The sequence below is a fragment of the Oncorhynchus mykiss genome, chromosome 10 (assembly GCF_013265735.2).
Source record: "Oncorhynchus mykiss isolate Arlee chromosome 10, USDA_OmykA_1.1, whole genome shotgun sequence".
Lineage (NCBI taxonomy): Eukaryota > Metazoa > Chordata > Actinopteri > Salmoniformes > Salmonidae > Oncorhynchus > Oncorhynchus mykiss.
This window is the reverse complement of record NC_048574.1, coordinates 13,920,780-13,992,868: the sequence shown is the minus strand read 5'-3', so window position 1 is coordinate 13,992,868 and position 72,089 is coordinate 13,920,780. Positions and strand designations below refer to the sequence as shown.

Genomic DNA, 72,089 nt, shown 5'->3' with positions numbered 1-72,089 from the left:
CCATTTGGGATCCATACTGGATGTCTGGCTACTTCTGGGACACCTCCACAGTTAAACCTGTCATTCTTCTGGGTCCTCTCCACCGTTAAACCTGTCATTCTTCTAGGTTGTCTCCATATTTAAACCTGTCATTATTCTGGGTCATCTACACAGATAAACCTGTCATTCTTCTAGGTCGTCTCCACAGATAAACCTGTCATTCTTCTGGGTCCTCTCCACCGTTAAACCTGTCATTCTTCTAGGTCATCCACAGTTAAACCTCTCATTCTTCTGGGACATCTGTGTTGTCTTCTTTATGGAAGCAGTCTGTCTCCTGATGAAGGACATATTGACTTCAGTGCCAAAGGGCGGTGGTTGGTCAGCATATACCAGCCAATCCTGTCCACTCATCGTTGGTCAACAATGCTTGTGTTCCATTCCAAGGACACGCCAAGAGCTCCTTCCTGTCATACGTCCTCCTTATCACAATCTCCTCCATCAATTTAAACAGGCCTGCTGCCGGTCCCAGCCCTCCCTCCCTCGCCCTTCCCACTGGACACATTATTTGTTTGGAGTCTGCCTCGTTAGCTGTAAGTAGATAGTGGGATCAAGGTCCAGAGGCATTGTAATGGATGTGGACGTGCACATACTGAAGTAAGTGGCCAGTGGCCAGACTAACTCACCACTTCTCAGGGCCATTGAGACAACGAGGCCTCTTATCACCAACAAAGGGTAGTTGATCACTGAAGTCTTTACAGTTTCCCCTCCACCCATCCATGGAGAGCAGGAGAGGCATGGGGGAAATCATGTGGGGGAAAAAGGGATTTCACCAGACTGCCACATACAGTACAAGCAGCAGAACAACCTTACTTCACCTTTGAGTTAGTCTGCCTCCCAAATGGTATCATATTCCCTTTATAGTCCACTACCTTTGACCACTACCTTTGACCAGTACTATAAAGGGAATAGGGTGCCATTTGGGATGCAGTATTAGGCTCCTGACATTTGTATTTGTATTTATCATGGATCCCCATTAGCTGCTGCCTACTCTTCCTGGTGTCCGGTAAAATTTAGGCAGTTATACAATTTTAAAAGCATTACAATTTCAATACAGATTTCACAACACACTAAGTGTGTGCCCTCAGGCCCATACACAACTACCACATGTCTACAACGCAAAACCCATGTGTACGTGTGTGTATAGTGCGTATCTTATCATGTGTGTGTATGCATGTGTCTCTGCCTATGTTTGTGTTACTTCACAGTCCCCGCTGTTCCATAAGGTTTATTTTTAACTGCTTTATAAATCTGATTCTACTGCTTGCATCAATTACCTGGTGTGGAATAGAGTTACATGTAGTCATGGCTCTATGTAGTACTGTGCACCTCCCATAGTCTGTTCTGGACTTGGGGACTGTGAAGAGACTTCTGTTGGCATGTCTTATATGGTATGCATGGGTGTCTGAGCTTTGTGCTAGTAGTTTAAACAGACAATTCGGTACCTTCAGCTTGTCAACACCTCTTACAAAAACAAGTAATGAGGAAGTCACTCTGTCTTCCACTTTGAGCCATTAGAGATTGACATGTAAGTCATTAATGTTAGCTCTCCGTGTACTTTTAAGGGCCAGCCATGCTGCCCTGCTGAGCTGTTATAATGGCGCCAAAGGAGATGGCTGCCGTTTTACAATCCCGTAACCAATTGTGCTATTGTGTATGTTTTTCCACGTTATTTGTAACTGATTTTGTACATACTGTTTCTGCTACCGTGTCTTCTGACCCGAAAAGAGCTTCTTGATATCAGGGCAGTGATTACTTAGCCCGTACTGGAGGAATTTTTCTTCTTCAACGAGTCGGACGGGAAGGATTTACTTGGACGCCTGACAGGGCCCTCATCCCCGTCATTTGCAGGAGGAAAAGATGGCGATATCGTGGACGACGGTCCGGGTGCCTTGTAAGGATCCGTCGCCTAGAGGGTAATCTACATTTACCAACTCTCCTATTAGCCAATGCACAATCAATCAATAATAAAATAGATTAACTACAAGCGCGTATATCCCACCAACGGGACATTAAAAATGGTAACATCTTATGTTTCACCGAGTCGTGGCTGAACGACGACATGAATAACATACAGTTGGAGGGTTTTAAGCTTTTTCGGCAGGATAGAACAGCGACCTCTGGTAAGACAAGGGGCGGCAGTCTATGTACATCTGTAAACAACATCTGATGCACAAAATCGAAGGGAGTCTCAAGGTTTTGCTTGCCTGAGGTAGAGTATCTAATGATAAGCTGTAGACCACACTATTTACCAAGAGAGATTACATCTATATTTTTCGTAGCTGTCTATTTACCACCGCAGACCGATGCTGGCACTAAGACCGCACTCAATGAACTGTATACCGCCATAACCAAACAGGAAAACGCTCATCCAGAGGAGGTGCTCCTAGTGGCCGGGGACTGCAATGCTGGGAAACTCAAATCCGTTCTACCTAATCTCTACCAGCATGTTAAATGTGCAACAAGAGGGGGAAAAAAACTCAAGACCACCTTTACTCAACACACAGAGATGCATGCAAAGCTCTCCCACGCCCTCCATTTGGCAAATCTGGACATAATTATATTCTCCTGATTCCTGCTTACAAGCAAAATCTAAAGCAGGAAGCACCAGTGACTCATCAATAAGATAGTGGTCAGATGAAGCAGATGCTAAGCTACAGGACTGTTTTGCTATCACAGACTGGAACATGTTCCGGGATTCTTCTGATGGCATTGAGGAGTACACTGTCTTCATCAATAAGTGCATCGATGACATCATCCCCGCAGTGAAGTATGTACATACCCCAACCAGAAGCCATGGATTACAGGCAGCATCCACACTGAGCTAAAGGGTAGAGCTGACGCTTTCATGGAGCAGGACTCTAACCCGGAAGCTTATAAGAAATCCCGCTATACCCTCCGACGAACCATCAAACAGGCAAAGCTACACCGGCTCTGACACTCGTCGGATGTGGCAGAGCTTGCAAACTATTACAGACTACAAAGGGAAACAAAGCCGCGAGCTGGCCTGTGACACAAACCTACCAAACGAGCAAAATTACTTCTATTATCGCTTTGAGGCAAGAAACAACAGAGCACCAGCTGTTCCGGACGACTGTGTGATCACACTCTACGTAGCCAATGTGAGTAAGACCTTTAAACAGCTCAACATTCACAAGGCCGCAGAGCCAGACGGATTACCAGGACGTGTACTCCGAGCATGCACTGACCAACTGGCAAGTGTCTTCACTGACATTTTAAACCAGTCCTTGACTGAGTTTGTAATACCAACATGTTTCAAGCAGACCACCATAGTCCCTCTGCCCAAAAACACTAAGTTTACCTGCCTAAATGACAACTGACCCCTAGTACTCACGTCTGTAGCCATGAAGTGCTTTGAAAGGCTGGTCATAGCTCACATCAACACCATTATCCCAGAAAATCTAGACCCACTCCAATTTGCATGCCGCCCCAACAGATCCACAGATGATGCAATCTCAATTGCACTCCACACTGCCCTTTCCCACCTGGACAAAAGGAATACCTATGTGAGAATGCTATTCATTGACTACAGCTCAGCGTTCAACACCATAGGCCCTCAAAGCTCATCACTAAGCTAAGGACCCTGGGTCTAAACACCTCTCTCCGTAGCTGGATCCTGGACTTCCTGATGGGCCGCCCCCAGGTGGTAAGGGGAGGTAGCAACACATCCGCCACGCTGATCCTCAACACAGGGGCCCGTCAGGGGTGCGTGCTCAGTCCCCTCCTGTACTGTTCACTCATGACTGCATGGCCAGGCATGACTCCAACACCATCATCAAGCTTGCCGATGACACAACAGTGGTAGGCCTGATCACCGACAACAATGAGACAGCCTATAGGGAGGAGGTCAGAGACCTCGCAGTGTGGTGCCAGGACAAAAATGTGAGCAAGACAAAATAGATGATTGTGAACTACAGGAAAAGGAGGACCGAGCGCGCGCCCCATTCTCATTGACGGGGCTGTAGTGGAACAGGTTGAGAGCTTCAAGTTCCTTGGTGTCCACATCACCAACAAACTATCTTGACTCTAACACATTAAGACAGTCGTGAAGAGGGTATGACAAAGCCTATTCCCCCTCAGGAGACTGGAAAGATTTGGCATGGGTCCTCAGATCCTCAAAAGGTTCTACAGCTGCACCATCGAGACCATCCTGGTTGCATCACTGCCTGGTATGGCAACTGCTCGGCCTCCGACTTCAAGGCACTACAGAGGGTAGTGCGTACGGCCCAGTACATCACTGGGGCCAAGCTTCCTGCCATCCAGGACCTCTATACCAGGCGGTGTCAGAGGAAAGCCCTAAAAATTGTCAAAGACTCCAGCCACCCTAGTCAAAGACTGTTCTCTCTGCTATCGCACGGCAAGCGGTACCAGAGCGCCAAGTCTAGGTCATAACAGCTTCTACCCCCAAGCCATACGACTCCTGAACAGCTAATCAAAAGGCTACCCAGACCCTTCTTATACGCTGCTGCTACTCTCTGTTTATAGTCTATGCATAGTCACTTTAACTCTACCTACATGTACTGTACATATAACCTTAATTACCTCGACTAACCGGTTCCCCCGCACATTGACTCTGTACCGGTACCCCCTGTATGTAGCCTCGCTTGTTATTTTACTGCTGCTGTTTAATTATTTGTTACTTTTATTTTACATTTTTTACTTATCTATTTTTTACTTAACACTTTTTTTCTTAAAGCAGTGTTGGTGAAAAGCTTGTAAGTAAGCATTTCACTGTAAGGTCTACACCTATGGTATTCGGCGCAAGTGACAAATACAATTTGATTTGATTTGTTCTAGCCAACTGCAATTTTCCCAAGTCCCTGTATGCGGCACCTGACCACACAACTGAACAGTAGTCCAGGTGCGACAAAACCAGGGCCTGTTGTACCTGCCTTGTTGATAGTGTTGTTAAGAATGCAGAGCAGTGCTTTATTATGGACAGACTTCTCCGCACCCTAGCTAATGATGTATCAATATGTTTTCACCATGACAGTTGACCTCAACTTGCTCAATTTCCACATTATTCATTACGATATGTAATTGAGGTTTAAGGTTTAGTGAATGATTTGTCCCAAATACAATGCTTTTAGTTTTGGAAATATTTAGGAATATTTAGGACTAACTTATTCCTTGCTACCAATTCCGAAACTAACTGCAGTTCTTTGTTAAGTGTTGTCATGCTCACTCATTTCACCACGGGCAGCAATGTGTTTCAAGTCACGTCTCCAAACATGTCCCAGTCAATAACTTATTCACACAGCAGTGTCTGGGAAAACAAAGGAGCCAGTGTGTAGTGGCCACCCATATTGACCCCTTGAATGCACAATTAGACCTTAGAAGCAGTGGCAAGGCGTCACTAAGTCCCTAATGGCACCCTATTGCTTATGTTCAAAAGTAGTGAACTAGGTAGAGAATAGGGTGCCATTTGTGACACAGACTTTGTAGGAAAGGCCTCTGACTGAATCAACATCCAAATGGTCTTGTGTCACCGTGGATACAGAGTTAATAGCCAACTGGCAGAGAGCAGTGGAGCTGCCTCTCTCCTCTGAAACCATGGAGCTGACTAGAAAACAAGTAGTGCCCACATTGGCAGGTTTCTTCTATCTGGCATCGGCTTCTATGGTCTGCTGCTGTGTCAGTGTTCATGGTGAAAACACCAAAGTAACTTCAAACCGTTCATTAGAGCACAACGTTCAGATGACCAAAGACAAGTCAGGTATTAGACATTGATGGATTCCTTTTTGGCCCACGGATGGTTTTATTTTGAGGCAGGGAACTTCAATCAACATGGTTAGTGTGGTGTGGGAGGGAGGTAGATAGGGTGTGGTTGTCCACACATGTTGGATATCCACACATGCTTTATGAGAAACACACACACAAAGCTGAAATGCTTAGCACAGCCCTATGCCTTGTACTGCCATACAGTATTTCATGGTGTCATGGTGTAAGAAATCCATTGGCAATTTTTTTGGAGGGGATGCATGCAAGCAAAGCCACTACATAACACTAAACAATACATTAATTGTACTATGACGGTGACAAACGGTGCACACAAACTGTTAGGGCCTACATAAAGCTGTCCCAACAGCATTCCCAACACCTTACCACTGCTACACCTGGCTATCAGCGGAGCCTTGTCTGGCAGCAAAACAGTTCCTTCAGCCTCATTCACTGCCTTCAAAAAAAGAACAAAGCTGATATGGCTTTGCTTAAACAAATGTAGTTTCTACTGACAATTTAGATGCACAAACTATGGCATAAGGGTACGACGAGCGGATGAAAAAAATGGCGGCAAAAGAAATTGCAGCAGTTTTACGGGTGCCCAACCAATTGTGCTATTATGTGTTTTTTTTTCGTTATTTCTAACTTATTTTGTACATGATGTTTCCGCAACCGTATCTTACGGCAAAAAAGAGCTTCTGGATATAAGGACAGCGATCACTCACTTCGGATTAGACAAAAAAAAAAATCTACAACAAGCAGGAAGCACAAGACATTCTCCAAACACCCGACAGGGCCGACATCCCCGTTATATGCAAGAGGAAGAGGCGCAGGTACAGAGGACACAGAGCCGGATGCCTCGTGAGGACCCGTAGAAGGCGAGTGGAAAAGCTGCCATTACCGTCAATTTTACTCGCCAACGTGCAATCATTGGACAATAAATTATTTCTAACCTACCAAAGGATTCTAACTCTGTTTACCCTTAGCTCTATATCTGACCAATTTTTACCACAATACCAAAGATCTTTCTTCTGTACTTGAAATTCCAAATACTGTACCACTTGGCAGTTGTTATGGACATATTGTTGTTTTATTCCTTTTGCTCATTTTCTGAATAACTGTAAGATGTAAATATTGTGTTGTTCCTGGAAGCTGTTGCCGTAGTGATAACCAAAAGATACCTGTGTTGTCGGAGTGCCAAGTCTAGGACAAAAAGGCTTCTCAACAGCTTTACCCACAAGCCACAAGACTCCTGAACAGGTAATCAAATGGCTACCCAGACTATTTGCATTGTGTGCCCCCCAACCCCTCTTTTACGCTGCTGCTGCTCTCTATTTATCATATATGCATAGGCACTATACATTCATGTACATACTACCTCAATTGGCCCGACCAACCAGTGCTCCGACACATTGGCTAACCAGGCTATCTGCATTGTGTCCCGCCACCCACCACCCGCCCACCCCTCTTTTACGCTACTGCTACTGTTCATCATATATGCATTGTCACTTTAACCATATCTACATGCACATACTACCTCAATCAGCCTGACTAACCTGTGTCTGTATGTAGCCTCGCTACTTTTATAGCCTCACTACTGTATATAGGCTCACTACTGTTATTTTTCACTGTCTTTTTACTGTTGTTTTTATTTCTTTACTTACCTATTGTTAACCTAATACCTTTTTTGCACTTTTTTGCACTAATTTCACTGTAAGGTCTACTACACCTGTTGTATTCAGCGCACGTGACAAATAAACTTTGATTTGAAAAGTGGCAATCCGTAATTTCGATTAAGACATTTGAAATGTACAGCAACAGAAGTCAGAACATGGGCCGTTCTTAGTGTTCTCCCTGTACATCAAGTCAGAACCGTAGGATAAATTAAGGGGGCATATAAGCAGACAATGAAAGCTCTTACAATATTCAATGATTACTTTTCTTTAAAACAGGTTATAGGCTACATTTGCACCACCAAGTCAGAGCAGTAGGCGAAAATAGACCAAATTATTAGGGTGAGGCACATGGGCTACTAACAGCTTACTACACAACATACACTTAGTATTACTTTCTTAGTTACAGTGGCAAGAAAAAGTATGTGAACCCTTTGGAATACCCGGATTTCTGCATAAACTTAGTCATCAAATTTGATCTGATCTTCATCTAGGTCACAACAATAGACAAACACAGTCTGCTTAAACTAATAACACAAACAATTATACGTTTTCATGTCTTTATTGAACACACTGTAAACATTCACAGTGCTGGGTGGAAAAAGTGTGTGAGCCCTTGGATTAAATAACCGGTTGACCCTTCCTTGGCAGCAATAACCCCAACCAAACGTTTTCTGTAGTTGTGGATCAGACCTGCACAACGGTCAGGAGGAATTTTAGACCATTCCTCTTTCCAAAACTGTTTCAGTTCAGCAATATTATTGGGATGTCTGCTGTGAACTGCTCTCTCTTGAGGTCATGCCACAGCATCTCAATGGTCAGGACTCAGTGGTCAGGACTTCTGGAGTGACTGGGCCACTCCAGAAGGCGTATTTTCTTCTGTTGATGCCATTCTGTTGTTGATTTACTTCTGTGTTTTGGGTCATTGTCCTGTTGCATCACCCAATTTAGCTTCAATTGGTGGACAGATAACCTTACATTCTCCTGCAAAATGTCTTGATTCATTTGGGAATTAATTTTTCTGTCGATGATAGCAAGCTGTTCAGGCCCTGAGGCAGCAAAGCAGCCCCATACCATGATGCTCCCTCCACCATACTTTACAGTTGGGATGAGGTTTGATGTTGGTGTGCTGTGCTGTGCCTTTTTTTCTTCACACATAGCGTTGTGTGTTCCTTCCAAACAACTCAACTGTAGTTTCATCTGTCCACAGAATATTTTGCCAGTAGCACTGTGGAACATCCAGGTGCACTTTTGCAAACTTCAAACGTGCAGCAATGTTTTTTTGGACAGCAGTGGCTTTTTCTGTAGTGTCCTCCCATGAACCTCATTCTTGTTTAGTGTTTTACGAATCGTAGACTCGTCAACAGAGATGTTAGCATGTTCCAGAGATTTCTGTAAGTCTTTAGCTGACACTAGGATTCTTCTTCACATTCTGCGCTGTGCTCTTGCAGTCTTTGCAGGACGGCCCGGATGGTCACTCCTAGGGAGAGTAGCAACAGTGCTGAACTTTCTCTATTTATAGACAAGTTGTCTTACCGTGGACTGGTGAACAACAAGGCTTTCAGAAATACTTTTGTAACTCTTTCCAGCTTTATTCAAGTCAACAATTCCTAATCTTAGGTCTTCTGAGATCTCTTTTGTTCGAGACATGGTTCACATCAGGCAATGCTTCTTGTGAATAGCAAACTCAAATTTTGTGAGTGTTTTTTATAGGACAAGGCAGCACTAACCAACATCGCCAATCTTGTCTCATTGATTGGACTACAGGTATGTTGACTCCTAAGTCATTAGCCTAGTGGTTCACATACTTTTTACAACCTACACTGTGAATGTTTAAATTCTGTATTCAATGTAGACAGATAAATACAATCATTTGTATGTTATTAGTTTAAGCACACCATTGTTGTGAAGTTGCAGAAATCCGTGTAATTCCAAAGGGTTCACATACTTTTTCTTGCCACTGTACATATCTCCCTGGCATATTACATAATTCATGCAGCAGCATACAAGACATTTTTGGACTCACCTTGTTGTGCTGTGCTCACTTGAACAGGAAGGTGGCGCAGTGCTCCTTCAAGGGCAATTTTTTAAATCAAAGTTTGTCATCAAAGTCAGGCATTCTCTAGATTGATGGTGCTTTCAAGGCAACTGGGAACAACAGTTTGAATCATGATGACGTCAGTGATCTTCAGGTCATAGCTCTAGAAAGAGGACTGACTTACAATTCCGAGTTGGATGACTGTTCAAAACATTTTTTTTCCTGAGTTTTTTCCTGGGTTCCCAGCTATCTTGAACTCACTGAAGTCAGATTTCTCAGTTCTGAGTTAACAGTTGTTTTGAGCGCGTCAGAAATCATGCTGGATTGACAGCATGGCTAATGTTGAATGTTTATAATTTTAAGCTTGGAAAAGAGAACCTTAAACCAAGAATTGGGACCACACACCTCACTCCACTGAATAGCAGGCTCGTGATGGATTTGTAATCCTTGCAGTTAAGTCACTGATTCCTTCCAAACCACTCATTGTTGAATTTCCAACTTGTGTAATGTTCATGTCCAATGGATGTTGAGCACCGATACGTTTTATCTATAATTTCTCTTCATATGACAAGGATTAAAACGGATTTACCAGTAGATTGTCGACTTGATTCATGATGATGACTGCTAGCTAAGATTTTGAAAGTATGATGTCGACATGATCAGTCCAATCAAAGCTACCGTAGTTACAGTATAACGTGATTTGACATCATACTATCGGTGGCCAATGACCTTGAGCCTTCTTGGATGGGCACTTCTAATGTAATTCTATAGCAGTCCCCATGAGTGACAGAACGCTGAGCCAATCACAGCGCAACTAGAGAACATTACCGACCCCTACGCTCCATATTTTCCGCTGGCTGCCCCACCACCACAGAAAGCTCTGAGCTAGGCTGAAACACCTGCATTTTGGAGCTGCCTTACTCAAGAAAGCAAAAAAACAGACCATGAGGCTTTATTAACTCAATGATAATTATTATTATTTCTACATTGTTTGCAAACTGATATGTAACACGTATTAATGCCAAAATAACATGCAAAAGAGGTAACCCCCCCAAAAAAAATATACATACATGTACAGTACCAGTCAAAGGTTTGAACACACCTACTCATTCAAGGGTTTTTCTTTATTCTTACTATTTTCTACATTGTAGAATAATAGTGAAGACATCAAAACTAAGAAACAACACATATGGAATCATGTAGTAACTAAAAAAGTGTTCAATCGAAATATATTCTGGATTCTTCAAAATAGCCACCCTTTGACTTAATAACATCTTTGCATACTCTTGACATTCTCTCAACCAGCTTCACGAGGAATGCTTTTCCTACAGTCTTGAAAGAGTTCCCACATATGCTGAGCCCCTTTTGGCTGCTTTTTCTTCACTCTGCGGTCCAACTCATCCCAAACCATCTCAAATGATTTGAGGTCAGGTGATTGTGGAGGCCAGGTCATCCAATGCAGCACGCCATCACTCTCCTTCTCGGTCAAATAGCCTGGAGGAGTGTTTTGGGTCATTGTCCTGTTGAAAAACAAATTATAGTCCCACTAAGCGCAAACCAGATGGGATGGCGAATCGCTGCATAATGCTGTGGTAGCCATGCTGGTTAAGTGTACCTTGAATTCTAAATAAATCACAGACAGTGTCACCAGCAAAGCACACCCACACCATCACAACCTCCTCCTCCATGCTTCACAGTGGGAACCACACATGCAGATATCATCCGTTCACTTACTCTGTGACTCACAAAGACATGGCGGTTGGAATCAAAAATCAAAAATGTGGATTCATCAGACCAAACGACAGATTTCCACCGGTCTAATGTCCATTGCTTGTGTTTCTTGGCCCAAGCAAGTCTCTTCTTATTATTGGTGTCCTTTGGTAGTGGTTTCTTTGCAGTAATTCAACCATGAATGCCTGATTCACGCAGTCTCCTCTGAACAGTTGATGTTGAGATGTGTCTGTTACTTGAACTCTGTGAAGCATTTATTTGGGCTGAAATTTATGTGGCTGGTAACTGTAATGAACTTATTCTCTGTAGCAGAGGTAACTCTGGGTCTTCCTTTCCTCTGGCGGTCCTCATGAGAGCCAATTTCATCATAGCGCTTGATGGTTTTTGCGAATGCACCTGAAGAAACTTTCAAAGTTATTGACGTTTTCTGCATTGACTGACCTTCATGTCTTAAAGTAATGATGGACTGTCGTTTCTCTTTACTTGTGAGCTGTTCTTGCCATAATATGGACTTGGTCTTTTACCAAATAGGACTATCTTCTGTATACCATCCCCACCTTGTCACAACACAACTGATTTGCTCAAACACATTAAGAAGGAAATAAATTCCACTATTTAACTTTTAACAAGGCACACCTGTTAATTGAAATGTATTCCAGGTGACTACCTAATGAAGCTGGTTGAGAGAATGCCAAGAATGTGCAAAGCTGTCATCAAGGCAAAGGGTGGCTAATTTGAAGAATCTAAAATATTTTCACGCCCTGACCTTAGATAGCCTTTTTTATTCTCTATTTGGTTCGGTCAGGGTGTGACTTGGTGGGCAAATCTATGTTTCTATTTCTTTGTTGGCCTAGTATGGTTCCCAATCAGAGGCAGCTGTTTATCATTGTCTCTGATTGGGGATCATACTTAGGCAGCCCTTTTCCCACCATCAGTTGTGGGATCTTGATTTTGTATTGTTACTGTGTAGCCTGCAGAACGGTACATTCTTTATATTTTGTTGTTTTTTGGTGTTCATCAAATAAAGTAAGATGTATGCTTACCACGCTGCACCTTGGTCTAATTCTTCTCTAAATGATCGTAACAAATCTAAAATATATTTTGATTTGTTTAACACTTTTTTGGTTACGACATGATTCATAGTTGATGTCTTCACTAATTATTCTACAATGTAGAAAATAATCCCCACAAAAAAATAACTTGAATGAGTAGGTGTCCAATCGTTTGACTGGTACTTTTGCTCTGCCCTACCTGCCCTGAACGACGGGTCGCCAATGAATGAATCCCCCAGAAACTCTTGATCTATAATCCCTGTTCTGCTGTTTACTATGCATTGTATGATTGCAACATGGACACAAAACATTTCCATGTCTTCCAACCATGATACAGTATGTCAATATGTGAAAGCATTCTGTTCACTGCTTAGAGCCTTAGACCAGGCATCCCCTTAAAGCAGTTATGTGGTATATGGGTTTGGCTGCAGCAGCAGCTGCTCTGGACTGTGAGTTCTACCACTGTTTACAGAATTACAGCTCTCCTCTCATGACTGCAGGAGCAGACCCCAGAGTCAGACCATATTGCTTGGTTGTCTGCCAGACAGGCCCAGACGATGCAGGCTCACTGTGGGGAGATAGATTGATGGGAGAGACCGTCTTTTTTATGTACAACACGCACAATTTATTTTTAGATGTCCCCCCCACATCAAGACCCAAGGAAAACGTCCCCCCCCCCTTGAAAATAGGATGTGTGATCCCTGCTGTGATCCCTGCTGCCAGAGATGTCTGACTCAGCACAGTTGAAGTGGGGGGCTTTTCATAATGTGCTCCATGAAAGAGAAGAGAAATGTATTCTGAATTCATCTAAATACTTGTGTGTAGAGCTGAGTAGCAGCTGTCTTTAGTGCAGATAGCACTGTGTGATGACTAGATATTACTTTTTACATACTTGAAGATTCCCCCTTGGAGAGTCATCTCGACAAGCAAATTGTAGCCTAGCTAACACAATGCTTGACCATCCAAATGGGGAAAAATAGGCATGCCCTGATGTTGTTTTCATTTCATTGCACAGGACAAAATGACAGAGATGAATGAAATGTATTTATGAACCATATCTTTAAAGGGGCAATCTGCCGTTGCTACATACATTTTTGGACTTATAAATGAATGATACACCATTGATTCTTGAAGAATGTAACTTATAAATGCTGCGTGATCTTAGTTCAACTATAACATTCCATCAGAACCCAAAGCGTGTGTTACTTCAATGTTTGTAAACATTGTAAATGTAAACAAACACTGTATAGCCTCAAAACATGGTTCTGATGATAATGTTGATATCATGGATGGTCAGTCCTTGCATCCACAACGTCTATGAATTTGAGAGTGGTTACATTTCTCCAGGCCCATCCCTCAGCTTTTTTACCAAAACAGAGGCAGGGTTCCTACTTTGTCATTGTTTCAATAGAAGCATAGCGGAATGTCTTTACCACTGTAAGCAGCAAGGCTACACAAACATCATTGGGAGAAGATGGGGTTGGAGGGGGGTGATGGTATAAGTAGCATATTATCATGTCTCTCAGCGATGCCCTTCCTGGGCAGGAAGTTGATTCGTAGCAGATATGAACATATGGCACCAGGATCATTGGCGTACCACACACCACTACAGCCCCCACAAGGAGGAGGGGACGACGGGCTCTGGGGGCCCCAACCCCAAAAATAAATAACGTCTATTAGCTGTAAAACTGTAACAATTTCTCTCAGCACCATGGCAATATATCTAGAATTGCAGGAAATTAGTTTAATAATTCCAAATTCTCTCAGCCTCATTAAAACAGCAACATTTTCACTCAGTCTTCTGGCAAATGTGTAGAACTAGCTGTTCACCCCCCCCCCCCCCCCCCCCCAAAAAAAAAAAAACATGGAGAAAAAAAAGCCCTTGCTCTGACCTTGAGGGCGCCCCACGAAACTGTGGTACGCCAAATTATTAAAGAAGTAAAGGAAAAAAGATCTAGAGCTATTAGAACCGCCAGTGTATGGAACACCTGCAGTAACAGCTGGAGCTGGGCTAGGTGCTCCTCAAGGGTCTGTATTGGGTTCCATGCCAGGAGTGTGGAGCCGTAAGCACCTTAAGGACATCAATCAATAGAGACTGTCTGTGTTTGGATCCCAGCAGCATGTCTGGATCCCTGCCTCTATTCTCTGGTTCTAGTTCTATTCATCCAGCCACCTCGTTATTACCCCTCAGAGGATCATGGCATCCTCTCAACTGGAGTGCCATGATTTGTGCATCTTCACAGTAACAACTCATTGTTTCAACACACTTTCTCTCTCGCTCAGTGTTCAAACTTTCAGCCTCCTAGGGCTGCAAGTCTCATTTTGCCATTAGCTGGTAATGAGTTAATGCTTTCTAACAACATAATATACAGACTTGGTTTAACTCATGCTGTCTTTAGGAAACCTCAGCACATCTGCGGATGGCTTGGCTATTATGTCATATTAACTCAGCTATAATTACACCACCCATGTCATTTCAGAGAGTAGCACACTGGATGAGAAGTATCGAGGGTTTTTGGTGTTCTGGATGTACGTCCAGGAGGTTCTTTTCTTTTCATGATCTTCATATCGTGGTCAGTGTTTTAGTGGCTGACAAAAGGGGAAGAGAAAGCAAAACGCAAGTCATACAAGAACGAATAATGATGTGTGCAAAATCATATGGAAGCTGTTTACATTCCACATAAAAAGACTATGATCATTCTTACCAGTAGTGTGCAGAAGAAAATATGTTTGGAAATCTCATGAATATACATTTTTAGCATGGTAAATTAGATTTACTCTTCAAGTACGCCTGATAAGTTAGAATTTGTCCAATTATTTGATGCTTGGAGGAACAACGTCACCTGGGTCTAAATGACAAAGGCAGACATTCTCTTTGTCTTTCCTCTCTCTTCAAGATCAAAAGGCACTCCCTGCTGTATTTAGTCCAGACTTGACCCCACAGATGATTGTATCATGGCTATCTAATAGATGCCATTTAGGAGACGCTTTTATCCAAAACAACTTACAGTCATGCATGCATACATTTTACGTATGGGTGGCCCCAGCTGGAATTGAACCCACAACCCTTGGAGTTGCAAGTGCTATGCTCTACCGACTGAGCCACACAGGACCATCTTATGAAGTTGAGGCCAAGTTGTTAAGGAAAAGGAAGCCTTGTCTCTTTCTCACAGTGGCAGAGGGGCACTCCCACGACTGACCTGTTTGTCTCACTGCCCGCTGGTGTGGCACTTTTCATGTGGTTGCTATGGACACTACTAAAACATGTTGCCAGCTGCTCTAAGAGAGAAAGGGAGAGGGAAAGAGAGAGAGGAGGGGTAGGGACAGAGTGTATCAATGTGAAAGAAACAGAAAGAGGGAGGAGAAGCAAGGAAGGAGAGCGAGCAAGAGAGCAGCTCCTGTGAGCAGCTCCTATTGTTCCTTAGAGGGGATCTCCGGCGTTACAGCCTACTCCGGCCTGATGTTTGGGACAGCTGAGCTGGTCTTTCCTGTTTCCTGTCTGCATCAGTCACTTATCCTCAGACACTCGGCTGGAATTTAGGGAAAACATCCGATAACAATAATGACCAAAAAACACCAAAGGAAAGTCTGCCCTGATAGCTGTGTTTTTGTTTTTCAGAGGTTAGTAGAAGTATGTATGCTACACTTTAATGTGCATGTTCAACCAGGGAATCAGGTTGCACAGTCACCGATAATGTACAACTTTGATATCAAATTATTACATTGCTCTAATTACAGTGAAATATATATATATATTTATACATATATATATGTTTATATTTATATACATATACATATACAAATATATACATATACAAATGTATATATGAACACCTTTTTGGTTACTACATGATTCCATATGTGTTGTTTCTTAGTTTTGATGTCTTCACTATTATTCTACAATGTAGAAAATAGCAAAAATAAAGAAAAACCCTTCAATGAGTCATGTGATGAGATGTGTCACCTTTTGACTGCGAGAGAGAGAGAGAGAGAGAGAGAGAGAGAGAGAGAGAAGCAGTCAAAAGGTGACATCTACTCATTTAAGGTATTTTCTTTATTTGTACTATTTTCTACATTGTAGAATAATAGTGAAGACATCAAAACTATGAAACAACACATATGGAATCATGTAGTAACCAAAAAAGGTGTTAAACCAAAATATATTTTAGATTTTAGATTATTCAAAGTAGCCACCCTTTGCCTTAATGACAGCTATGTGTGCCTTGAATTCTAAATAAATCACAGACAGTGTCACCAGCAAAGCACCCCCATACCATCACACCTCCTCCTCCTGCTTCACTGTGGGAACCACACATGCAGAGATCATCCGTTCACCTACTCTGCGACTCACAAAGACACAGCGTTTGGAACCAAATATCTCATCAGACCAAAGGACAGATTTCCACCGGTCTAATGTCCATTGCTCGTGTTTCTTGGCCCAAGCAAATCTCTTCTTTTTGGTGTTCTTTAGTAGTGGTTTCTTTGCAGCATTTCGACCATGAAGGCCTGATTCACACAGTCTCTTCTGAACAGTTGATGTTGAGACGTGTCTGTTACTTGAACTCTGTGAAGCATTTACTTGGGCTGCAATTTCTGAGGCTGGTAACTGTAATTACCTCTGCTGCAGAGGATAAGTTAACTCTGGGTCTTCCTTTCCTGTGGCTGTCCTCATCATAGCGCTTGATGGTTTTTGCGACTGCACTTGAAGAAACGTTCAAAGTTCTTGAAATGTTCCGTATTGACTGACCTTCATATCTTAAAGTAATGATGGACTGTCGTTTCTCTATGCTTATTTGAGCTGTTCTTGCCATAATATGGACTTGGTCTTTTCCCAAATAGGACTGTCTTCTGTATACCACCCCCACCTTGTCACAACACAACTGATTGTCTCAAACGCATTAAGGAAAGAAATTCCACAAATTAACTTTTAACAAGGCACACCTGTTAATTGAAATGCATTCCAGGTGACTACCTCATGAAGCTGGCTGCACTCTTTCCTCTGGTCTAATTTTTTTTTTTATCCCAATGCCCCAGGGCAGTGATTGGCAGTGACACTGTCCTGTGTAGGGTGCTGTCTTTCGGATGGGACGTTAAACGGGTGTCCTAACTCTCTGGGGTCATGAAAGATCCCATGGCAATTATCGTAAGAGTAGGGGTGTTAACCCCGGTGTCCTGGCTAAAATCCCAATCTGGCCCTCAAACCATCACGGTCACCTAACAATCCCCAGTTTACAATTGGCTCCCTCCTCTCCCCTGTAACTATTCCCCAGGTCGTTGCTGCAAATGAGAACGTGTTCTCAGTCATTTTTAAAAAGAAAAATCCTTGAATGAGTAGGTGTGACCAAACGTTTGATTGATGCTGTATATGTGAATATTTTGGATATCCTGTATGTTTGAGGGATCTTGGATGATGTTTTACTTTATCTAAGCAGTCAAATCACAGATTGGAAATGGAGTGGAATTAATTATTAGAATGGGATTTTTGGGGCGAAAGGTACTCCAAAGGAGAGGTTGTGTCTGGTGTCATCCCATTTGACTAATTTCCTCGTCTTTTAGCCATGTTTGGTGGGGCTGACATGTTTATCAAACCTAAAGCCATCTGTTTGGTTTTCATATCCAGTTTTATGTACACAACTCTAAGAAGGTAGAGATTTAGTGTATTGCATCGGTCTATAACCACATATCTCAAAGATGGATCTCAGCCACTATCAGACCTTGGCTGCTCACACTGGATGTAAACAAACTCCTAAGGATAGATTCCCTCTGTGTCATATTAACTACAGGGCAATGGATGCTCAATGTGCCCTCAACAATAACAAAATACCATGTGCATTCGTGCTTTTTCCACTGATGGACAGCCTTTCTTTATATTCTTATTCAAAAGTAATGTAGTTTCCTTTCCCAAGAGTTGGGGGGAGGTCAAGGTCACTCTTTATTCTCAATCTCATTCTCACGAGTCTAAGAGCACAGCTCCTCCCAACAAGAACTAGCTAAACATTTGGATGATCGTTATGGCTTTCTTTCCCAGAATCCTCCCAAACAAAACTGCTTTCAACTTTCAGGGCACAAATCTCTGTAATACAGGGGGTTGAATAAACAAAACCAAACAAGACACACAAGATGGGGCATGATGCTCCTCTAGCCTTGCTATTCTTGCGTTCTCACATTGCACAATAATGCAATCTAAACTTAAGTCTTATTTGCAAATGGTGCAAGGATCAAACTTCTCAAGTGTTGTCGTAGTGACAGGCATATCGGAATAGAATTTGGTTGCATCTCAGAAATGTCCGCTGATACTGAACATAGAAAGAGTTTCTTTATAACCTCTATCATTCAATATATTTTTCCATATATTCAATATATTTTTCCATCTTTCAAGTTCAGCTGCATCTTTCAAGCTGCAATGTTCCAAAGGTGGATAGGGAATAACTGACATGCCCATTTTTAGTACCCTAGTATGTAGAGTGCTTAAACCCAGGTTTTACAGGCACCCATCCAATAAGATACTACAAATCACAGCTGTCAGAAACAACAGGTTGGTACCGTATGGAAGGGGAGGACAGGAATGCACTGAAGAAAGGCGAGATGGAATGAGTGAGTGAACGATTGAGTGAGGCCTGGTTTTAGAAACTAATTGGAACCAAGCCCAAATGACAGTGGGCTCCATAAGTACAATGGGGTGACAGGCATCCTCCACATCAAGTGAATGAGCTGCATTCCTATCTGATCCTGTTGATGAATTACACCATGGGAACGTGCATGTGGAGGGAGAGGAACCACACAGCCAATGCTTTCCAGATACAGCACGTTTATCTTCCTCTGAGCTTTAAAAGTAAAGATGGATTTGTTTAGACCTTAGAAGTTAGAACTCTCAAGCTGAATGGATCTAAGGCCAATACGACCTGATTCAGTGACAATTAGATTTTATATATATATATATGCCTCACAGAAGCCCGGCGTTTGTCATGTTTTGGGGGGTTTGAAGCTCTCCCAAAAGACCCCTCACATCGTGTTTATTCTGATGGACAGATAGCTGATGCCGAAGCAGGGACATTGGCCACATTACATAAGACAGACGGTTACGGAGACATGAAGTGTTTAGCTTCAGCATAGCTCAGTGTTTACAGCAGAACCGAAATTAGTTTAAATACTGGAGCTCACAAGTCTTTCCATGGAGTTTCCAAGTACTCTCTTTGCGTCTCTCTCTCGCTCGCTCTCCCTCTGTTATGTCGAGTAACTTCAGTACTACATATGGTATTTGTGCCTCTGGTATCTACTGTATTATTACACTACACTCCATTTTAATGTACAGTGACCTGAATTATTGGCAACCTATATGAACAAAAAAGGATGTTACACTCAACATATGAATCTAACTTCTAACATCAACAAATAATTTTATTATCAATTATTGGCACTCCTAGACATTCCTATGACTAAAATCTTATTGATGTGTATTCCGATTAAGATTAAAAAATACAAAGTTCATCTGAGTCTTTGGGAACTCGTAAGTGGTCATCCATGGCTTCCTGTTTCACTGAAGTATAAATATGAGGTGACACCAGGCTAAACTCAGTCATCCATCAACATAGGAGAGGCCAGAGAACACACAAAAGAAATGAGACAAAAGGTTGTTGACCTTCACAAATCAGGTAATGGCTATAAAAAACGAGCTAGCTACACCCCTGAAAATACCCATCACTATTAGGGTAATAATTAAGAAATGTAAAACTGGAGCTCTGATGAACCTGCCTGAAAGAGGACGCAACGGTATTTTGCCCCCACGCAGTCAGGAGGGTTCAAGTGGCAAAAAAAAAAAATCTCCAATGATCACAGTTGGAGAATTGCATAAGTTGGTTACATCTTGGGGTCAGAAAGTATCCAAAACTACAATTAGACGCAACCTCCATGACAAGTTATTTGGAAGGGTTGCTAGATGAAAACCTCTGCTGTCACTAAAACAAACTTTACCACCTGGAATTTGCTAATGTCATTGGAACTTTGATTGGAACCAGGTTATGGTGTTTTTGGCAACAAACACCAGAGGTGGGTTTGGTGTAAAAAGAGCCATGGTCATGCAGAAAATAACCTAATCCCCACTGTGAAGTATGATGGTGGATCTGGGATGTGGGGCTGTTTTACTTCCAATGGCCCTGGGAACCTTGTCAGGATACATGTCATCATGGACTCCCAAGTATCAGGAGATTTTAGGCCAAAATCTGTCTGCCTCTGCCAGGTGGCTAAAACTGGGTCGTCATTAGATCTTCCAGCAGAATACCACCCTGCATACCACTGCTGGCTTGCTTCTGAAGCTAAGCAGGACTGGTCCTGGTCAATTCCTGGATGGGAGACCAGATGCTGCTGGAAGTGGTGTTGGAGGGCCAGTAGGAGGCACTCTTTCCTCTGGTCTAAAAAAATATCCCGATGCCCCAGGGCAGTGACTGGGGACACTGCCCTGTGTAGGGTGCAGTCTTTCGGATGGGACGTTAAACGGGTGTCCTGACTCTCGGAGGTCATTAAAGATCCCATGGCACTTATCGTAAGAGTAGGGCTGTTAACCCTTGTGTCCTGGCTAAATTCCCAATCTGGCCCTCAAACCATCACGGCCACCTAATAATCCCCAGTTTACAAATTGGCTCATTCATCCCCCTCCTCTCCCCTGTAACTATTCCCCAGGTTGTTGCTGCAAATGAGAACGTGTTCTCAGTCAACTTACCTGGTAAAATAACGGATAAATAATAAATAAAATGATCCAAAGCATACCTCCAAATCCACACGAAGATGGTTCACTGACCATAGAATCAAGCTTTTGCAATGGACGTCCCCTGACCTAAACCCCATTAAAAACCTGTGGAATGAGCTGAAGAGGATAGTCCACAAGTGTGGACCTGGGAGTCTGGAGGTTCTGTATGGAGGAATGGACTCAAATCCCTTCCAATGTGTTCTCCCACTTCAAACATTCTAAGAGATGACTCAGAGCTGTTATCTTGGAAAAGAGAAGGTGTGTTCTCCCACCTCATCAAACATTCTAGGAGACGACCCAGAGCGGTTTTCTTGGCAAAAGGGGTGTTCTCCCACTTCAAACATTCTTGGAGACGACCCAGAGTGGCTATCTTGGCAAAGGGAGGGTGCAAAGTACTACATGCAGGGGTGCCAATAAAATACCAATTATTTTATTCAAAAACATTGATGACGATTTTTCTGTGAACAATTTTAACTTAAAAAGGTTGGAGTCATACAGTATGATATTGAGTGTGAGATCAAGCTGCTAGTCCCCAAATGTCAGTTTTTCTTTAATCATATTTACCTAGGATGCCAATAATTCACGAGGGCGCTGTACATGCAAATATATTAATGAAGAGTAAAGCATTCTAACCTAATGGTGAGCGATTTCAGCTGCTGTGAAAGCTCCCCCTTATACTACGTCTGAAGTCTATCATGTTCTCCATGCATGATGAAAGTATGAGAGACGAGCTTCCTAGATGCCATGTTCCTTGCTGCTGCTGTTTGGTGAGTGACTTGTGATTAACGGCATAACATGCCACCAATGTGGAAAATATTACACACGGTCTTTTAAGAGGAGTGTTCAAAGCCTTGGAATCAAGTCACTAACTGTTGGCCATGTTGCTAAACCACATCACTGTGCTATTAACAGACTTAATTAAAACCAACCAATTTCCCTCTTCCCTCCTCGTGCATCTCTCTCCCTCTGTCTTACTCCCTCCCGCTCTCTGCACCCATTGTGGTTTTTGAACGCGTCAATACGGCATGAAGACATATTTAATGGGGTATGAAGGGCTCCCCCGCCTTATGTTACAGATTATAGTAAACCACTGAATCTCAGCCATACATCTGTATGGTAAACTTGACATTTGTTCTTAAACAACCCTCAAGCTTCTCATGTTCTATCAAGTGACCCAAAATGTCCTGAAACATTTTGAGGGAGGAAAATCAAACATTCACCATACAATAAATGATTACTTTAATGTTGTGCAGGTTTTTGATCCCACCATTTAGAACACTATTCAAAATGGCAGTTGTGTTAAACGTCTAGCACTAAAGTGTGCTTGTGACAAATTAAAAACCATTGAGTACTTGTTCTCACAACCCATAAACACGTAAGAGACAATGTTATGAAAACATGAAACCCGTTTTGTGGCACTGGAATTTCAAACAAATACAGGGTCTCTAGGAAGTGGATGTCTCTGGATCAGTCAACTTCTGTGCATCCCAAATGGCACCAAAGCAGTGCACTATGTAGGGCATAGTGTGTAATTTGGGGGACAAGCCTCAACTCCAAGTTGGAGGTCAAAATACATGCTGTTGGGTAAAGTGCCTTGTCAGGGACAGAACTTCACAAATTGGAACCCCTTGCTATGTTTATGCTGTGTTTCCACAGGCAAGTTAAACTACAATTCTCAAGTTCACATTATATACAGCATGCCTGTGAACAAATAAATAGCTGAATCATGAGTATGATTTGATTTATTTCTCACTTTATTATATCTTAAAAAACAAATAGAAGAAACCAGAGTGAAATGTGTCTACAAAACAATAAGTTAAACACGAGGGGATTCTGTGACTACACACGGTAAGCATTTAAAAAGGACAGACATGTGAAGGCAGTGACTAGTTAAGTTTGTTAGACATGAAACAAATATGTACAATTAGAACTTAAAAACACCAAAATAATTTCACATAATTTACAAACTACTGTCCTAGTTGGCATTCCAGTAGCTAAACGTTAGGGTCATGATGGATATTGAATAACAAGCACTTCAAGATAGTTAAAATACAATTAAAACTGTTTTTTTTTAAAGAATCAAATATTTTACAAATAGCACTTTTCATCCAACTACTGTTTGCCGTCCCTCAGGCTGCATGATTCTGTACAGGTCCACAATCCTCATCCTAATTCATCCTACAATTTCAGGGGAAGAGACTGTTGCAAACATGAATATTTTTATAATTTCCAAAAGCACATAAATGCCCTCCCTGGACATGTAGAAGTCTGATTAATTCAGAGGACTTGGCTGTGATATATATATCAAACAAGAAAACAAAATACACTTTCAAATACCGGCTCTCAGCCAACAAGCACTGTCTGTTTCTACAGAATGTGCCAAAGAACCTAAACAGATGGATTATTCCCGCATGTTCCTAGATTCACAGGCTAGATCCTAGAGTCATTGTTTTCCATGTCCTTGTCTTGGGACTCTACTCCCCACAGCTTTTTAAACACTGCAACAGTGGAGATACAAAAGGCTTTGTCTTGTGGCACTGGAATGTATTTCACCAGCTGTAATAAAGCTGGTGTTCTTTAACTGTAGTAACCATGTGAGAAGCAGTAAAAGTTCAATTCCATTCTCAGTCAGGTGCTTGACCCTAATTCCATTAACTGCATTTTAGTCCGCAGGGTTAAAAATAGAACACCACCCCCAGATGTGAGATGTCGTTCTGTTGAATATTGCTTATGTTTCAACAAGATCTAAAAGTGCTCTTGACAAAGAAAAGCCCTCCATTTTTTTTGTACTCAGCAGGAGTAAAAATGTAAGGTCTGTCAGAAAAAATGAATAGCATGCTGTACATTATGTGTGAAAGAGCTAGAGAGAGACTAGAAACCTCTGGACACCACTCTCCCACTCTAAACTGACATGATCTTTTCCGGCGATAGCTTGGATATGTAGCGCATTGGATTGGAAAACCTTGCTGCCTGCTGGGAGCTGTGGATAAGACTGAGGGGGGGGGGGGGGGGGGGGGGGTCATGTTTAAAGCCTGACCAGCTCAGACCAGTTCAACCTTGGAATTGGGGTAGACTGCAACCACGTCATATCCCTCAGGAGGCTGGACACGGGCCATGGCGTGGGTCTCACAGTACAGGTTCTCCTCAATGAAGAAGTAGCCCCTCTGCTTGAGGTTCAGGCCGCAGTCATCACACATGAAGCACTCTGTGTGGTACAGTTTGTCTCTGGCCTTCACGATGGTGCCCCTATACAGACCATGTTATTAGTCAATCAATCAAATGCATTTCATAAAGCCCTTTTTACATCAGCAGTTGTCAAAGTGCATACGTTAGTAAAATGTTAAAGATAATTTATATAATTATTGAGAAGCAATTAAGAGCTATTTGAATATCATACATTTTCTTAAGTACATCCCTGTTTATTCAAGTTACAAGTATGCCATTCATGGATGTGAGCATTTGCATAACCAATAAGGACTAAATAGCTTCAAAAACAGCCACAACTTTGGTTGAATTTAAACGTCCCCTGTATCCAGCCCTTTATCCTACCAACTACTGCTATAAAAGTAGGTTCATTCTTTAGTGCCCTGCCTAAAACCCAGTGTAAACGCTCTATACAACAGATCCATTGTGCTAAGCCTCCACAACAGTCTTGTTCAAATGACATCACTGTTTATCCATGGTGCTTGAGCAGTGTGGGGATTACCAGCACATCTGGGTTCCTGAGGAGGAGAGGGTGTGGTGCAGAGGTTGAATTATTAAAAAAGTGATATATGAACATCTTATAAGCTTGGACCCGTTGGAGCAGGACTAAACTGTGTCACAAATGGCACCCTATCCCCTATGCAGTCTCTGGTCAAAAGTAGCACACCATAGGCCTAGAGGGAAAAAGGTGCAATTTGGTGACGCACACCTAGTCTACCGTATCGTTGTCATCTTTTCGGTTTTATAATGACTCACACTATGCCGTTGCCACAGCGCGTGCACTGGGGGAGTTTCTGTAGGCCTGGCATGGGGCCCATGGGACCAGGAATGGGGCTGCCCAATTTAGGGACTGGGGATTGAACTGGGGACCTTAGGCTTCTCACTCCAGACCTGTCAGTGGGGGACACACCTGTGGACAAAGAAAACACCTCAGTTAAGACCAGCAGAGTTCCGGGTAATGCATGAGGCTACCGGGTTGAAGGTAATGTACGAGGCTACCGGGGCGAAGGTAATGCACGAGGCTACGGGGTGAAGGTAATGTTCCAGTTAATGTATGAGATTACAGGGTGAAGGTAATTAAGGTAATGTTCCATTTAATGTATGAGGTTACGGGGTGAAGGTAATGTATGAGGCTACAGGGTGAAGGTAATGTTCCAGGTCATGTACTGTATAAGGCTACGTGGTGAAGTTTCACCTAGGACCAGATCTAGGATCAGCTTCCCCTGATCCTAACCTGGACTATTAGTTGGGGAAAATGACAAATTGACCCATGATCAGTCTAGGGGCAACTTCACCCTACACCAGTATGAGCTCAGAAAGCAGTGATCAGCTCTGAGTGAAAAGATGACGAAGAATTAAGGGTGTTCACACTTGGCTCAGGGAGACACCAAGGTCAGCTCCCATCCACCACAGAGACATCACTCCTCAGCCACCACTTCACTCCCTTTGTGCGTTACCCTCAGAGGGCATGGCAGGGGTACAGGCACAGGGCCAGAGCAGCACTCACACTGCTAGCCTCTTCTTCTTTCTTCCCCATCTCTTAATTTGCTCTCTCTATACCTCTCTACCTGTGCCTCCCCCCCTCCTCCACATACCAGGGATGCCAGGACCTGACACACAGCAGGAACACATCAATTAGGAGATGAAATAAGCAGTTGCCTGGCAGAGCAAACATTCCACATTAAGGAGCAGACCATCACACCAGAGTGCTACAATCACACTCCCCCTGAACCACGGAGTGATGAGGTGCCAACATGCCCCATTAACCCAGCATGCCCCTGGCATGGCCTACCCACCATACTGGTGAAGTACCTGGTACTTGACAAAGAAGTTTCCATCACTCCACTAATGCTCTGTGACTATTTGAGGTTTGAGTAATAACAGGGTCTATTTTTGCCGTAATAATTGGTATATTACGCATCTAGTCATCATTACACTCAAATTCTAGTCAGAAGTTCTCATGGGATGCTCACAAGTTCAATCATAGGACTTGTACAGAGCTACTAAGCAGCGCTAGCGTCATTTGACAGATACACTTCATGTCTCAGACAATCGTCTTATTCTGGAGAGCTGCCCCCATGATACTCCCATCCATAAACTCCATAGGAGAGGATGTAACATACAGATGGTAGGATCTTAATTTGATCACTCTTGTTACTGAGAATATTCCTGCACCACAGGAAGTGCAGATGAGCGTTAACAGTATAGCACTTTACATAGGTTATTAGCTGGCCAAAAGTAGGCTAACCACTGATCAAGCAACATTATGGACTAAAGGATTATTTTGCTGTGACAATATAGGTCAAATAAGATGCTGTATCTGTGGGAATGACATCTACTAAGAAGTCTTTATGAATAAAGTTCATAGCTTGTGATCCCCCCCCCCCCCAACTTGTAGATCCGGTGCCTGGAGTTTCCACCTATTTATCTTAGTTATTAGAGCAGCTTTTTAGAACCAGATCATGGCTACCCACAGTGGCTAATGGGAGTAACATTCCTAGATAAACAAACTAAATAAAACATTATGTAACCCAGTCTATATTTCTTATTTTGAACAACCTCAAAAGGGTTACACTCCTACACAGGGTATTGGCAGAGACTTCAGAGTTGACTTGTTTATTTTTCAACTACAGGCGGTACAGTGTGTGCCACATCTGCATCCTCAAAAGCAAAGTAAATAAATGATCACTTCCCTCCTATATCTGACTATTATATGTCACTGTAAAGTAGTGGATTTTTCAGTGATTGCTATAGCCAGGGATTTCACTCTAATAATAAACCGAATCCGTCATGCCATCGTCTCCACCAACAACCCTGTCTGACACCACAGATGGTAAGATCCGAGCCTGTTGGGCTCAAGCATAACAGACCAATTAGTTTGTTCTCCCTTGATATCCCAGGGATGCCGACATTTTCAAAAGCGGAACGTTTTATTTTGAAAAGGATGAGGATGACAATATCACACGCTCCTCTCGGTCTTAACATCAACACTGAGCTGGAAAAGAGTATAAAATCCTTCAGAACAAAACAAGGATTTCCAGACCGAGAGCAACAAACAGAGCTTCAAGGTGTCAGCATCTTACCAGAAGCTTAACCCAGTGTCAATTACGCCTTTTGTGGTCGTGAAAAACAAACAAACATTTAAAACCCTGCTGCAGTTGAATCGTCCTGGTGCAATTTAATCAAATTCTGTTGAAACCATTGACTTCTCTTCCTTAAACTCCTGTAACACCTGCAAGTGATTAGCGACAAATTCAAAGAATAACAAGGCCTGCAGTTCATCCAAAACCTTCTCAGGGAGCTTCGACAGACAGGATGCCAGGTTCCTAGGGATTATCTGGTCTGTTTGGGTTCTCCTTGAGGAGCTAGGGCATGGCCATGATGGAAGAAGCTGATCCTAAAACATCACATGACTCCTAAGGACTTCAGAGAGCCTAGGCCTACTTCTTGGAATTTGAATAGTTCAAAAAACACCAGGAAGTCATTTCTCAGGTTGTTATGCAATAAACTTCACACAGTCCTGTGTCTGGAAATAAATCACACACTACACTTCCAACGGAAACCATTTAGCTCAAATATACAAACATATCTAAATGTACACAAACAATCATGAGTATACAGAATATGCACACATAGAGTACCAGTCAAAAGTCTGAATACACCTACTCATTCAAGGGTTTTTCTTTATTTTTACTATATTGTAGAATAGTGAAGACACCAATACTATGAAGTAACACATATTGAATCATGCAGTAACCAAAAAAGTGTTACAAATCTGAATTGTATGTTTGAGTAGCAACCCTTTGCCTTGATGATAGCTTTGCACACTTGGTATTTGGTCAAGCAGCTTCAAGGGGTAGTCACCTGGAATGCATTTCAACAGGTGTCTCTTGTTAAAAGTTAAACTGTGGAATTTCTTTCCTTAATGTGTTTGAGCCAATCAGTTGTGACAAGGTTGGGGTGGTATACAGAAGATGGTATTTTGCCACATAGGACTAAGTCCATATTATGGCAAGAACAGCTCAAATAAGCAATGAGAAATGACAGCCCACTTTAAGACATGAATGTCAGCCAATGCAGAAAATGTCAAGAACTTTGAAAGGGTTTTCAAGTGCAGTCTCAAAAAAACACCAAGTTCTATGATGAAACTGGCTCTCATGAGGACCGCCACAGGAAAGGAAGACCCAGCGCTACCTCTGCTTCAGAGGAAAAGTTAGAGTTACCAGCCTCAGATTGCAGCCCAAATAAATGCTTCAGAGTTCAAGTAACAGACACATCTCAACATCAACTGTTCAGAGGAGACTGAGAATCAGGCCTTCATGGTCGAATTTCTGCAAAGAAAACACTACTAAAAAGAAAGATTTGCTTGGGCCAAGAAACACGAGCAATGGACATTAGACCGGTGGAAATCGGTCCATTGGTCTGATGAGTTATTTGGTTTCAAACACTGTGTCTTTGTGAGACGCAGAATAGGTGAACAGATGATCTCCGCATGTGTGGTTCCCACAGTGAAGCATGGAGGTGGTGGTGTGTTGGTGCTTTGCTGGTGACAATGTTTAGAATTTAAGGCACACTTAACCAGCATGGCTACCACAGCATTCTGCAGGGATGGCGTATCGCATCGGGTGTGCGCTTAGTCCCACTATCTGTTTTTCAACAGGACAATGACCCAAAACACACCTCCAGGCTGTGTAAAGGCTATTTGACCAAGAAGGAGAGTTATGGAGTGCTGCATCAGATGACCTGGCCTCCACAATCAGCCGACCTCAACACAATTGAGACGGGTTGTGATGAGTTGGACCGCAGAGTGAAGGAAAAGCAGCCAACAAATGCTCAGCATTTGTGGGAACTCCTTCAAGACTGTTAGAAAAGCATTCCAGGTAAAGCTGGTTGAGAGAATGCCAAGAGGGTGCAAAGCTGTCACCAAGGCAAAGGGTGGCTACTTTGAAAAATCTCAAATTTAATTTAGTTTGACACTTTGGTTACTACATGATTCCATAGTTTTGATGTTGTCACTATTATTCTACAATGTAGAAAGTAGTACAGATAAAGAAGGCATTCAAGGGAGAGACCCATATATGCACATTTATAAATAAATAAACTATAGAGTGAATGACATGTACAAACCGCTAAATAAATGGACAGTCATATAGAGCCACAAATGAGGGTACCTCCATCCTCTGCCTCCAGTATGCCCTGTAGGTATTTGAAGGAGCCGGACTGTTTGGGTGCAGAGGCTGGCTCCTCTGGGTCCTGCAGCATCTTATACACGTCTGACTCTGTGGTGACTTCAAAACTAGGACCGTTCCCATTACGTCCCAGAGGAGAATGCGTCGGAGGCTCAGGGCTGAAAGAGATAACAAATTAAGTCGTTTTTAGTCTGAATTCAGTGTGATCAACACCTTTTATGACTGAAACGCCTCCACTAAATGTTGCATTGTCTTTAGATTTAATTCGTAAATGCCGTGACACGACTTATTTTTAGGGTAAAAAGAAAATGCAGTTTAACAAAGTAAAAATCCCAGAAGATACTGTAACATTAACAAGTTATACAACACTTCATACGTGGTCTTCACATTGACATGATGGATATACCATGATATCTTGAAACTACTGCAGTGGTTTTCCACTCCTCCATGGCCACCATATGCCTCACCTGTGTGGGGAGCTCAGACTCAGGCTGCCCATTTGTTTTGGCAAGACCCTGTCTCGGTCTCCATTGCTGCCATTGTTGTGTGCGTACAGGCCGGCTGGGTTGTTGTACTGCATGTTGTTGAGCTGCTTGAAGGTGCCGTTGTTGAGGTGCGGCGCCTCGGAGATGTAGGAGGGTTTTCGGCTGTATCCACTGCCGTTGTGACCGCTGCTGTAGCCACTGATGTATCCACCGGTGATTGGTCCAGTGCTGATTGGTCGGAAATTCTGGAGAAGGAAAGAGCAGAGGAGCCATTAAGAAAAGTATGGTTGTTTCCAATGCACTTCTATATCTGTCATAGTCTGCTTGTTCGTCACCTAACAGTTATGGGAACATGAATTACATCATCTCCAAGGCATGAAGGTGACGGTTGGCACAGAGGTCAAAACATTTAGCAAGGACCTGCACAACCTATACAATGACGTAACCAAATACTTCAACGTTTACTTCTGCAGACAGACTTCTACAAACTACACTGATAATCTACAGTGTAGTGGGTGCTACATGTGTGTTCATCTCTCCAAGCTACAGATTGCAATCTTTTGTTGATGTTATCACTTTTCTAACAGTTGATTTTAGTGGCATGACTGTCAAACAAGAGACAGTGACTTAATGGCTGTTGTAAGGGGCACACAATCATAAATCCTCTGTAAATATGTCAAATGCAGTGACTTGTTTAAATGGTTGTGCAAGACATAGTTGTCATCCCACACATCCAGCCAAGGCCGTTGATTAACGCATGCGTGTGTGTTGAGTGGTGGGTGAATTCACTGGTTGGTCCCAGGAAACAGAGGTTCAGACTCTCCGGGCAGGCAGCAGGATCCCTGTCTGTCATCTCAGCAGATGTGGCCTGGTCCTTGTTCCCTGGCTGGCCCGGACCACCCATGCATAGGCCATTTCTAAATTCCCTCTGCCGAGCCCTAGACACCATACCCAACCCCAAGCTGTGTTTCAAACCCTGGGCTTGGGCCATATAGCCAGCCCTCTCCCCAGCCCAGACAAGTAGCTCCTAGAGGGGGTGACAAGGAGAGGACCACCAGACCATCAGAGCAAGGGTGAGTGTAGCTGTATCTGAGCCAGCAGTCCAACCCCTCCCCCCTCCGCCACCGCCAGCCACTGCCTGCCTGCCTGCCCCCCCTCGTCCTCCAACCCCTCCACCACCGCTCCCCAACCCCTCCCCCGTCCGCCACCGCCAGCCACTGCCTGCCTGCCTGCCCCCCCCTCGTCCTCCACCACCGCTCCCCAACCCCTCCCCCAGCCCCTCCCCCTCTCATTCCAATGATAACCGTCAGTAATTGTACCAGGAAGCCTTTCATTTTCTGGTCTTGGCAACAAAGTACAAGAGAGGGCAAGAAAAATAATAAGAGTGCATTGTATTACGAAGTGTTCCTGCAGTGACATGACAGTAAACTTGGCCTTTTACGACTTCTTTAATCTGTGTAAACATGACGTGTGGATGGATTCCAGCGCCTCCCTCAGACAGCTACAATAGAAGCCACAGGGCCCGGAGCGAGCTCACCAAGAGGGAAAAGCCACAGGGCCCTGAGCAAGCTCACCAAGAGGGAAAAGCCACAGGGCCCTGAGCGAGCTCACCAAGAGGGAAAGAGGGAAACCAAGAGGGAAAAGCCACAAGCTGAAATGCTTGGCAAACACTTTGGCTACACCAAACCCTCATGAGAGTGAGTGCAGATAACGTCAGTGATTATTTACTGTATTCAAGCATGTTAAATGAACAAACATGTTTGGATGTTGCCTGTTTAGTGGCAATTTTCACATTAACCGATGGAGCTAGGGAGACCAAGAGAGTAAAGTCTGCTTCAAATCCCTGGCACACATGTTTATGTCTGTTGAATGCCGAGACCACTCTAGAGACCACTAGTTGGAAGAGACTTTTTTCTGCATAATATGCAGTTATATGGCCTCGTGTCTGCAGCAAAAAGATACGAGTGGATGGCAGATTTATAAAAAGGCAGCACATCTGGTGCATAGCTTTTAAAAGTGCCAGGTTGGTAACATTTAGGACCTGTAAGTGCTTTTAAGTTGCTCTTAGGTATGGAAGTAACCATTACTTTCATTAAATAAATCACAGTAAGCAGACTGTCCCATTAAACTGATTTATTGTACCTATGCCGGTCTGTAATGGGGATTTTAAAACGGCACAAAATAGTTCATGGAGATCGTGCCAACTGGTGGCACTCCTTCCACAGTGTGTGCTTTGTTAAATCATATCTAAAATCACCAGATAACATCACCTAGTAACCTTATCTTGTTATTTAAACCAACGCAATCAAAACTAATGTTGCTATAGTACTACCAGGCACTCTTTTTCGCTCACATACAGTTCAGTTCCTACATGGGAAAAAGTGAAATCCCCTTTCTTCAATCCTTGACTCCAGCTCAGAAACACTCGAGAGAAAGCAGCAAGTATTTATGAGAAGCAGTTCTGTCTGCTCAGAAATTCTGTCAGTCATCAGATTTCACTGACCTGTTTTACAATAGTGAATAAGCATGGCTCTTGGTTCTGGGTGACTGGCTACTGAGCCTGTGTGACTAGGCAGGGGGGGGTTATGCCTTTCAGACTGGGGACCGTTTAGACAGAACCACAGGACTCCTGGGAGAGAAAAAAAAACTGACTTAAAGCTACATGTATTATAGTAATAAGGACTCAGAAAAGAGGGGGACGAGATATTTACTGCTGTTACCCAAGTCGACACACTGCAGAGTTTGGTCAGGGAGAGGTATAGAGCAGGAAGGGGAGGAAGAGGACCCTTATTCAAATAATATTCCTGCTTAACAGTTTCCCCCTTATACTACACCTCCCCATGGAAATTATGCTTTTCACAAAGCACTCTGCATTGCTAACCAACCACAAACGAGCTCTTTATTATCCCTGTTCCTATCCCAGAGGCAGGCACAGGGACAGTGTGTCCAGAGCTGGCTGGAAGTAGGCAGCCTGTTAGACAAACAACGGGCTAGCTAGCGCGCCATTCTCTGCTCTCCATGACCCCATCCCCTCCCCAGTGTGCTGACAGGGGGAGAGGGACTTCTTGGTCAACCCAAATACAGATAGACATTTATGGGGATTACCAGCTCATTAGTTATTACTTCACCCATTACTGGAAACTAACAACTAAATATGTGGGGTCACAAGTTTACGATCTGAAGGCCTGGGTGAATGTGGTGCAGTGAATGTGAACTCTCAATAGCACTGTGTTGATTGTATATTTTGAGGAAAAGTGTCATAATTGAACATGTTTGACAGAGGTAGAGTATGTATGGAACAGCGCACTAAACCCCTATAGAAAGATCCTATAAGTACATCACAATTAGATGGTATTGTCAGTTCTCAAATGCTAGGAGGGAGAATTCTCTCCCTCTTGCCAATGCAGCTTGAGAATGGAACCATCGTGATGCAAGTCCCATTGTTTCCACATTCTAAAGGTCCATACGTTCCAAGCCCACTGCAAAAGCCACAATTGTGATTCCAATGAGTCTGAGGGAACAATGCAGAGGCATGCGGTTGGCCACACGTAGACCTACTTCATCACACTGTAGCCCTACTTCATCACACTGTAGCCCTACATCATCACACTGTAGCCCTACATCATCACACTGTAGCCCTACTTCACACTGTAGCCCTACATCATCACACTGTAGCCCTACATCACACTGTAGCCCTACATCACACTGTAGCCCTACATCACACTGTAGCCCTACATCACACTGTAGCCCTACATCACACTGTAGCCCTACATCACACTGTAACCCTACATCACACTGTAACCCTACATCACACTGTAGCCCTACTTCATCACACTGTAGCCCTACTTCATCACACTGTAGCCCTACTTCATCACACTGTAGACCTACATCACACTGTAGACCTACATCACACTGTAGACCTACATCACACTGTAGCCCTACATCACACTGTAGCCCTACATCATCACACTGTAGCCCTACATCATCACACTGTAGCCCTACATCATCACACTGTAGCCCTACTTCATCACACTGTAGCCCTACTTCATCACACTGTAGCCCTACTTCATCACACTGTAGCCCTACTTCATCACACTGTAGCCCTACTTCATCACACTGTAGACCTACTTCATCACACTGTAGACCTACTTCATCACACTGTAGACCTACTTCATCACACTGTAGACCTACTTCATCACACTGTAGACCTACTTCATCACACTGTAGACCTACTTCACCACACTGTAGACCTACTTCATCACACTGTAGCCCTACTTCACCACACTGTAGACCTACTTCATCACACTGTAGACCTACTTCATCACACTGTAGACCTACTTCATCACACTGTAGACCTACTTCATCACACTGTAGACCTACTTCATCACACTGTAGACCTACATCATCACACTGTAGACCTACTTCATCACACTGTAGACCACAGGCATAAGTCCCCATTTATTCTAGAAATACTGTCAAAATGAGTCATACTTTCTGGTAATCTTACAAAACTCTTGTCTGTTGATGAGTAAGACGAGTTCATGGAAATACTAAATTTTCCTCCTGTCTCCCCACAAATAGTTTTCGTTTCAAAGCTGTTCAGGCTCAGATCCAAAAATGCAGTCATTCAACTTTGAGAATCTTCCATGTTCTCCTTGTTCAAGGAAACACCACCGTGTCACTTCCTGCTACCTAGAATTCCCAGATGCTAGTTTGGAATTTCCAATGACTTCAGCTGCTGGTAGGGAGTTCACGTGTGGTGCCTAATATGTCTGGAAAACACAATCAGCATTGTTCAACGCCGGTAACCTCTTTCAAGGTATATTACACTAGCCTGGAGCAGGAAATAACCTGGGTCATTCATTTAGCCTAACTCAAGGGACCAACCATTTCCCTCCCCCTGAAGCAAATGAGCCAAAATGGTACTCACTTTGCTGTTTCTAGTTCCACTTTAACTCTATTAAAATGAGACCAGAGTCTTTCAGTAGAGAGTGGATACAAGGTTTCCAAACCTCCCTCTAACTTTTCCAGGAGATAGAGAGTACAACCTTCTCTGATTACAAACACAGAGGTACTGCTAGCATGCATGTCTGTTTATATACAAAGTTTGAGTTAATTGCTCCCCCTCGTTCAGGTGGTCTGGTATTTCCTCGTATTAATCAAGACAAGACTTCAGCTCGTGTTGAGATGGTGAAATCCAAAAAGAGGTCCTAATCCCCAGGACCCCTTCTCAGGAAAACTGACAGTCTCCTTGGATTGCCTCAAGGCTGAAATGGGGGTGGTCCTTCACCTTGTTCATCACTAGGCAGATTTATATCTTATTGATACCATGCTAGCAAAAATAGGACATCAACCATGTACCCCAAGCCCATTTGAAATATTTAGAGTTAGGATCAGTGGCTTTGACTTAGTAATGGATGTCACACATATTAAATCAATAAAATGTCAATATTTCTGAAGACAAATCCCCAAGAATAAAATACTAAATGTAAACTCAGGCTCAGCTACATAGACAAAAACATCGCTGTCCCATTCACCTCCAGTGATATCAATGAAACGTCGCTGTCCCATTCACCTCCAGTGATATCAATGAAACGTCGCTGTCCCATTCACCTCCAGTGATATCAATGAAAGAATTTACTTCCTATGTATTGAAGCTGTTTCATTAAAAAATGTCCACCAGCCTGCCTACTGATGTGGAAGTCAATACAGGCATCGGTCTGCTGTATATAGTTTCAACCTTCAATTGATGACCGATGCTTTTCATTTCAGGCCTTTGTGTGACCATTCAGCCCAGTTGACAGGGATTTCCCCACTGAAGCGACATGGGAAAACGACCAACATGACAACCAATGCCCACAATTAAAGAGGAATGGTCATTTCTCAGATGTCCCAGCCACAATACACGCATTGTCTGCTAGTTTTGCCTCACACTGGTCAGTGTCGGGAAAACTCTGAAAAGTTCAACGGCAAGGGCTTGGCTTGCTTGAGTACACATTTGGCAGATAATTGTTTTAAAACAAATTGAGGCCCAATTTCAATACTTTCCAACTGACAGATGAACTCTAAATCATGTGAAAAACAGTAGTTTATCAGTAGATCTGTATAATCGTATCCATGTAAACAAGTGCAGCTCATACCTGTGGGGACTCAGACTCCAACGTAGCCATGAATGGACTGGTCTTGCCATCTTCAATAACAGTTGGAGACCAGACTTTGTCTTCACACCTGAAAAACAATACCCAGGAAAGAGAGCTACGTTAGTCATTGTTTATCTATAAAAATGCTCAGAGGGTATTAAAGAGGTCATATCTGCTTCAATCAATTTGTGTTTGCAGGTTATTTGCTCACAGCAGTCACTAAGAAGATGCTCTTAAAATAACATTTCTGGATATGATAGTTAGCGTGGAATAAAAGGGATGAAACTCAGGACACGTACACCATAACAGTTAAGTTAACAAAGAAAGACTTGAACATTCATATTAAATACCACTAACCACTGCTGAATATAAATGGCGTACGCCATGGGATGAGATTGTGCACTGCCCTCCAAAAATTATTTCACACAGTAGCAAGTGGCATGGTTCTTTGTTTGGCAGGCATAACACTGGCAGCTAAAGGTGACCACATTCCAGTACACTAATGATAGTCATCTCTACAGCAGATCAGCAAAACTATGCCATGAACTCAGTACATCTTGTGATAAGATTAACTCAACATGTTAAGACAGTCATCCAGGTGGACAGAAACAATAGGATGGAAAGGCTTAAATAAGGATAGTCTGCTCTCTGTGTCCGATGACAGTGAATGAAGGACAATGGGGTTTATTGTACAAAGTGATTTTTTCCTATCATGGCTAGGCCCATTTATGTACTAAATACAGAATCTGTTCGTATACTGTACGTTTGTCCTGTTTTAAACATGCAATAGGCTAGTCTACATGCCCTGTGCTACACATCCCAGACAGAATTGCATCAGCCAGATTTAGAACTACGCATAAAACCATATGGTAATAAAAAGGTGAAATCCAAATTGGCATGGCATTATACAGCATTTAATGGCACACTTGAGGGGGTAGTGAACGACTTGAGGGGGTAGTGAAAGACTTGAGGGAGTAGTGAGTAATGCTTTTTAGAATTCCTGAACCATTTTCCAAACATGTCAGGGGTGCCATTGCTTGACTATTTGCTGTTATGTGGGCAGCTTCCAAAAGGCCAATGTCATGTCATCACACCAGCCCCAGCGAGGGAGCAGAGGGCAGTGTGCGTATGTAGAGGAACAAAGATGATTTTCCCTCCACTCAGTAAGTCAGACAGCTATTCATTCACACCTACGTACATAGACGCAGGCAAGCCTCTGGGGCAGCAGAAAACAATGATTCCTCTGAGTTCTCCACTGGTGTAAACTTCAAAACTGGAGGATGAGGTCACTCGATTCAGCTGGCATGGCTGCGGCCACATGAGGCAATGCCTCAAAAATGAGCACAGAGGTGTTCGTATCAAGGCTGCTTTATGGGCAAGTGTTTGATGGATGAGCTGCAGACTGCGTGGGATGATCTGACCTTCCCACTACTTATATCAAGACTTTATATCCCAGGATGTTTCCTTGGATACATATGAACGCTCTATTGAGAAAGTCAATTGGCGGCAAATGAATTGACATTTGCTTAAATACAAAAGAACCATAGAACATGGTAACTTTCTACTTTTAAACTCGGACAAAACAGAGATGCTTGTTCTAGGTCCCAAGAAACAAAGAGATCTTCTGTTGAATCTGACAATTAATCTTAATGGTTGTACAGTCGTCTCAAATAAATCTGTGAAGGACCTCGGCGTTACTCTGGACCCTGATCTCTCTTTTGAAGAACATATCAAGACCATTTCAAGGACAGCTTTTTTCCATCTACGTAACATTGCAAAAATCAGAAACTTTCTGTCCAAAAATGATGCAGAAAAATTAATCCATGCTTTTGTCACTTCTAGGTTAGACTACTGCAATGCTCTACTTTCCGGCTACCCGGATAAAGCACTAAATAAACTTCAGTTAGTGCTAAATACGGCTGCTAGAATCCTGACTAGAACCAAAAAATTTGATCATATTACTCCAGTGCTAGCCTCTCTACACTGGCTTCCTGTCAAAGCAAGGGCTGATTTCAAGGTTTTACTGCTAACCTACAAAGCATTACATGGGCTTGCTCCTACCTATCTCTCTGATTTGGTCCTGCCGTACATACCTACACGTACGCTACGGTCACAAGACGCAGGCCTCCTAATTGTCCCTAGAATTTTTAAGCAAACAGCTGGAGGCAGGGCTTTCTCCTATAGAGCTCCATTTTTATGGAACGGTCTGCCTACCCATGTCAGAGACGCAGACTCGGTCTCAACCTTTAAGTCTTTACTGAAGACTCATCTCTTCAGTGGGTCATATGATTGAGTGTAGTCTGGCCCAGGAGTGGGAGGGTGAACGGAAAGGCTCTGGAGCAACGAACCGCCCTTGCTGTCTTTGCCTGGCCGGTTCCCCTCTTTCCACTGGGATTCTCTGCCTCTAACCCTATTACAGGGGCAGAGTCACTGGCTTTACTGGGGCTCTCTCATGCCGTCCCTGGAGGGGGTGCGTCACCTGAGTGGGTTGAGTCACTGATGTGGTCATCCTGTCTGGGTTGGCGCCCCCCCCCCTTGGGTTGTGCCGTGGCGGAGGTCTTTGTGGGCTATACTCAGCCTTGTCTCAGGATGGTAAGTTGGTGGTTGAAGATATCCCTCTAGTGGTGTGGGGGCTGTGCTTTGGCAAAGTGGGTGGGGTTATATCCTTCCTGTTTGGCCCTGTCCGGGGGTGTCCTCGGAGTGGGCCACAGTGTCTCCTGACCCCTCCTGTCTCAGCCTCCAGTATTTATGCTGCAGTAGTTTATGTGTCGGGGGGCTAGGGTCAGTTTGTTATATCTGGAGTACTTCTCCTGTCCTATTTGATGTCCTGTGTGAATCTAAGTGTGCGTTCTCTAATTCTCTCCTTCTCTCTCTCGGAGGACCTGAGCCCTAGGACCATGCCCCAGGACTACCTGACATGATGACTCCTTGCTGTTCCCAGTCCACCTGGCTGTGCTGCTGCTCCAGTTTCAACTGTTCTTCTACACCTGCATTGCTTGCTGTTTGGGGTTTTAGGCTGGGTTTCTGTACAGCACTTTGAGATATCAGCTGATGTACGAAGGGCTATATAAATCAATTTGATTTGATTTGATTTTAAGAAAGCCGTGAGGAGGACCAAAGACGTACGAGTGGAAACAGAGGCAGAGGCCGATGGAGAGGCAGACAATATGATACACACCAATAGGCCAGGCACAATGGAACATATTGTTTTCAGTGATCTAGTTTAGCGTGTGCTCCAATAGAGTCAGCGTTTGAGGGATTAGTGGAGAAACTGTCTGCAAAGGGATCCGAGCTGTGCAGAGCGCCAACAACAAACAGCCTCCTACGCTCTGCTCACTGGCTTGCAGTGCCAATAACCCAAAAGGGAGACATGTACTGTATAGGGAAGATCTTCAGAGCCTGATTCCATGGCTGAACTAACTGTATTGGGTCTGTTCCTTCTCCATCTCCCCTTGCTCATAAATGAGTGTACAGTTGAAGTCGGAAGTTTACTTACACTTAGGCTGGAGTCATTAAAACTTGTTTTTCAACCACTCCACAAATTTCTTGTTAACAAACTATAGTTTTGGCAAGTCAGTTATGACATTACTTTGTGCAAGACATTTTTCCAACAATTGTTTACAGACAGATTATTTAACTCTACCACAATTCCAGTGGGTCAGAAGTTCCCATACACTAAGTTGACTTAAACAGCTTGGAAAATTCACGAAAACTTCATGCTTTAGAAGCTTCTGATAGGCTAACTGACATCATTCGAGTCAATTGGAGGTGTAACTGTGGATGTATTTCAAGGCCTACCTTCAAACTCAGTGCCTCGGCTTGACATGGGAAAATCAAAAGAAATCAGCCAAGACCTCAGAAAAAAAATTGTAGACCTGCACAAGTCTGGTTTATCCCTGGGAGCAATTTCCAAACGCCTGAAGGTACCACGTTCATCTGTACAAACAATAGTATGCAAGTATAAACACCATGGGACCACGTAGCAGTCATACCGCTCAGGAAGGAGACACATTCTGTCTCCTAGAGATGAATGTACTTTGGTGCAAAAAGTGCAAATCAATCCCAGAACAAGAGCAAAGGACATTGTGAAGATGCTGGAGGAAACCGGTACAAAAGTATCTATATCCACAGTAAAACGACTCCTATATCTACATAACCTGAAAGGCCGCTCAGCAAGGAAGAAGCCACTGCTCCAAAACCAACATAAAAAAGCCAGACTGGTTTGCAACTGCACATGGGGACAAAGATAGTACTTTTTGGATACATTTTCTCTGGTCTGATGAAACAAAAATAGAAATGTTTGGACATAATGACCATTGTTATGTTTGGAGGAAAAAGGGGGAGGCTTGCAAGCTGAAGAACACCATCCCAACCGTGAAGCACAGGGTGGCAGCATCATGTTGTGGGGGTGCTTTGCTGCAGGAAGGACAGGTGCACTTCATAAAATAGATGGCTTCATGAGGCAGAACAATTAAGTGGATATATTGAAGCAACATCAAGACATCAGTCAGGAAGTTAAAGCTTGGTCACAAATGGGTCTTCCAAATGGACAATGCCCCAAGCATACTTCCAAAGTTGTGGAAAAATGGCTTAAGGACAACAAAGTCAAGGTATTGGCCATCACAAAGCCCTGACCTCAATCCTATAGAAAATGTGTGGGCAGAACTGAAAAAACATGTGCGATCAAAGAGATCCCAACTTATTATGGGAAGCTTGTGGAAGGCTGCCCAAAACGTTTGACCCAAGTTTAAATTGTTTCAGGCAATGCTACCAAATGCTAATTGAGTGTATGCAAACTTCTGACCCACTGGGAATGTGATGAAAGAAATAAAATATGAAATAAATCACTCTACTATTATTACATTCTTATTATTTCACATTCTTTAAAAAAAAGTGGTGATCCTAACTGACCTAAATATCTCCCCTCACTGTATATAGACTTTGTTTTCTACTGTATTATTGACTGTTTGTTTATTCCATGTGTAACTCTGTGTTGTTGTATGTGTCGAATTGCTATGCTTTTTCTTGGCCAGGTCGCAGTTCTTGTTCTCAACTAGCCTACCTGGTTAAATAAAGGTGAAATTAATTTTTTTTTTTAAATTATATTTTTTGCCTTCCTGTGACTCCAGGTGCTGTAGGTGTCCTGGAGGGCATGTAGTTTGCACCCGGTGATGCATTGTGCAGACCACACTACCTTCAGGAGAGCCCTGCGGTTGTGGGCAGTGCAGTTGCCATACCAGGCGGTGATACAGCTCGACGTGATGCTCTCGATTGTGCAGCTGTAAAAAAGTTAGTGAAGGTTTTTGGTGACAAGCCACATTATTTGAGCCTCCTGAGGTTGAAGAGGCGATGTTGCGCCTTCTTCACCACACTGTCTGTGTGCGTGGACTATCAGTTTGTCAGTGATATGTATACCAAGGAATATAAAAAATTAAATAAAAATGTAAACCTTGCCACCTTCTCCACTGCTGCCCAGTCGATGTGGATAGGGAGGGTGTTCCCTTTTGCTGAAGTCCACAATCATCTCTTTTGTTTAGCTGACATTGGGGTTATTTTTCCTGACACCACACTCTGGGAGCCTTCACTACCACTGTTGTGTCATCTGCAAACTTGATGATCAAGTTGGAGGCCTGCATGGCCACGCAGTCGTGGGTGAACAGGGAGTACAAGAGAGGGCTGAGAACACACCCTTGTGGGGCCCTGTGTTGAGGATCAGCGGAGTGGAGATGTTTTCTACCTTCGCCACCTGGGGGCTGCCCATCAAGAAGTCCAGGACCCAGTTGCACAGGGCAGGGTCAAGACCCAGGGACTCAAGCTTAAATGATGAGTTTGGAGGGTAATAGGGTGTTGAATGCTGAGCTGTAGTCAATGAACAGCGTTCTACATAGGTATTCCTTTTGTCCAGGTGGGATAGGGCAGTGTGATGGCGATTGCATCGTCTGTGGACGTATTGGGGCAGTAAGCAAATTTAAGTGGGTCTAGGATGGCCGGTAAGTTGGAGATGATATGGTCCTTGACTAGTCTCTCAAAGCACTTCATGATGACAGAAGTGAGTGCTACGTGATAGTCATTTAGTTCAGTTACCTTGGCTTTCCTGGGAACAGGAACAATGGTGACCATCTTGAAGCATGCAGGGACAGTAGACTGGGATAGGGATTGATTGAATATGTCTGTAAACACACCAGCCAGCTTGTCTGCGCATGCTCTGAGGACGCGGCTAGGGATGCCGTCTGGGCCGGCAGCCTTGCGAGGGTTAACACGTTTACTCACGTAGGCCACGGAGGAGGAGAGCCCACAGTCTTTGGTAGTGGTTCACGTCAGTGGCACTGTATTGTCCTCAAAGCACGCAAAGAAGTTGTTTAATTTGTCTGAAAGCAAGATGTCCATGACGAGGCTGGTTTTCTTTTTGTAATCCACGATTGTCTGTAGACCCTGCCACATAAGTCTGGTGTCTGAGCAGTTGAATTGCACTTCCACTTTGTCTCTACACTGATATTTTGATTGCCTTGCGAAGGGAATAACTACACTGTTTGTATTCGGCCATATTCCCAGTCACATGGTTAAATGCGGTGGTACGTGCTTTCAGTTTTGCGCGAATGCTGCCATTAATTAGGGAAGGTTTTAATAGTCACAATGGGTACAACATCTCCTATACACTTCCTTATAAAATTCCTCATCGAGTCAGTGTATACATCAATGCTGTTGTCCGAGGCTACCTGGAACATATTCCAGTCCACGTGATCCAAGCAATCTTGAAGCGTGGAATCCGATTGGTCAGACCAGCGTTGGATGACCTAAGCACTGGCGCTTACCGTTTTAGTTTCTGCCTATAGGAGGGGTGAGTAGAGTAGCAGAGGTCGAGCGTGTTACTCTCATGTACTGCAATCGATATGCTGACAGAATTTAGGTAGCCTTGTCATCAAATTAGCTTTGTAAAAATCCCCAGCTACAATGAATGCAGCCTCAGGATATATGGTTTCCAGTTTGCATAAAGTCCAGTGAAGCTCCATGCTGGCCGTCTTGGTATCCGCTTGTGGGGGGATATACACGGCTGTGAAAATGACGGAGGACAGTTCTCTTGGGAGATGCAATCAAATGCCGACTGTAAGGAATCAGGTGTCAGGTGAACAAAGGGGCTTGAGTTCCTGTATGTTGTTAAAATTACACCATGAGTCGTTAATCATGAAACATACACCCCCGCCCTTCTTACCGGAGAGAAGTTTATTCCTGTTGGCGCGACGCACTGAAAATCCTGCTGGCTGTACGGACTCCGACAGCATGTCCCAAGCTAGCCATTTTTTCAGTGAAACAGAGTATGTTACAATCCCAGAATATGGATGGTTTAATTCGGCAGCTGTGAGAAATTCCATGCCGCATTGACTAGAGGGGAGAAGCTACCCTCAGAACAAGATGACGAGCAACAGCATTACATCAACGTCTTCCTGTTATCAAATGAATCTGGACTCCTCCTGATCCCACTGAAAACCAGTCTTTTGATATTACACCATTATAAATCAAAACCATCATGCTGCTACTTCGTTATCAGTAACATGACAAGATCAAATGTAGCCTCTGATCTTGGAGACTGGCTGAAACCACACTTATGGGGTCTCCTCACCAGACCTGGGGGATACTTACTAGATTCCTGATTTTGAAGACAAATCAAATGGCAGCAGCAGGGCTGGAGTCTCCCCTCCTGACCACCGGTTCACTTGATGTGGCATTTTCAACTGCAACATCAGTGCCCTGGGATGACTTTTCCCCTCTTTGGCTGTCCCCTTCCTCCCTAGCAGGGGTACTGTGCGTCAAATCCCTGTACCATTCATAATTCCACAGCTTTGACTCACTGTCCAGGCAGTCAGACCAGGACAACGGTGGCAAAACTTCCTCTCCCGCTTTGTTTTGCTCTCACCCTCAGTCTCTGTACCCCTCTCAGCCTCCCCCCACCCCACTGGTCTCATGACTTCATTAGTTGAGAAGTGAGATGCACCACAGCTGGTCCGTGTCTTCATTGAGGCTCAAGATATACAGTCCAGCTAAGGGAGACATGACATGTTTCAATACGGCCCTGACCTGCCAGGTTTCTGTCCGCCCGAAGCTGACGCCACAGTGAACTTGGAGCGGGGCCTGTTTAGTAACGGCCAGTCTCCCTGCGAGACACACCTTTAGATCAGGCTGCCAGAAATGCCGAACTAGCAGAGCCATTTTACCTCACAGCGCAGTGCTGAGGGAGCATATCAGGGGCTGGAAATTAAGCAAGGGGGTTGGATGGGTTGAAGTGGTGACTGTGTCAAGCTCTACTGAAGCTGGGCCTGGGTTCACGATAGTGTGTTTAAACAACGCATCTTTCCTACAAACCGGCCAAAGACGTAACACGCGTTTCCCAAAACACTACGCAGAAAGAACGGTCGCTAAGTGCGTCTTAGAATGTGTCGATACTGATATTTTATTTAACTCGGCAAGTCAGTTAAGAACAAATTCTTATTTACAATGACAGCCTACCAAAGGGCCTCTTGCGGGGACGGGGGCCTAGGATTTAAACACACACACACACACACACACACACACACACAAATAATAAATACAATATAAATATAGGACAAAACAGAGACAACACTACATTACGCGAGACCCAAGACAACATAGCAAGGCAGCAAAACATGACACACTGCATGGTAGCAACACAGCACTATGCGATCTCTTTCGATAGCTTTCTCCATTCAAATCTGTCCTTCACAATAGTGACGGATCAGCTCCTAGAGAGATATTACTACCTACGGCTGCAAATATTGAGGTGGCTTATTTTAATGTAGATTTGGCACATCATTGCGCAAATGTTAGGCTACGCATCATGAAATATGTTGAGACGAATTAGACAGCCTACAATTAGCAAAATAACTCAATTTATTGAACATTAAATACATTTCAATCATATTGAGATGTACCTAAAGGTTACCCTTTATATTTGAATGTAGTCATCTCGGTTTTCATTTGTATCTTTTTCTACGTTGCTTGTTTGTATCAATTGCAAAGACATTAGCAACTGCGTGGTCAACTTTGTTCTGGAGTCAGACAGACGGCTACACCATGCGATTCTATGTTTAATTGAGATGTGATTTATACACAGGAGGGCAACAAAAAAAATATACAACAAATCCTCTCCTGCGAGTGGTGAGGCATGTGTTCGATTACGAGCGTTTTCAATTGAAACGTTAACGGTGGTTTTGGGAAACAGTGCAGAGATTTAACGATGCGCCTATGAAGGTTCCAACAATGAACTTAGCCTTAAGTTGCTGTTGGGAAACCGGGCCCTGGCATGTCTTCCTCCGCCTTTCTCTTTCCTTCCAACTGCTGTGTGACAAATGTCTTTTCCAAAAACAGCTGCTCTTCCAAGCCCAGTTATGAACTGCATAGATTTCTTTGACTTGCTTTCATGAGGCTCTCTGGTTAGCTACTATGGGCTTCTTCTATGAAGGCTCTATAAAAACAGGTTATGAAAAAAATAGTCATGAAAGTAATGAATTCAGAGGTATAACTTAGACTTTCTTGTACTTAAGTGCTTCAAGCTTCACTGCAACCAATGTCATTTTGGTTCACAAGCAGAGATGTATGCTGATATATTTATCCAACGGCAGCACCAGAAAATTACAGGCCTCTCCAGCCTCACAGTGAGTCCTTTATAGCAGAGTCTTTTAATGAGGGCTTGGTCTGTTGTTCTCAAAAATATTATTTTCTGGGTCAACTTGTCCTCCGCCTCTTCTGGTCATTCCAAACAAAAATACATCTGCAAGTTCAATACTTCCATCTCCCCGGGAAACATAACCCAAGTCATAGACGCTCTCTGCTACCACATGGCAAGCAGTACCAGAGCACCAAGTATGGGACCAACAAGGCTTCTACCCCCAAGCAATAAGACTGCTAAACAATGAATCAAATGGCTACCCAAATGATTCGCATTGAGCCCTTTATTTATTTTTTTACTGACCATGCATACTCACTGGACTATAACCACACAAGCAATCGTCACATATGCTGCTGCTACTCTGTTCATTGTCCATCTTGATTGCCTAGTCACATTTACCCCTACCTACATGTAGTGCCTTCAAAAAGTACACACACAATGTCAAAGTGGAATTGTGTTTTTCTATATTTTTACTAATTAAAAGCTGAAATGTCTGGAGTCAATAAGTATTCAACCCCTTCGTTATGGCAAGCATAAATAAGTTCAGCAGTAAAAATATGTTTAAGTCCTAAGTTACATGGACTGTGCAGAAATAGTATTTTAAATTATTTTTGAATGACTACCTCATCTCTGTACCCCACACATACAATTATCTGTAAGGTACCACAGTGGAATAGTGAATTTCAAAGACTAGGGAGTTTTCCCCAATGCCTCCCAAAGGGCACCTACTGGTAGATGGGTATAAAAAAAAAAATAAAAAAAAAAAGACAGACATTGAATATCCCTTTGAGCATGGTGAAGTTATTAATAACACTTGATATAAATACACCCAGTCACTACAGGCACCCTTCCTAACTCAGTTGCCGGAGTGGAAGGAAACCGCTCAGGGATTTCACAATGAGGCCAATGGTGACTGAGAACAGTTCAAGTTTAATGGCTGTGAGATAACTGGAGATGGCACAACATTGTAGTTACTCCACAATACTAACCTAATTGACAGTGAAAATGAAGCCTGTACAGAATAAGCGGTATAAATAATTTCTCAAGGCATTGTACATATTACCGCAACTACCTCATACCCCTGCACATTGACTCAGTACCGGTACTCCTTGTATATAGTGTCATTGTTGCTATTTTACAATGAAAATATTTCCTTTTTATTTATCAACATTTTCTTACTTTTTAACTCTGCATTGTTGGGAAAGGGCCAATACAGTAAAACGCATTTAATGGTAAAGTCAACAGCGGTTGTAGTCAGCGCACATGACAAATACTTTTGATTTTGACATGCAACAACATTCCTGTTGTCAAGAAAACAATAAAGTTAGCATTATCCATATTAAGCCCTCCAAAATCTCCTCCCTTGTGCTTACTGTAAGTGTGAAAGGAATGTACCTTCTGAGGTTTCAAATACAGGTCAAATATGTAACACACATTACATAAAGTGAGGGACTTGAAGTGCCCTATATCCTCTGGGTTTAACCTCTAGTGACACCCCATCCCATGAATGGGACCGTTATCATCTGACACTAATTAGCCTAACGCAACAGACATAAATATTACTAGAAAATATTCCTATTCATGAAAATCAAAAGTGAAATATATTGAGGCACAGCTTAGCCTTTTGTTAATCACCCTGTCATCTCAGATTTTCAGAATATGCTTTACAGCCAAAGCTAGACAAGCATTTGTGTAAGTTTATCGATAGCCTAGCATAGCATTTTGTCCAGCTAGCAGCAGGTAACTTGGTCACGGAAATCAGAAAAGCAATCAAATTAAATCTTTTACCTTTGATGAGCTTCGGATGTTTTCACTCACAAAACTCCCAGTTAGATAGCAAATGTTCCTTTTTTCCCAAAATATTTTTGTGGGCGAAATAGCTCCGTTTGTTCTTCACGTTTGGCTGAGAAATCGCCCGGAAATTGCAGTCATGAAAACGGCAAAAAAATATTCCAAATTAGCTCCATAATATCGACAGAAACATGGCAAACGTTGTTTATAATCAATCCTCAAGGTGTTTTTCAAATATCTATTTGATAATATATCCATCGGGACAATTAGTTTTTCAGTAGGACCGATTGGAGTAATGGCTACCTCTGTATTTTACGAGAGAATCTCTCTGGGAGCATCAGGTGACCACTTGCGCAATGTAGCCGCCTACAGCTATTCTTCAACATAAATGGTCAAAACTATGTCACAATGCTGTAGACACCTTCGGGAATACGGAGAAAGAGTAATCTGGTTGATAGCCCATTCACTGCTCAATAGGGATGCATTGGAACGCAGCGCTTTCAAAACATGAGGCACATCCGGATTGGATTTTTCCCAGGCTTTTTCCTGCAACATCAGTTCTGTTATACTCACAGACAATATTTTTACAGTTTTGGAAACTTTAGAGTGTTTTCTATCCTAAGCTGTCAATTATATGCATATTCTAGCATCTTGTTCTGACAAAATATCCCGTTTACTACGCAAACGTTTTTTTATCCAAAAATGAAAATACTGCCCCCTAGTCACAAAAGGATAAGAGAGAAATCCAATGCTAAACTACACTATACATGCAGTCAATGTAATTGAATTTCCAGTCATACACACAGCACAAATCTTCCCCGTAAAGTAACATTCTCATACCCACGTGGATTTTCCCCGCCTCCCCATTCCGCCAGCTCCATACCTAGCACTGAATGCTAGCAGCTCATTTCAGCTGGGGCTGGAGAAAAGGGTGCATAGTTATCGGTGCAACACACCATCCAGAGTCAGCAACTCAGGCCAACAGAAATTACTCAATGGTGTAGTGAAAAAGGTCACATGCCAGTAGATACCGGGGCGTCGTGCTGCTGTGTTCACCATACCGTCATGTGACCTGCCTTTTGGATGTTCTCATTAAGCCGTGGAGAATAGAAAAGATGGATGAATGTGAAACAGCATTCACTTATTTGGTTCTGCAGGAGAGGTTGGATGGCATTTCATCTCTAACCTCCAGTTATGGTTTCCCTAATCATTTGCTCATGCTCCTGACTGATTGAAAAGAGCATGCATTTGATGGAGTAGAGGCTAACAAAATAAAGATAATATTTTTGGTTGATATTGCTTGATGAAATATGTCAGAGCCAAGATTCACTTAAAAGCATTAAAGTACATTTATGTGAACTCGACATAGAAAGACACAAGTTGAGCTTTCCTACAGCAATGGGCCATTCAGTTCACACTCGAGATCGCACTGAACTCAACCTTGAGTATCCTTAACCTGTTATGGCTGCATCCCTTTGTTCTCAATTTCCGCCTGAAGACATACCCTAATCTATCTGCCTGTAGCTCAGCCCCAGATGCAAGGATATGCATATTCTCGGTATCATTTGAATGGAAACATTCTGAAGTTTGTGGAAATGTTCTTTGAGTGTAGGAGAATATAACACAGTAGATCTGGTGGAAGAAAAGAGAAAGAAAGAGCATACGTTTTCTGTTTTTTATTGTTGTAGTATCATCTTTCACATGTACTAGAATAGCCACGCAGTCAGATAGGATGCTGGGGATAATTTTGATGGATAACACAAGAGGGCAACTGTAGGTGTGCAAAGTTTCAGACTGATAACTTCAGGAATGGGTAAGCTACATGAAATTTAGCATGAAGTCACCCAGATGTCCCACACAAGTTGCCCAAATGTACCCAAGTGGCCGAATTGGTGAAATGACCTATAACTATATACAGCAGTGCAAATAACTATATACAACATATCAAAAAGCAATTCTAACACACACACAAAAAAAAAATTAAAACCCCCCCCAAAAAACAGTACACCCCTTGGAAGTCCTCGTCACAATATTTTGCTGCCTGTGCCTTGTCCCATAGCAGTCTCTTTCTGATGTAAAGCAGAGGCAAACTGAACAAGTGGGGCATTTCATGCGACACAGAACACAACGACGCCTCCATGCTGTGCCCTTTTGGCCCTGAGGCACAGTCATGCCTGCAGTAATGAACTGTGGCATATGAACACCACTGGGGCAGAGGTAGAGCGGGCAGCTTGGCACCGTGGGCTCCCAGTCGGAGTCGCTATCACTGAAAGAAAACATAAAAAAATATTTGTATTGTATGAGCCTTTTATCATCACATAAAATAAACAGATATGTATTGTATAGAGCAGAGGGAACAGTCACAAAGGTGAAGTGCTGTTCCATTCAACTCCGGCCATTGTTGTACGTATGTATATATATACACACACACACACACACACACCACACAAACCACACATTTCATTGCAAAAAAATTATAATATTTTTTTATATATAATATATACACTGCTCAAAAAAATTAAGGGAACACTTAAACAACACCATGTAACTCCAAGTCAATCACACTTCTGTGAAATCAAACTGTCCACTTAGGAAGCAACACTGATTGACAATACATTTCACATGCTGTTGTGCAAATGGAATAGACAACAGGTGGAAATTATAGACAATTAGCAAGACACCCCCAATAAAGGAGTGGTTCTGCAGGTGGTGACTTCAGACCACTTCTCCGTTCCTATGCTTCCTGGCTGATGTTTTGGTCACTTTTGAATGCTGGCGGTGCTTTCACTCTAGTGGTAGCATGAGACGGAGTCTACAACCCTCACAAGTGGCTCAGGTAGTGCAGCTCATCCAGGATGGCACATCAATGCGAGCTGTGGCAAGAAGGTTTGCTGTGTCTGTCAGCGTAGTGTCCAGAGCATGGGTGCGCTACCAGGAGACAGGCCAGTACATCAGGAGACGGGGAGGAGGCCGTAGGAGGGCAACAACCCAGCAGCAGGACCGCTACCTCCACCTTTGTGCAAGAAGGAGCAGGAGGAACATTGCCAGAGCCCTGCAAAATGACCTCCAGCAGGCCACAAATGTGCACGTTTCTGCTCAAAACGGTCAGAAACAGACTATGAGGGCCCGACGTCCACAGGTGGGGGTTGTGCTTTACAGCCCAACACAGTGCAGGACGTTTGGCATTTGCCAGAGAACACCAAGATTGGCAAATTTGCCACTGGCGCCCTGTGCTCTTCACAGATGAAAGCAGGTTCACACTGAGCACATGTGACAGAGTCTGAAGACGACGTGGAGAACGTTCTGCTGCCTGCAACATTCCTCCAGCATGACCGGTTTGGCGGAGGGTCAGTTATGGTGTGGGGTGGCATTTCTTTGGGGGGCCGCACAGCCCTCCATGTGCTCGCCAGAGGTAGCCTGACTGCTATTAGGTACCGAGATGAGATCCTCAGACCCCTTGTGAGACCATATGCTGGTGCGGTTGGCCCTGGGTTCCTCCTAATGCAAGACAATGCTAGACCTCATGTGGCTGGAGTGTGTCAGCAGTTCCTGCAAGAGGAAGGCATTGATGCTATGGACTGGCCCGCCGTTCCCCAGACCTGAATCCAATTGAGCACATCTGGGACATCATGTCTCGCTCCATCCACCAACGCCACGTTGCACCACAGACTGTCCAGGAGTTGGCGGATGCTTTAGTCCAGGTCTGGGAGGAGATCCCTCAGGAGACCATCTGCCACCTCATCAGGAGCATGCCCATGCGTTGTAGGGAGGTCATACAGGCACGTGGAGGCCACACACACTACTGAGCCTCATTTGGACTTGTTTTAAGGACATTACATCAAAGTTGGCTCAGGCTGTAGTGTGGTTTTCCATTTTAATTTTGAGTGTGACTCCAAATCCAGACCTCCATGGGTTGATACAAAAATTATCAATGGAAATCAAATGTATGATTTTGTTGTCAGCACATTCAACTATGTAAAGAAAACAGTATTTAGTAAGAATATTTCATTCATTCAGATCTAGGATGTTTTATTTTAGTGTTCTCTATTTTTTTGAGCAGTGTATATATATTTTTATATTTCATAAAATGGCATTAGCACTTACCCGTCCAGAAGTACGTCCTGTCCTTGCAGAAACAGCTCCTCAGTTCGTTTGAATCATAACACTCCAAGATTGCTCAAAAAAAAAATCTCACTTTCACTTTAGACTTTGCTATTCCATGATTTATTCGCCATGATATCTTCAATGAAATCGTTGAAACTTCAACTTTCCGAAATACAGCTGCGCGTAAAAAAAGCCTTACAGCAGCAACTCTGATCGTCAAGGCGCGTGCGATTACAAACAAGGAATTGTGGTCCAACCCCAAACCATTACATACTGCCTTTTACCTCAGCTCATTGGCTATCTACCCAGCTAGATTTCAAGAAGATCAGTGGTCATTGGGCAGAAATATAGTCAATCAATGAAGCTTCGCTAAAATTATTGGTGCGTAAGGTAGTCATTGCTCTTTGTCTTCAAATCAGTTCACTTCGGTCAATACTCCTCGCAAAAAAAACAATGACGTTTGGCTGTGTTGCAAACATCCAGAGGAATGCACTGAAACAAACCATGACTAGATAAACGATTGTTTACGGTGTGTAATCACGTCGAGTGCTCTAAAAAATTGATAGAGATGGAATTCACGGCACAAACGGTTTACAAAATGTTTCGATTTAGGCTATAAAAATGGATTTTATCAAAGAAACCGGCACTTCATTTGATCACTGGGACCCTCAGGAAGAGAAATAAGAGCAAGATATCAGAATGTAAGTCATAATTTTACCTTCAGATGTGAATGTGTAAAAACTGTCATGGCGGAAAATGTTTGTTGTTGATTGCTCTTCTCAAACAAAAGCATGGGATAAGACACTTGCATTTTCAAGAATGTTTAATGTTACGAAGTTGTATTTTTAGTTGTCACTCAAATTTCCCCTGATGTTGATCCTTGTACAGGGATCGCAGCCATAACAGGTTAAATAAATTTACAACTCCTATGTGGATATAGCACTTAATGCTCAGTCTGATAAATGGACTGTTTCTCAGAGGCCGGAGCGTTTCGGGGAAAGCACATTCTAGATACACAAACGGAAAGTGGAAAGTTTCTTCTGACGGGATAAAACATTGAGCTCAAACAACTCCATGACTCCTGCTCATCTGATGGATCAGGTTACCCATGCATGTGGAATTTAGGCTGATTCTCCTTTCCATTTCCATTGCATGTGCAAAGTCTGTCCAGGCTGAAGTGTATTACAATTCTGTGCCTACTCTTCACTTTACTACTCAGGATATGTTCAACCTGGATCTGTTGTTATCCCAAACCGCAGTAGCCAGCTACTCTTCTCATCTGGGCATTTCAAACCCTCCATTGGAAAGCTGGAAAAAGCAACAACAAAAAAAAAAATCTTCCACTGCTTTGAGTTCTCTGTTCCAAATGGCTGTTTAGCCTGACCATTCTCTTTGGATTAGAGAATTAGAGAACTATATTGCATTACAACATGTAGCTCCTGTTCTCCCCAACACCAAATAACTCGTCGCAAATGTTGCTGAACTAAGAATTATGCATTGGTGTAAGCAGTGGAAAGAGCCGTTTCACCCATCATGGGCTGAATAAACAATATCAATCCAACGGTCCATTTCAGAAGCCATGCTGTGCCACAATGTGTATAACTAATGAATGTGATGCAAGAGTGCTCTGTGAGGGTAGAGAATTTATCACTGACTGGCTTCCATGTGATTGAAAAGAACAATACATGGCTGCGTGGGACAATTCAAGCTAATACATTGTGTCATTCATTCCAATCAGACCTCTTGTCAATGCTGTCTGGTTTCCTCTCTAAAAACAACTTTAGGAGACAAAATGATTGAGGACAGTATAGCGTCTGAAGGGTGCGCCCCCAAATAGCACCCTATTCCCTATATTTTGACCAGAGCTATGTAGGTGGTAGAGTGCCATATGGGACTCAAACAGTACCATGTAGACTTACCTGCTGACGGCCAGTGTGAGCTCCCCCGTGCAGGCCTTGATCCTGTTCTGGGCCTCCATGTGGGTCATGGTCTCTGTGCTGTCGCCATTGATGGCCAGGATGGTGTCCCCAGGACACAGGTCCCCCTGTGCTGCCTTACTGTCCGGTGTTACCTAACCACCAAACAAAGATATATTATTTTGTGTATTAGGGTGGAAGTGCCACACCCAGCCAAAATGCAATAATACTGACAGTCTAGTCAGGTTGTCATGCTACCTACCCTAGGACTATAGGTTTACATATCCGCAAGTAGCAGCGAGTGACACAGCAAAATGAGCAGGCAGCCACTTAAATCGTTATTGTTAAGGCTTGGTAGTTTGAACTGTGGAATCAACTTGTTGTCAAATTGTGAAATGAGTGTCAAGGCAATGATAGCCACCATTATTATATGACAAGCAGGTTCTAAAACAATGAAATTCAACAGTGGAAGACAAAATGTGCCTCACTACCTAAATAAAATAAAATCACCCAAATCTACAGGATGTCAACAGTAGTCCACCCAAATCCCTGTATGATGTACTACTAGGACTCATAAAGCTCTGGTCAAAAGTGGTGCACTATATAGGGAATAGTTTTTTATTTAAAGACGCACCCAGCCAATGAGTGCTGTCCATTCGAACAACGGCCCTCTAACGAGACCTGTCTAACACTGAAATACAGTGCAGTTTCCTCTCTATGGTCCTCACTCAAGGTTTCACCTCCTTCCTCCGAGTACATTTCCCCTTCAGACACTTGTTTACATAATTACCCCCCTCCATCGCCCATCTTTTTCCATGACTCCATTACCAGACATCTCGATTTGGCAGACAGAGGTCAAATGAAACCAAGCATCACAAGTCCGTCCCCCCATATAACTAGACCAGCCATAGGAGGGTGCACTTTTTTTTTGTTTGCACCAAAAGAAAAGTAGTGAAAGAAAACAGTACAGATGAAAAACAGTGTGTAGGTGAGGTTGGAAGAACAAAAGGGCTGATATGAAAACCACACCACAAATAAGTAAAAAAATATATTTTCAATTACAATTGTACATGATATACTCAGTATACAAGCGGGGTGGCCATCAATATCCTTTCTCTATGACACATGGATGAATGCAATATTTTACCTCCTGTGACATGAACTTTGTTGGACCGAACCCTAACCAATTCATACTTCAAGCAGAGTGAAGATGTTTGTAAATGTCAGACGTGTCACTATTCTGTAATCAATTTATTTATGTGCTTGCACAGCTCTCACTTCATAAAAGAGCAATCGCAACTTGATCTCAATATGGCATATTACTCTGAATGCTGTCTGCAAGTTACAATAGGACAGATTATCATTGGGACCAATGGTTGGAACACAATTGTGTTAAAATAATATTATGACACAGCCCATTATAAATAAAAATGGCAGCCGGCAGTTTAATAATCTAAGAACAATGTTAATGTTCTTGGGAAACCCTGATCTATAGCACTTCACAATATCTATGGAGAAAAAGTGATTCCACAGCAGGAGAGCAGGCCAGCACACTGAGCAGTGCTTTGAGAGGAAAAGCATATAAATTCATGGCCCATGAAAAACTAATAGCCGAGACAAGAGTTTTAGTGTGGAATGCCTAATTTACAGCCTCTGACTCCCCTCTCGGTCACAGGCAGTCCCAGTTCCGGTAAACTTAAGGGTCACTGCCATGGGGTCTGACTGCGCCTGAGAAAACAGAGGTGTATTATGAATGTGGCTGTGTCACGGTGCAGGAGGTTGTGTTGTTATTGTAGAGGGACAAAGACCAGGGTCAGGGCATGAATGGCCATCCATAGGAGACTCACTCATGCTCTCACACCAAGCCTCCACAACAAGCCTTTAATTATCCAGAACACACGCTCGGATGCATTTACACAAATGCTATTAGTAAAACCAGCAGTCTCTGTTTAAATGTATGGAGGGTGTTTGGTGAAAGGTTCAGATGCTGACTCCAGATCCCTTCTTAAGCATATTTTATGAAAATCGATTGCCTGTATATTCAGTGCATTCCTTGAGCAATCTAAAAACATTGAGTCACTCTAGAATGTGGTCCCTTCACACAATGAGACACAGTTAATCAGTAACACATTCAGTCAGATAACAGTTAGCATATTATATTTTAATGTCACAAAGGCCAATAGGGCCTGCCAAAGACTGAGCTCATCCCCCAACGTACAGTAAGTGTTTGCTTGGAAACAGCAGGATCAACAGTGCTTGGTGAGGTGTGAAATAAGGCAGTGTCAAAGTATTGTTTAGTGTCATCATTGTGTGCCACAGTACAGCAGCATTCATCTGAACAGTTTTGCCCTGTGGGCCTGACTGACAACTAGGCAAGGTAACAGAAAGGCTCACATGGTGAAACACAGGAATGATGGCAACCAGACAAACAACTTTGTTTGCTTGCTTGTTGATGGAGACGCTTACGGAAAAGCATTACTTGCTACTTACATTATTCCCAATGCCGTTTAATTGTCGCACTCTTACAAAGGAGTTGAAATGAGCCAATGCCATAAACAATGGAACAGCTTATGAGTAAATACATTGGCTCTCTAATGAGATGGCAAAGCCAGGGAGAGAGCGCCTGAACTTCAATACAGCCAAGGGGGGGATGTTGTCGCCTACTATGCTGCGTACATGACCATGGCGTCAGTCATTGAGTAACGCTCTGATTCCAATCGGTGTAGCTAAATGTCTGTTCATTACAAATGAGTCCACTCCTTGCAGTGCAGTCCATTGACCAATATCCATTATTTTATTTGTGACTCTTTACTGAGTATGTGCTAGAATTGTATAAATGAATTTGTCATTTGTATGACGGTAATTGAAACCATGTTGAATGCCTCAAGTGCTGGAAATGGCTGCAGGAAAATATTGGCAGACAAAAAGTAAGTCAATCTAATTTGGCTGTAAGCCACATGGCTCTTAGGTATGCAGCACAGAGACAGGATGCTTAGGGGCACAGAGACAATAGCGGGGTTCGAATACTCATACTAACCATACTATGTGTGACGTGAATTGAGTATATAGTACACTTATTGGTCATAGTATGGATATAGTTAGTATGTCAAAAGTTTCCGGATGTCGTACTAAATTTACCAAAATATGAAGTACACACGCAGAGGACACTATTTTCGTACTTTAGGGCCCATAAGGCAATTCTTTAGGAAATAGGCGTTGCTTTACATTGTTTTCAGATTTGAAGAAAATGGCAGAATATATGCAGCTGAAGTACAATGAGAGCAGATACAAATTCATTGCTTTAATTATGACAAATGTTGAGCAATGTAATAAAGTAATGACTTCTCAAATAAGTTACCTTGCAAGTTATGTTGGCTGACAATTTCTTAGCTACGATGTCCTTACGAACTGCATATCATTACAGCAGTATGTACCGGTATGTTTGTCGTTAGCTACCTAACATTAGTTGCCTAACGTTACTTATACAAAAAAACATGCAAGTATATTAACTATAGGCTAACTAACTACTAGAGGTCGACCGATTAGGATTTTAACGCTGATACAGATTGGAGGACCAAAAAAAGCCGATAGATTAAATCGGCCGATATTTGAAATAATTACAACAATACTGAATGAACAATGAACTTATTTTAACTTAATATAATAGATTGTATTTATGTATTTACTCTCAAATAATGAAACATGGTCAATTTGGTTTAATAATGAAAAAAAAAAAAAAAAAGTAGGAGAAGAAAGTAAAAGTGCACCATGTAAAAAAGATAACGTTTAAGTTCCTTGCTCAGAACATATGAAAGCTGGTGCTCCAATATTCCCAGTTCTTCAATATTCCCAGTAAAGAAATATTATGTTGCAGTTATAGGAATTATGACGCGTCAACCATTTCGCTCTATACCATTTGCATTTCATATACCTTTGACTATTGGATGTTCTAATAGGCACTTCAATATTGCCAGCCTAATCTCAGGAGTTAATAGGCTAGAAGTCATAAACAGCGCTGTGATCAAGCATTGCTAAGAGTTGCTGGCAAACGCAGTAAAATTTGAATGAATGCTTGCGAGCCTGCTACCAACCATCACTCAGACTGCTCTAACAATTCATAGACTTAATTATAATACAATAAACACAGAAATACGAGCCTTTGGTCATTAATATGGTCAAATACGGAAACTATCGTTTCGAAAACAAAACGTTTATTCTTTCAGTGAAATACGGAACTGTTCCATATTTTATCAAACGGGTGGCAATCCTAAGTCTAAATATTGCTTTTACATTGCACAACCTTCAATGTACAATTCTGGAAAATTAGTTCGCAACAAGCCAGGCGGGCCAAACCGTTGCATATACCCTTGACTCTGCGTGCAATGAAACGCAAGAGAACTGACAATTTCCCTAGTTAATATTGCCTGCTAACATGCATTTCCTTTATCTAAATATGCAGTTTTTTTTAAAGTTTTTTTATTTCACCTTTATTTAACCAGGTAGGCTAGTTGAGAACAAGTTCTCATTTGCAACTGGCCAAGATAAAGCGTAGCAATTCGACACATGGAATAAACAAAACATACAGTCAATAATACAGTAGAACAAAAGAAAACAAAAAGTCTATACAGTGAGTGCAAATGAGGTAAGTTAAGGAAATAAATAGGCCATGGTGGCGAAGTAATTACAATATGGCAATTAAACTCTGGAATGGTAGATCGGCAGAAGATGAATGTGCAGGTAGAGATACTGGGGTGCAAAGGAGCAAAATAAATAAATAAATACCAGTATGGGGATGAAGTGGGTAGATAGATGGGCTGTTTACAGATGGGCTAAGTACAGGTGCAGTGATCTGTAAACTGCTCTGACAGCTGGTGCTTAAAGCTAGCGAGGGAGATGTGAGTCTCCAGCTTCAGAGATTTTTGCAATTCGTTCCAGTCATGGGCAGTAGAGAACTGGAAGGAAAGACAACCAAAGGAGGAATTGGCTTTGGTGGTGACCAGTGAGATATACCTGCTGGAGCACGTGCTACGAGTGGGTACTGCTATGGTGACCAGTGAGCTGAGATAAGGCAGGGCTTTACCTAGCAGAGACTTGTAGATAACCTGTAGCCAGTGGGTTTGGTGACGAGTATGAAGCGAGGGCCAACCAACGAGAGCGTACAGGTCGCAATGGTGGGTAGTGTATGGGCCTTTGGTGACAAAACGGATGGCACTGTTATAGACTGCATCCAGTTTGTTGAGTAGAGTGTTGGAGGCATTTTATAGATGACATCACCGAAGTCGAGGATCAGTAGGATGGTCAGTTTTACGAGGGTATGTTTGGCAGCATGAGTGAAGGATGCTTTGTTATATAGGAAGCCAATTCTAGATTTAATTTTGGATTGGAGATGCTTAATGTGAGTCTGGAAGGAGAGTTTACAGTCTAACCAGACACCCAGGTATTTGTAGTTGTCCACGTATTCTAAGTCAGAGCCGTCCAGGGTAGTGATGCTGGACGGGCAGCGATCGATTGAAAAGCATGCATTTAGTTTTACTTGCGTTTAAGAGCAGTTGGAGGCCACGAAAGGAGAGTTGTATGGCATTGAAGCTCGTCTAGAGGTTAGTTAACAGTGTCCAAGGAGGGGCCAGAAGTATACAGAATGGTGTCGTCTGCGTAGAGGTGGATCAGAGAATCACCAGCAGCAAGAGCAACATCATTGATGTATACAGAAAAGAGTCGGCCCGAGAATTGAACCCTGTGGCCCACCCATAGAGACTGTCAGAGGTCCAGACAACAGGCCCTCCGATTTGACACACTGAACTCTATCAGAGAAGTAGTTGGTAAACCAGGCGAGGAAATCATTTGAGAAACCAAGGCTGTCGAGTCTGCTAATAAGAATGTTGTGATTGACAGAGTCGAAAGCCTTGGCCAGGTCGATGAATACGGCTGCACAGTAATGCCTCTTATCAATGGCGGTTATAATGTCATTTAGAACCTTGAGCGTGGCTGAGCTGCACCCATGACCCGCTCTGAAACCAGATTGCATAGCGGAGAAGGTATGGTGGGATTCGAAATAGTCAGTAATCTGTTAACTTGGCTTTCGAAGACCTTAGAAAGACAGGGTAGGATAGATATAGGTCTGTAGCAGTTTGGGTCTAGAGTGTCACCCCCTTTGAAGAGGGGGATGACCTCGGCAGCTTTCCAATCTTTGGGAATCTCAGACGATACGAAAGAGGTTGAACAGGCTAGTAATAGGGGTTGCAACAATTTCGGCAGATAATTTTAGAAAGAGAGGGTCCAGATTGTCTAGCCTGGCTGATTTGTATGGGTACAGATTTTGCAGCTCTTTCAGAACATTGGCTATCTGGATTTGGGTAAAGGAGAAATGGTGGGGGCTTTGGCGGGTTGCTGTGGAGGGTGCCGGGCAGTTGACCGGGGTAGGGGTAGCCATGTGGAAAGCATGGCCAGCCGTAGAGAAATGCTTATTTAAATTCTCAATGATAGTGAATTTATCGGTGGTGACAATGTTTCCTAGCCTCAGAGCAGTGGGCAGCTGGGAGGAGGTGCTCTTATTCTCCATGGACTTTAGTGCCCCAGAACTTTTTGGAGTTAGTACTACAGGATGCAAATTTCTATTTGAAAAAGCTTACCTTAGCTTTTCTAACTGCCTGTGTATATTTGTTCCTAACTTCCCTGAAAAGTTGCATATCACGGGGGCTATTCGATGCTAATGCAGAACGCCATAGGATGTTTTTGTGCTGGTCAAGGGCAGACAGGTCTGGCGTGAACCAAGGACTATATCTATTCCTAGTTCTAAATTTTTTGAGAGGAGCATGCTTATTTAAGATGGTGAGGAAGGCACTTTTAAAGAATAGCCAGGCATCATCTACTGACGGGATGAGGTCAATGTCATTCCAGGATACCCCGGCCAGGTCGATTAGAAAGGCCTGCTTGCAGAAGTGTTTCAGGTAGCATTTGACAGTGATGAGGGGTGGTCGTTTGGTCGCAGACCCATTACGGATGCAGGCAATGAGGCAGTGATCGCTGAGATCTTGATTGAAAACAGCAGAGGTGTATTTGGAGGGTGAATTAGTTAGGATGACATCTATGAGGGTGCCCGTGTTTACTGATTTGGGGTTGTACCTGGTAGGTTCATTGATAATTTGTGTGAGATTGAGGGCATCAAGCTTCGTTTGTAGGATGGCCGGGGTGTTACGTTATGTTTATGGTTAGGTACTTTCGTGCAACGATTGTGCTTTTTTCGCCAATGCACCTTTGTTAAATCATTACCCATTTGGCGAAGTAGGCTGTGATTCGATGATAAATCAACAGGCACCGCATTGATTATATGCAGCGCAGGACAAGCTAGTTAACCTACTAATTTCATCAACTATGTGTAGTTAACTAGTGATAATGTGAAGATTGATTGTTTTTTTATAAGATAAGTTTAATGCTAGCTAGCAACTTACATTGTCTCCTTGCTGCACTCGCGTAACAGGTGGTCAGCTTGCCACGCAGTTTGCTCGTGGAACGCAATGTAATCGGCAATGCCGATTACTGATTCTTATGACAACTTGAAATCGGTTGACCTCTAACTACCCAACATTGTTTGACTTGATTATTCCCGTCATTCTTAGCGTAGCTAAATGGTAAAGTCGTTGTGCGTTCTCAATGGACATTCGGTTGCCTTTGTAAATTCACTCCAGCTATCTACTCCGATTTCAGAGCACTCTCAGAGCACAGAATAATGAAATAATGAGCGCGCAACACCCATCGAATATGGCCAGTGTCAGTAAACGTAAGCAAAAAAGCATAATTAAATGGTTGCCAGCAGCACAGTCACCAACACTCTGAATAACCAGCTCTGCTAGGGTGAGTAAAATGGTCAGTGGTCTCATTTGTGTCTGGAAGAAGCTAGCAAGCCAGCCAACATTAGCTTGGGTGCTTGGCTGATGTTAAAAGGTCAGAACGCTAAAAATCAACCCTACTCCTCGGCCCGAGCGTCCAAGGTGCGCTCCAAGAGCAAAAAGCTCAATTTACAAAACGGACAATCTGACAACGCTCTGAATTTGAGCATACTCTGGCACTCCAGACTGAATTTAACACACCCAAACTAGTAATTTGTTATGCTAACTAGCTAGCTAGAGGTTGCATAGCAACAAAGTCAACTTCTAGTAGACAGGCAAAGAGCTAGTACACTCAACTGAAAGGATACTGTTAGTTTACAGTATACTAAAATGACACTGTATACTACATACTTAATGAGTACATACTATATGTTGGTATGGGCATTCAAACACAGCTAATGTGTTCAGCACTATGGTGTTAGGGAAAACAATCATAAAACAGCAAGTGAACAAGAAAGGCCTATAAATCAAATTTAGGAAGAACCAGGAGAAGGAAAAATAATGATTTACTGCCTGGTAGATACAAGTTATTTTAAGAGATAAGGATGTAACTTCAGAGGAAAGGAAAATTAAACAGAGTTCAAATGTCGGTGAAGTAAACCTCACCTTACATTTGAAAGGAGGAAACTTAGACATTACGAGTCAAGTACAGGAGACTCCAGCTTTATCTACTCAGAGACAATACATCTCTGATAAAGAGTAAAAGTTAGTTACCTCAGTCAGTCAGTAGAGAAAATACACAAGACAATGGTTTGTAAAGGCTTGATATGTATAGACCTTATGAACTGGATCTGACCTTGGCATCAGTGTGTAGGGCCACAACAACTGTATAGCCTACCTAGCGAACAAATGTTTCCAAGAATGTTGTGGGGAAGTTAGGTAAAATAACCTAAATATAACCTTTAGGGAAAGTGCTGTATTAGCTGGGAATCATCCATTCTCAGAAAAGGAAACTTGTGAATAATTCTTAATAAAACACACATTTTTGTATTAAATGTACATTACATGGAGCAGTGAACTACTGTCTCAGAGGAAAACTGCTTGTGAATTGGCACCATTGGCTAGCCACTTGCGTCATATCGTGCATGAGAGTTGAATTGACATTGATTTAACAAGGTCTTCTCCCACAACTGCCATTTTCTACACATCCCTTCAAAGTGCTTTGGCAATTACGTCAGTGACCTGGCTGGGTACACTGGCTGGCAATTTAGATGCACGAGTCCTATGGACTTCACATTCATCAACTCCGGCCCAATTCCCCAACCTCAGAAAATTAGCACCTTTAGCTACAAACCAGCTGCTGCTATCAGGACTGTGTACTGGGACCCAGAACTTTCACTGTCTCAGAATGCAGGTGTTCTAGATCATGAACTCAGATATGCGCAGGGGAATCTTCCCTCTGTGTAAAATAGAGTGCCGCTGAGCACTTGGATGGAAAAACACTGAAATATCTCGCCGGTTAGGCATGTCTTCTCTGCTTTTTCCTAAATGGTTATGCTGAGCTTGAACCATGTGGGGGTTGGGTTGTCCAAATGTCCCCATGTGGATTCCTCATTGTAACCTTGCTACATCAGCACTGCATATGGTGTAGTACGTACACTCATGGTGCATTATAGCAGGAATGCAGTGAATGTGATTAATAGCAAGCCGGGAATACTATATCAGCAGAATTGAACAATAGATCTACCGTAGCATATAACTAACCCCCTGGTTCAGTGATTCTCAAGCCTGGTCCTGGGGACCCAAAGGGGTGCCAATGTTTTTCCATAGCACTAAACACCTGATTCAAATCACCAAAGCCTGATGAGTTGGTGTGAATCCAATGCGTAGTGCTAGGGCAAAAACTAAAATATAATGCTTCAGAACAGTCGCCCTGGATAAGCCCAGCTGGATTCCTTTCCCACCATTATGAGTTTTTTAAAGTTGGAGTTGACTACATACGACACTTTGACTTGGTGTTATGGACTGGGTCTGATGCTCTTTTAAGCCCCATTGGATCTCACTCTACCCTGTGATTAACATCACATATGGCACCCCATTTCCCATATAGTGCACTAGTTTCTACCATTTGGGACGCACGACCAGTGACATCAGCCAAAATCTGACAAAGCTTGAATCATAGCCTTGTTATAGTGTGGTATCGATCTCACCGGCCTAAGGAAGATTTGAGAAAGTCTAATAATGTCTTGGTAAAACCACAATCATGACATCAGATGATCAGTCCTTACACTGCACAGAGTAAAGGTACTGTAAACTTAAAGCTCTTCAGGCCTTTAAAAAAAAAAAAACTAGGCCAAGTGATTATGTCAATGGCCTGGAACATGAAAGAGGGTACCTTCAGCTGACCTGGAGTCAGTCTTCTCTCATGAATCAAAAAATTACATCCTTGGTTGGAGTGGTAGTTAAAGGGTCTGGAATCTTACAGCTGAGACAACAGCTGGAATCCCTCAGCAGCGCCACAATCTCTGATTAAAAACAAATGTCAACACCTGGCCCACTCCAGGAGCCCACCACAGTTTACCCTTGACTGAGAACAACCATTGGCTACTGCCAAATCCACTGCTGGCCCCCTGACTCATTCAGAACCTTAGAAATCAACCCTTTACCCATATTTTGGTTAATAGTATATCATGTGGGCCAATAGACACTCTTCCCCACATCATGTGGCAACATTGTAGCAAGTTTGTTTGGGTCTTCTTGGCAGACAGAATGATAGCGGCCTCGTCATTGTATCAGTCTCATTATGGCGTCTGAGCGCACAGGCGGCATCATTGAGGCCATCTCAATTTTGAAGTAGTCAATTTTCTTCAACTACGACTTCTATGAGTTGGTAAACAAAGTAAAAAGGATGCATACTACCACCTGGAGTGCATTGTTTGAACAGGTATAAAGCCAAGCTTTTACTGCCACCTGCAGTTAAGAAATGTTTACTCACAAATACAATTAATTTGCTGATCCCTCTTGACAACCTAGATAGTAATAATAGTAATAATAATTCCATCAAAATGGTTTTAGTCCTCAACAGGGGAGAACGACTGCCACGGACGTTCAAGGCCAACCACGGCACTGCAGGCATTGTTTTCAGAAAACAGGTCAAATGGTCAATCTTCATGTAAATAAAAAATTGAATAAAAAAAAAGCACAGAAGTTGAGAATAATTGAGTTGCTAATTTTTATATATATATATTTTTTAAAACATTTTTAGTTATTTAACTAGGCAAGTCAGTTAAGAACAAATTCTTATTTACAATGACAGCCTAGGAACAGTGGGTTAACTGCCTTGTTCAGGGTCAGAATGACAGATTTTTACCTTGTGAACTCTTGGATTCGATCTAGCAATCTTTCGGTTACTGGCCCAATGCTCTAACCACTAGGCTACCTGCCACCCCAAACTGCTAATGGCAGTCTGCAGTACCCCGGGCGGCCTTCAACTTGAGTTAATGAGGGGGCAGCACTGAGCTAGTCTGCTACGTCACATCCAGGTGTAGCTCAAAATTAGCATTGTATGGGTCCATCAGATGCGCTCTTAACCCACTTCATATGGCTTCAATGCGCAATAGTCTTCACATAGGAATGAATGGTGTCACGTGAGCAATGGCTTTGTCCATTCATATACAGTCATTGGGCACTGCCTATGCTAAAATAAGCTTTTGGGCCTTAGTCTTCTATCGTTGGGTGTATTCAAGCAGTAAGCCTAACGATGCCGACAGTAGACCAAAGGATGCAAGTGAAATCGGGGGAACAGTATCTGTGACAACCGAAAGTTGGACACTGTAGGGGTTCAACAGGGAATCAACATAGCCAGCCTGCTCTCAGACGTAACATAATAAATGTATATCTGGAACACTCAAATTAGTATATGTTAAGCATGGTTACATAAGACCGGTTACTTAAGGCAAAAATGTGAAACGTCTAGCAACCCAAAAATTGCGTGTTTAGATGCAATCGCTGACCTTTAGCATTTTAACAAATACTTACTACTTTTTCGCTACTTTACATGTTAGATAACCCTTCTACGAACATTGGCCATCTAGATAACTTTAGCAACAACAAATTGGAATTTTCAATTTGCAACATATCATACAAATTATAATTTAACACATACGTAGTGGATGAACATCCATAATTAATACATACTGTAAGGACCCTGGGTTTATAAGTACGGAAATCAACTACCGCAAGAGTATGCTTTTCGAGGGTTCGATACCTGCTCCCTGCTGTTTCATTACAATACGAAACATAATTGGACTGTCCCCAGTTTACATTTGCTATGTTACGTCTACTCCCGAGTCCAGGTTGACATAGCGGCATTTATTTTTAAAAGTTTTTGTATCAATGTCGAAATAAACTTTCCTATACCCCCATATCAAACACTCAAACTGGAAACATAACGTGTGTATAATTAATTGGTTAGAGAAGTCTATCGCTTCCCCTGTAGTTTTCGAACAAAGTTGGTTCCTGTTTCAGCATGTATTTGGCCACTGTTCGCGTGGGTCATACAAAAATAACCTAATGATTGGTTGACAAACAGCGCCCCTCCATAATGCAGGTGATGGCTGCATTATGCAGTTGGTGAGAAGCAACTGCAGCAACTCGTTCAAAATTGCATGACCTTTGATCACATGATTTTTGTGAAGTTCGTGCAGTCGACGTAGTCGCACACAACTATAATGCAACACTTAGAACCGCGATGACAATAAAAGTGATCCCCTCGAACGCGCCCATTCTCTATGTTGGCAGAGCAGATTAACAACAACCGTCGCATTTCACAATGACCGCATGGTAACACGCTACACTTCATTCAACAGTTGGCTACTTTACCATGCGAGAAGACCTTAACAGTTAAATTGTATACTACATGGAAAGTGAACACCTAATAGATACAGAATGTGTGGGTGTTTGGGGTAATAAACAGCAGCCTTACAACGGCACAATGTGGTGAGTGCCACACTTGAATAAACTTCGACCCACGAGCGGGAGGATAGTTTTCACCGTCTGACTTGGAACTATAGGAAGCGGGACTGCGAGTCTCCGAGAATATGCTGACAACACAATCACGTAAACACCTGGATGTGAATGGTCAAATGAAAATCTGTGGTTTTAGAAGGATTGAGACGTACAGTCGATCGGTGAAATGTGTCAGCCTCATTTGTGGATCAATATTGGCATTATTCTTTGTCGAAATTCAACATCAATTCACAATAAGGGGTGGTGACAAATAACACAAAAATCATTAGACGCAACGCAGCAATCGTATTTTGAAATTAAAATAAATGAATGGGAACACATTTAGGCTACATACCCTCGAAATAGTTAACGGAGTACTAAAGTCCCTTCCACCGACCAGTCGAAACCCCCAAGGTGAGGGTCCCTTCAGTGTCACGGTTTGGGGCATAGTTGATTTAGAAAAATTATATCCGTAGGAACTGTGCGATAAACTGTGCAAAACAACTAGGTTCACCACCTATGAGCTCCTAGGCAACACTGTCTCGGTCGCAAAAACTTTCTTCTCCACTTGATTCAACTTTAAATAATGAAACCGCCTCTGACGTGTGATTGGGAGTTGTTGTGTGAAGCCGCCTGACTGCCCGCCTCGCACAGAGTTTAATATGAATGGGAGGGTGCAACGAAACGCGGTTCCATGGAAACGGTCCACTCTTTATTGGTTTAGATTGACAGACCATCTAGATTAGAAGAACATATTGTAGTTTTTTAACTAAAGATTGGGATAGATGGGACATTAGAGTTCAGTTCCCAGGGTCCAGTTAGTAGGCGCATGTGTATAGTGTTTTTAAAAAAAAAAATTAACACCTGCATATACACAGGCAGCCAATTCTGATCTTGTTCCACTAATTGGGCTTTTGACCAATCACATCAGCTCTTTTTCAGATATGATCTGATTGGTTAAAAGACCAATTACTGAAAAAAAATAAATCCGAATTGGGCTGCCTGTGTAAATGCAGTTTGAGCCTGCTTGGTGTCACACTTTTGCTCAAACTAACACACTTTACTCCAACAATCAACTAATCAGGATCTTCAGTTTAGAATGCAATTAGTTTAGTCTGTCGTGTTTGCTATGGATGGGGGAAAAGTGTGACTCCTCTGGCCAGGGAGGCCCTAAGTGAGATTTGGTTAAGGCTCTCCACCTCGAGGGAAAACATTTTATTGGCCCCAATCTTGACAACGAAGAAAACATTTACGTTTTAAAGTTAATTTCCTGCAATTCTGCACATTTTACAATGGGGCAGAGAGAGAAAAATAGCTGTTTTCAAGCAAAATTCCTACAATTCTACATATTTTTCCATGACTTATGCCATGTTAATATGATATCTGAGTGAGAATGACAAACAAAATCAATGGGGGGACTGTGCCTGGAGGTCAGGGCCCCTGGGCACATGCCCTGCATGCCTATTTCCGATAGCTGGCTAGACTAACTACCAATCTAAAAATGTACATGGCTAATTGCCAGCTAATTGAGTGACTGACATAGCAAGAGAAACTGCTGATGCACAATGACATTTCAAAATTGCACCTGGTGTGTTTTACTGCTCTTACTCTCAATAGCAATTTGAGAGCCCTACTGAGGTCCTACAAAAAGCGTCCGAGAGCCCTAAGCGAAGGCTAATGCCTGAAGCCGGCCCTGACTCCGGCCCCAAGGACTGGAGTTGCCCATCCCTGACTTAGACCAGGGCCTCCCAAACTCGGTCCTGGGGCCCCCGCTGGGTGCAGAGGGGAGACCGAGTTTGGGAAACCCTGACTTAGACTATGGAGACTAAATCCATTGAGGACTTTAACCTATGTCAGAGAAAGCAACTGAACAATAGATACAACTGAAAAGTTATCATGTCAACAGCTGATATTGATTGAAAACATTACAATGTGGATGCATTCAAAAACAGGAAATGTCAATTAATTGTCTCTTCACTGATTTACCCAGTCAATTATACAGTGACTCACTGAGTATGATTTCTGTCTGTGAGTCTATGACCTCATAGACATTCCAGCATGGCTAGGCTAGCCCTGTGTCTGTACAAAACAGACATGGGAATTGAAGAAGTGTCTGAGGGTATGCTTGTGAACACTATTGAGTCAGAGTGAGTCTGGGGTACATACCTACCTGTGTCAGAGTAGCCTGACAGATGTAACTGATTTCTATTGATAACATATCTAATGGTATTGAACAACAGTGTATGTGTGTGTGTCAATGAGAGCATATCAAACCAGTGATGTTCTATGTGCCCTACATACTAAGGAGCCATAGTACACCTATAGGAGACACTGAGGTTAATCAGCTGTCTTTCAAGCATGAGCTGTACAGCTCTGTCACAATGCCAGTGTCTGGAGAATGACTTCATATGTGTCAGTGCAAGTGTTGGATAAACTGTTGATCATCAACCCTTCTATTTGAAAACAATATATGTTTTTGATGCCTATTCTCCCTATTAAACAGTGGAAATGTATCTGATCAACACCACCAGTTTTGTGCCTTGTGTATGGCCTGCAGATGTACAAATGGTAACATTTTCAGTAAAATAAAAAAAAGTATATTTGTGGCTCACAGCTTGTTTCAGAGATTTATGTCGCCAGTGTTGCAGATGCCTCGTCATACAGTATGAGACAGTGTGACACAGTGGAAACAATGATGGCACTGCAACTCCACTATCTAAATAGAGAAATTAAGTGTAATTCATGTGGTTAGAAAAATGCTGAGTGGAACAACACCTTTCCCCCTCAGAAAAATTTGGCATGGGTCCCCAGATCCTCAAAATGTTATACAGCTGCACCATCCCGACTGGTTGCATCACCACCTGGTATGGCATCTGACCGTAAGGCATCACAGAGGGTAGTGCGTCCGGCCCAGTACATCACTGGGGCCAAGCTTCCTGCCATCCACAACCTATATACTAGGCGTTGTCAGAGGAAGACCCAAACAATTGTCAAAGACTCCAGTCACCCAAGTCATAGATTGTTCTCTCTGCTACCGCACGGCAAGCGGTACCGGAGCGCCAAGTCTAGGACCAAAATGCCCCTTAACAGCTTCTACCACCAAGCCATAAGACTGCTGAACAAGGGCCACCCAGACTATTCACCCCCCCTCCCCATTTGTTTTTACCCTACTGCTACTCGCTTTTTATTATCTATGCATAGTCACTTTACCCCTTCTTACATGTACAAATTACCTCGACTGACCTGTACCCCTGCACATTGACTCGGTACCGGTACCCCCTGTATATAGCCTAGTTATTGTTATTTTATTGTGTTGCTTTTTATTACATTTTTTACTTAGTTTATTTTGTAAATATTTTCTTAACTCTATTCCTTGAACTGCATTGTTGGTTAAGGGCTTGTAAGTAAGCATTTCACGGTAAGGTCTTGATTAGAAGCAGATGTAATCGTTAGATAACCACAGGGCCAAAGTATCTCTAGTTAGCCTAAGTTTATAGTGTATACAACATGCTCATCAGCCAGGACTCACCAGTACAGTGAGTTGTGGTTATGGTCATGATGAATAGGAACTATTTGTAGCTCTTCCCTGCTCACTGAGGGTAGAGTCAATTTACATTGCTATCCATCACTATATATGTAATCAAACAGCTCTGTTTTTCACTCACCCATACAGACACCAGGTGTTCCAGTTGAATGTTTAATGTAGTGCTTGGTTAAGGTTGCTGGAACAATAAACAGGTGTGAATGGATTTGAACATGGCTCATTCATTTGTCATTTAATCAAATGAGAATAAGAGCAAGGTCATGTGTCAATGTGTTTGTAAGTACCCTTCACAGGAGGATCAGGCAACAGTATATACAAAACAGAGGCACAAACACAAACAGACACTCTTTCTGTCTCTCTCCCTAGCTCTCTCACTCACACACACAAACATGTGCACCCACACACATACAGGCATGCGCACACACACACAAACAACTTATACCCATTTCAGACAGGAGCTGTGGTATATTGCCTGTAAAACATATAAGGCTATGTTTATATGATCCCCTTTCAAACAGCCCCTTAAATAACACCTTTCATGCATATCAGTGGGTAACTGACAAATCGGAATTGGTGTTGCTAAACCATTGGGGCAGTTTGCATTTCAAATTAGGGAGGTGTTAAACAATGGAAGTCTTAATGAATTTGCATGCATAAAAGGAGATAATCATTGATACAGACCCGATACCTGTATTTTGGTTACAGGGTCTGTGAAAATGCAGGAATCAGGCCTCCTGAGTTGTGCAGTGGTTTAGGGTGGCAGGTAGCCTAGTGGTTAGAGTTTTGGACTAGTAACTGAAAGGTTGCAAGATCAAATCCCTGAGCTGAGGAGGTACAAATATGTGGTTCTGCTCCTGAACAAGGCAGTTCCTAGGCTGTCATTGAAAATAAGAATTTGTTCTAAACTGACTTGCCTAGTTAAATAAAATGTCCAGGCTCTGTTGCAGCTGGCTGTGATGGAGTGGCTCACAATTGGCCCAGTGTTGTCTGGGGGAGGGTTTGGCTGTCCCATTGTGCACTAGTTGTGCATTAGTGACTCCTGTGGTGGGCTGGGTGCAGTGGTATGGTATCATGGTATCACAGTGTTTTCTTCCGGCACATTGGTGCGGCTGGCTTCCGGGCTAAGTGGGCATTGTGTCAAGAAGCAGTGTGGTTTGTGTTTTGGAGGATGCACGGCTCTCGACCTTTGCCTCTCCCTAGTCCGTACGGGAGTTGCTGTGCCACCAGAGACTCTGGGTTCGCGCCCAGGCTCTGTTGTAACCGGCCGCGACCGGGAGGTCTGTGGAGCGACGCACAATTGGCCTAGCGTCGTCCGGGTTAGGGAGGGTTTGGCCGGTAGGAAATGTCTCATCGCGCACCAGCGACTCCTGTGGCGGGCCGGGCACAGTGCGTGCTATCCAAGGGTGCACGGTGTTTCCTCCGACACATTGGTGCGGCTGGCTTCCGGGTTGGATGGCGCTGTGTTAAGAAGCAGTGTGGCTTGGTTGGGTTGTGTATCTCCCGAGCCCGTACGGGAGTTGTAGCGATGAGACAAGATAGTAGCTACTAAACAATTGGATACCACGAAATTGGGGAGAAAAAGGGGTAAAAAAGATGCAGGCATGATACATTAGTGGGACCTTTGTCTGTGTATGAAAAGGGTATTACTGTATCCGTGCATGGATGCTTCTAGAATGGCCTAATAAAACGTTTATTTGAACCCTGTGCTCTGATGACCTCTGTCTTGGCATCAGCTGCATCTCTACAGGGGTCACACAAACTTTAATGACACCAACCCTCTCATTAACTCCCAATGAGCGCCAAAATGCTTGCGGATGCTTCCAATAAACCATGACCTAAACCCCTGTGAGTGATGGGAGGGAGGACCGGATAGACACTCTGCTATACTAGACTTGGCTAACAGGGTCTGGTTAACACACCCCACCGCAATACTGGATGCTGAGCTCAGCCTTCTCGCTGCTTTGTTCTTCCCACAAACCATACAGCTGAGTGCAACTGATGCCAGCTCTCTCTCTCTCTCTCTGTCTCTTTCTCTCGCTCTCTCTCTCCCCCTCAATCTCTCACTCTCTCTCATCAACAGCAGCCATCTTGGATGCATGATCCAAACAGATTGTGTAGCAGCTGGTGGACAAAAAGCAAATTACTTAACAAACACCACAGTAGGTCACCCGCTGGATTGGGCCTTT

General features: G+C 43.0%; 1 protein-coding gene across 1 annotated transcript; it reads right to left on the bottom strand.

Moving 5' to 3' along the window:
• Nucleotides 1-22,739: 22,739 nt before the first annotated feature.
• LOC110533370 (PDZ and LIM domain protein 4) lies at nucleotides 22,740-67,067 on the bottom strand. Its single transcript, XM_021617501.2, has 7 exons — nucleotides 66,715-67,067; nucleotides 53,530-53,681; nucleotides 36,034-36,121; nucleotides 29,876-30,138; nucleotides 29,391-29,566; nucleotides 24,976-25,129; nucleotides 22,740-24,261 (listed from the first exon to the last, which is right to left on the bottom strand). The coding sequence occupies exons 1-7, from the start codon at nucleotides 66,805-66,807 to the stop codon at nucleotides 24,057-24,059; spliced, it is 1,131 nt and encodes a 376-aa protein (XP_021473176.2). The 5' UTR covers nucleotides 66,808-67,067; the 3' UTR covers nucleotides 22,740-24,056.
• Nucleotides 67,068-72,089: the final 5,022 nt, after the last annotated feature.

Excerpts from the sequence above, each read along its gene's own strand:
- LOC110533370 (XM_021617501.2), bottom strand. The coding sequence starts at position 66,807 with ATGCCCCAAACCGTGACACTGAAGGGACCCTCACCTTGGGGGTTTCGA. Across the intron at positions 36,122-53,529 it reads CTCACACTGGCCGTCAGCAG|GTGTGAAGACAAAGTCTGGT; the intron begins GTAAGTCTACAT and ends ATTGTTTTTCAG. Across the intron at positions 24,262-24,975 it reads CGCTGTGGCAACGGCATAGT|GGGCACCATCGTGAAGGCCA; the intron begins GTGAGTCATTAT and ends TGGTCTGTATAG.